Source organism: Amblyomma mixtum, chromosome 4 (genome assembly GCF_055824585.1).
Source record: "Amblyomma mixtum isolate Tamu chromosome 4, ASM5582458v1, whole genome shotgun sequence".
NCBI classification, from domain to species: domain Eukaryota; kingdom Metazoa; phylum Arthropoda; class Arachnida; order Ixodida; family Ixodidae; genus Amblyomma; species Amblyomma mixtum.
This window is the reverse complement of record NC_143015.1, coordinates 142,019,578-142,085,201: the sequence shown is the minus strand read 5'-3', so window position 1 is coordinate 142,085,201 and position 65,624 is coordinate 142,019,578. Positions and strand designations below refer to the sequence as shown.

At 48.8% G+C, this 65,624-nt stretch overlaps 1 protein-coding gene across 1 annotated transcript; it reads left to right on the top strand.

Moving 5' to 3' along the window:
* Positions 1-31,207: 31,207 nt before the first annotated feature.
* Positions 31,208-64,864, top strand: LOC149348519 (uncharacterized). The gene is made up of 12 exons (XM_089541781.1): positions 31,208-31,710; positions 42,744-42,865; positions 44,190-44,234; positions 46,095-46,123; positions 47,304-47,316; positions 48,742-48,912; positions 49,574-49,773; positions 56,062-56,156; positions 56,982-57,099; positions 62,485-62,631; positions 63,407-63,520; positions 64,709-64,864. The coding sequence occupies exons 1-12, from the start codon at positions 31,208-31,210 to the stop codon at positions 64,862-64,864; spliced, it is 1,713 nt and encodes a 570-aa protein (XP_089397907.1).
* The last annotated feature ends 760 nt before the right edge of the window (positions 64,865-65,624 follow it).

Below are 65,624 nucleotides of genomic sequence, written 5' to 3'. Positions count from 1 at the left end.
TGTTTGATGGTTTTGTGTTTGATGCCCTGAACAAGTTTATTTTCGATGCAATGTGCTCTTCATTTAAATATGTCACAGGCATAACATATACTGTAGCGTTGTGTGATTGTGGGTTTTTGTGCACAATGTAGTTGCTGTAGGGGCGGGGACCTCCGTCAAGCCTCTGTAGGCTTTTTGTCCCCGTTCCTCATATCCTCGGTGTGAAAATAAACCTGATTGATTGATTGATAGCCTGCAGTCTTGCTCCTCTCCCCTACAAGTGGGAAGGGGGAAGAGCAGGAGGGAAGAGTGGAATGGTTGGCAGGCGGCAGGAGGAGGATTCAGCCAGTCGCCGACGCCGACGCAGTTTTCACCTTCACGTCCCTCCTAACGCAATCACATTACGAAGCATGGTTCAAAGGCAGCTCACATACTGTGTTATTAATGCCTTAGCTTTTGAGGGGTCAGTGCACGCGGAAATGGAGACCGCTGTCCATCAGTAGCCAGTTGGAGGTGGCTCACCTGCCACATTGAGCAGGTTCTAACCTGCTTACCGGGTTAAGAACGTATTCGGTATGCTATGTATATGAACTTAGCATGCTGCATCGGATATAACGAACCGCAGTTTGAACCATAGCATTCCACCTCGGATATAACGAACTATAGTTTGTTAACATCGGATATAATGAACTTTTGTATGTCACGTTCAATATAACGAATCTAATTATGCCAACTCCGCACCGATTACAAACTACAGTCCCTTAAGCACAACCTCCCGTTAATTTTAAATAAACACTCGCAATTTACCAAACCCAGCCTCAACCAGTTGCGACAGTACTTTGTATCCGTATAGATGTTCTGGTGAATAACTGTTTTTCATTGTCCCAAATATTTTTCTTTATATTTTTTTCTCATTACACAAGCATTGTAAACACATTATATAAACTGTTTGTTATTTTCTTGCGCACTGTTTTTCTCTCTCGTGTTGGACTCATGTTATTTATTTATTTTTTTAAATGTGTTTAAATCATCCATATGCCTATTTTTTTTCAGTTTTTACATTACTTCAAAACTGTATACACGTCCTACTTGTAACCACATTTTACACGTCTATCTGTGCTGTGTGTTTAAGTACTGATATTTTTATGTTACTTTATTTTGCTGTTTTCAATATCTGTATGTCTTGGCCTGCCTTAATACGCTGGGCCCTGGGCCTCGTCAAGCTGACAATAGCAGCTTTTAGCCCAGGTGTCCCATCAGAATTTTTTTTTCTGGAAATAAAAATAAACTGAAACAGAAACTGAAACATATAACGAACTTGCGTGTCTGGACCCAGGATGTAACGAATTTAATGTGCTAATCTCAGATATAAAGAATCTCAGTGTACTACTTCGGATATAAAGAACTTTGGTTTGTGAACCTCAGTCATAACGAACGTTTGGCTGTTAACACATTCAAACCATATACCTAGGATCACCTAAAAGTTTTTATTATAGTTCTGCGGCTACGTGCCTTTTTGAGCGGCTCTTTTGTCCTTAATAAAAGGCCAACAATGTCATACACATGGAGTGTACAGCATTTACCGTGTGTGTAAGCAGCTTTCGTTGTTACAAACTCGAAAGACGGGAACAGGCTTGACAGCGCAGGATTGTTTCGGTCGTAGCATTCTTCCACGCATTTCCATACCGGCTTCAAGTCCTCCTCGATCTTGTCCACGTCTGCAAGCAGAGAAGGCGGAATGCACCGGTGTACAATAGTGGCGCTGGTTTCCTGGTGTAAAAATTATGAGGCTGGCTGGATAACTCCACTAGCTGAACGAATACTAAGGAACTGCAGCCGAGACACCGATCCTACTCCCCGCTGCATAGTTTGGACTCCGGGCCATCAGGGCCTAGCAGGAAACGAAGCTGCAGACGCGGCGGCCCGAGCACTCATTCACCGGGCGTTCCCATTGGCTCCTGAGCACCTGAAACCTGAAGGTGGCTCTTTACTCTCGTTCAAAGACATAACATCTTATTATAAGGATAGGCACCGCGTGTACCCAGCCCCTGCAAAGGGACTGGGGAAAGCAAACGAACGCGTTCTACTTAGACTATTCACTAATACAATGCTGTGCCCGGCAGTATTAAAACACTTCGATCCCGCGTTCACTGGCAGGTGCAAACACTGTGGGGAGGTGGCTGACACCTACCACATGGTTTGGGCTTGCCAGCGCAACTCAGCTCTCCCCCCCACCCCCCCCCCAACCCTACCAGAGAGGAATGGGAGGCGGCCCTGCTTGGCTGCTCGGACCTTCAGGCCCAAAAGGCTTTGGTCAAGAGGGCTAAGCTGGCGGCTTCGACCAATGGGGTCCCGGAATAGGGACTCCACCCATTGCGGGGCTCTTTAAGAAAGCCTCACCTCTTTTATTAAATAAAGGCTTTTCATCATCATCATCCTGGTCTACACGCTCGTCTGAAATGACAAGCAACTCTTCCTCAACTAGATGGAAAAGGGAGAGGAGTATGGTACGGTGCCGCATCGTGTCGTATCGTATCGTAGAGTTTAGTTCATGGGGTTTAACGTCGCAAAGCGACTCCGGCTATGAGGGACGCCACAGTGGAAGGCTCCGGATAGTTTTGACCACCTGGGCTTGTTTAACGTGCACTGAGATAACTTGTTTAACGTGTGCCACATACGCATGTCTCTAGCATTTCGCCTCCTTCGAAATGCAAGCGCTGCGGATGGGATTGAACCCGCGTCCTTCTGGCCACCGGTCGAGTGCCATAACAACTGAGCCACCATGGTGGCTCAGTACGTGAATGCCTTTTTTATGTTTTTAAGGCGAAAGCCTTTAATGCCTCATCGTTGTTGACAGAAGGTTGTCAGCAGAGGTGTCACGCTTTTCTAGTCAGACCAGAAGAAAAATTTTTGTGCATGATGGGATTCGAACCACCATCCTCCCGTTCCGCAGCCGAGCGTGCTAATGGATACGTTACTTCCTTTTTTTTTCTTTATTACCGACTTGGCCGAGCAAATAAAACAAAAATACAATGACATGACAATAAAAGCACAGGTCAGTTTCTAGCTAGTGCACGATGATAAAATGGGTTAAATGATTTTAGTTGGTCGAGGACAGGCAGCCACTCAGGCTGAGGAGCTTGTTGTCCGAAAACTTCCTGAGTATACATGATGCTCTCAATGAAATACTGATGAGCCGGATTCACAACAACATGTTCATGCCTGACATCCATTCGCGTACGCCATAGGCTGTGCATGCAGAGCAACATTAGCAGGTCGCAAGGCACTTCACCTGGCTCTGCACATGGTAGGAAGCGTATTCCAAAAGGAGTCAGGGGGAAATCTTTTTTCAGTGTGCGCTTCAACACATCCCAAAGAAAAACAGCGTCATGACAGTCGAGAAAGATATGTTCTATAGTTTCCACTTTCTTGCAAATAAGACACTCTACTGACCAAGGTACAAAAAGGCATTTGCTTTGCAACCATGGCTTCACTGGGAGGGTTCCAGTATGCAATTGAAAAAAGAAAGAACGCACTGAAGGCTTCACCGGCATTCTTTTGACTCTTTTTAGCACATCCCTTTCGGGACCCAGAAGATAAGCACTGCGATAAACAGGCACTGGCAGAAACACATCAAGCAGGTCCTTGTACATCTTTTTCCTTGTTACAATGGTTAGATACTCATCGGAAAATTTTGACCGAAGAATACGGACTGCTGCAACAACTTCTTGCAAAAAGGCACTTAACCCACTCCGCCCTGCAGACATAGATGACACAACATAATCAGGCAGTGATTCTGACAATCGCACTTGTATAACAGTTCGCAGAAAATCATTATCTTGACGCAAGAAAAAGAATCTAGTGACTATCTGTCTCAGGAATAAATTTGACAACCCTAGCCCCCCGTTCCGCACCTTGTGGAACAGATTGCATCGGCTGGTACGTTCCCATGTTGACGCCCAAATAAATGTTGCAAACACTCTGTGCAAGCTCTGCACTGAAGTCCTTGGCAAAGTTAACGCTTGCAGAACGTAAAAAATCCTCGCTACTAAAAACATGTTGCACACCGTAGCTCTTGCGAACATGGAAAAGTTGTGACTGCCCCATTTGCTTGTCTGAGCTTTGACTCGTTCGGTTTCATGGGCCCAATATTCTTTGCTTTCTCTGTAGTTGGTTAGCGGCACGCCGAGGTACTTTCCTGGCGTGTCTACCCACTTCATTCGACAGAATACTTCTGGCGTGGCCTGCCACTTTCCATGCCAAAAACCAAAACATTTATGCCAGCTTATCGCGCAGCCACTTGCATCACAAAAATTTACGGCTTCTCTCACCACTTCTTGCACGCTTTCCTGGTCTCTGCAGAACACTGCTATATCATCTGCGTATGCCAATACCTTCACTTCATTATGACAAAAGGCGTAACCTCGAATGTTTTGCGTAGTTAACAGCTTTAAACAAAAGGGCTCCAGGTAAAGTGCAAAAAGCAGTGGAGAAAGCGGGCAACCCTGCCTCACTGACGACAAGACAGGAATACTATTACTCAGGCGGTTATTAATTATGAACCTTGATGTACAGCCATCGTAAACCATTTTCACGCCATCAGTGATGATACATCCTACATTCACATGTTCCAAAAGCACGAACAAAATTTCATGCACAACTTTATCAAACGCCTTATGCAGGTCCAGTTGCATCATGGCGACACGACCCTCCGTTGCATCACAGCATTCAAGGACACTTCTAGCTACGTGTATGTTAGTAAGAATGGATCTTTCTTTTATGCCGCAGGTCTGGTGTGGGCCAACAAGGGTTTTAATTACTGTTTGGAGTCGTCCGGCTAGCACTTTCATATAAATTTTGTAGTCTACGTTAGTTAAGCTTATTGGGCGGTAACACTCAACTGACTGCAACCTACTCGGGTCGTCCGATTTTGGGATCAACACCACGTGGGAAGTTCGAAAAGACGGCGGAGTTAACTTTCTTTCGTAACACTCGCTTATTACGCGCTGTAATGCTATTGCCATTTCTGTTTTCAAAGCCTTGTAAAGTGCGGCACCGAGGCCGTCCGGCCCAGGCGACTTGTTCAAGCTCAGCTGCTGTATTGCAGCTTCGATTTCTGCTGCCGTTATGGGCTCCTCAAGTACCTGCGCCAGGTCCTCCTCGACTCTTGGCATTAGCGACAGGAATGCAGTTTTGTAATGTTCAACATTAGGCGTTTTAAGGCTGAACAAGTTTTGGTAATATTCCAGAAACGCCCTTTCAATCACCTCAGATTCGGAAGTTACGTCATTGCGATAACAAATTTCCTTTATCTCTTTCGAAACTGCATACTGTTTTTCGTCGCTGAGCGCCCTTTTTGTGGACGTCTCCCCAAGCCAAAATCTTTCGCTGCGTGCCCTTATCACAGCACCTCGATATTTCGTTTCATCTACTAGTTCAAGCTTAGTTTTGGTCTCTTTTATTTCTTGTCTGTACAACCCCGGCTTGACGCCTTCCATGCTGAGCATGAAATCAAGCTCGGTACGAAGTTCCTTTTCTTGCTGTTTTTCTTTACGCTTTAAAACACATGCTCTTTCTATAGCGGCCACTTTCACGTCGCATTTAAATTGTTCCCATGTTTGTATAAAGTCTGTCTCTTTTTCTAACAAGCTTTTGACTGAGTCTTTTAGTTTCTTGCTAAACTCGTCATCCTCCAACAATGAGTCATTAAATTTCCATAATTCCCAACTAAACTTGACAGTCCTTTTCCTCTCCCCAAGTGTGATCACGACTAAAGAATGATCACTGAAGCTGACGTGCACAGTCTGGTATTGGGAACACAAGGGCACAACTTCAGAAGGAACATAAATTCTGTCCAGCCTTGCGTGACTAACGCCTTGGAAATGCGTGTACTGTGCTTGTTCTGAACCTTGCATTATAATGCCAATATCTTCCAATTCTGCTTCATTAATCATCTCAGACAGTAGCTCGGCACTCGTGTCCTGCAGGGTTTTGTTGCTTGTTCTATCTTCAGGTCTACACACGCAGTTGAAATCTCCAAGCAATAGTACACGCTTTTCTGTCAGCAGGAAAGGTTGAACACGGCGAAAAAAGGCATCTCGTTCGGGAATTCTATTAGGTGCATATACACACACAGCTCTCCACTCTACACCAGAAAAGTAAAAATCGCATGCTACAATCCGGCCACTTTCACAGGAAAATACAGTTTCCACAGCGACTTTGCCGTTTCGAGCTAAAATCAGACACCCTCCCGACTTTCCTTTTGCATGGCACACGCAAACACTGAACTGTGCACGGTAAATTTCTGCCATCGCATCTGTCAACTCTTCGCTTTCAATTTTTGTCTCTTGAACAGCCAACAGATCGATTTCGTTTTCGAACAAGAGACGTTTAAGCTGATTTTGCCTTCTTCGCGCAGAAAGACCTCTCACGTTCAGTGTGGCAATACGCAAGCTAGATGTTAGTTGAGGCGCCATCTAAATGGTTGGGATTCGCCGCTCTCAAAGTGGCATCGGTTTGCAGCTCACCTCATCAAAAATCCTTCCAGCTTGCAAAGTACGGCGGTGTCAGCACTGAACCCGATCGAAGACCGGGTTACCAACACGAAGACCCTGGAAGGCACCTCCGCTAAGGCGGAGGGACGCCCGACGAAGTCCTACGATCAGGAGGGATGTTCGGCTTGGGCTTGTAGGCCGCACGTCGAACAGGAGGCGTTTTGGGAAGAGGTTCCTCATGGTCCGTCCCGTCGTAGCTCGTCGCCTTGTCATCAGCTTCGTCGTGCGTCCTCTTCGCTGGCAAAGTTGACGCCGCGGGCATCTCCGTGTCAACGTCCTTCTCGTCGGTCGATTCCAAAACCGTCTCAGCTGCACCTACCGCAGCATCATCTGCTTTTCCCGCGTCCGCCTCAGTTCTGGTGTCAGGCACAGGCGGTTCTTCTGAGTTGGCAGCCTCATGTTCCGTGGGAAGCGTTGCTTTTTCTGAGGCTATGCTTTTCGGTACTGCGTCTTCCCGACTCTCACGGGTCGCCTCTACTGCGTCGACTTCGTCCATAATATGCTCCTCAGTAGTATCCCTACGACCAGGACCAGCTACGGTAGCATATGTTCGCACGCACTGGGCGTCGTCGTGGCCGAAGCGACGGCAGAGCCCGCAACGTGGCACACGGCACTCCCGACGTATGTGTCCGGTGCCGCGGCACCGGAGGCAGAGCGGAGCTCTGCCAGGAACGTGGACGAGTGCGACGTCCTCTCCAACACGCAGCTGGTGCGGTAAGTCCTCGATGGTAACGCCCACCTTCAGCTTCAATGTCACTGAGCGCGTAGTAGACGACTTGTCGACGCAGCCTTTGACTCTCCACTTGTCCCGAGTTATGTCGGTCACTTTTCCAAAAGCCGCCAGAGCTGCCTTCACGTCGTCATCTTTCACGCCGTGTAGCAGCCAGAACAGCTTCAGCCTGACGCCCTGGTTGCATGGGTCAATGACCACACAGCGGTGGTCCTTGACGTTGAACGCCTCCGCCTGTAGCATTTTGTTTTTTCCTTCTTCATTGCAGAATGTCACGGCCCAAACATGATTCATCCGATATGCCCCGAGGGCAACCACTTCCGGCAGCAATGACAGACGCTCAAGAGCGTCACGAAAGTTTTCAACACGGTATGGCCTGGCTTGGACGTCGCCATGCAAAAAAACAGTATGCAAAACGCTCGAACCTGTTGGCAAATGCGGCAAAATCAGCTGGTAGTCCTCGTTCGGTTTGATCGTACTCCTGATACCGCGACCCGGCTGGGCCGCTAAATCCGCTCCTTGGGAGCCCATGATACACACGTCCGTCACGCTCGGTGGCCGGAAGTAGAATCCAATACGTTACTTCCTGCCAACGCATATGTAGTTCTCCTTGTCTAGGATGCTGGACAGTGTTTGCAGAAAGGCGTCGAATCAGACGGATGCCTCCCAAACGCCCTACAGTGTCCTCAGCATTTAAGGTTCACAAAAAATTGTGTGCTTAATTAACATCTTGACCACACAACAGTGACACAAGCAACAACACCGCTTTCGCCTCACCGCAATTTAGGTCAACAAAGTGCCCCCTGAGTTTTTTCTGTTTGTGATAACTTTTTAACATCGTGGAAGTTGAGGTCGCCAGTTCGACAAGGTTCCTGACTTTACGGCACTCCGACTGTAACTGGATAGTAGTGAATGAAAACGGTTTCAGAACACCACGATCATGCTTCTTTTGCGACGGAGGGTATTTAGGCGACGGTAGCCATCAAGCTTCAGTGCACGCCGGCGCGTGAGAAAGTACCTTAGAACTCTGAAAACGTGTTTGTTTACGCTGGAAACCTACACAATAGCAGGGCTCTGGACTAGCTCGGACCACGTTAAGTTCTAACCACCTATGTCCACATTAATTAAGCGCACCGATGTTTTCTGACTTTGACTATGAAAACTTTTTCACTTATTGTACAGCAAGATTGAATGCGCGAGACTGCGCGCTTTCGTGCACACTATTTATTCAACGAAAGTTTAACGCCAACATGAGGAACACACTGTCAGTATGCCTGTGCAAAGTGCCATCCTTAAACAAATGAAGAAAAGTCTGAAACATTCGCATACCCATTAATTCAGGAGAAAAGCATTTTTGAGTGGGAAGCCGGTTATAAACGCAATTTTTTTATATAATGTAAGATTTCACTATACCAATACATACATCCGCAGGTTACCCGATGGAAATATTGTATTTTTTAATTAATATTTTTGCTGTCGTCAAAAGCGTTCCCCTTTGGTTTTCTACGGGTTTGACAGTTCGGTAGATGGAAACATTTTAAAAGAAAGATTTTGCTATATATCTCAAGAATGGACCATTAAATTCATTGTCTCCATAGCAGCGTCTTACAATTTTCCAGTTTTCAAAAATTGTGTGCGAGAATACTGGACATGGGAACATCGAGGTACTAATTTAAGCGATGGCTCAGTGGTTATGACGCTCAGCTGCTGACCCGAAAGACGCGGGTTGCATCCCGGCCGCGGTGGTCGAATTTCGTTGGAGGCGAAATTCTAGAGGCCCATGTCCTGTGCGATGGCAGTGCGCGTTAAAGAACCCCAGGTGGTCGAAATTTCCGGAGCCCTCCACTACGGCGTCCCTCATAACCTGAGTTGCTTTGGGACGCTAGACACCAATAAACCGAAAATTTGGAGCCACGTGTTGGCTCCGCCCACACTTCCGGTCACGTAGGGCCACACTTCCGGCATTTTCAAATTTGCCACTTTTGCTCCGGCCCCGCCAACTTTTTGGACATTTTTGGGTCTAGTTAATTAATTAACCCACCTCAACCCCCCGATTTACTATACGAGATTTTTTCATCCTCTATCCTATGGCATCATTCTTTTTCGATAAACCCATTCGCTCGGACGTAATCGTGCGGACAAGCTCGTGATGACACGAAACCGAAAACTTACCCTTACAATGCTTACGCATTAATAAACCAATAATTTAGTATTATCACGCCACTAAAAAAGTACAACTATTTACTTCAAAACAGAAAAAGACAAGACAAAAAGAATAATGTCATGCAGCTAAAGCCGTACTGTCAACATGAAGATGTTAGCGTGCTCCTGTTAGCATGAACCTGTATCAACTAGCCCAGCTCTCCTCCTCGAGTCCGCCGCGGTGGCTCAGTGGTTATGGTGCTCGGCTGCTGACTCGCAGGACGCATGTTCGATCCGGGCTGCGGCGGTCGAATTTCGATGGAGGCGAAATTCTAGAGGCCCGTGTACTGTGCAATGTCAGTGCACGTTAAAGAACCCCATGTGGTCGAAATTTCCGGAGCCCTTCACTACAGCCTCTCTGATAGCCTGAATCGCTTTGGGACGCTAAACTCACTCACTCACTCACTCACTCACTCACTCACTCACTCACTCACTCACTCACTCACTCACTCACTCACTCACTCACTCACTCACTCACTCACTCACTCACTCACTCACCCGATCGATCGATCGATCGATCGATCAATCAATCAATCAATCAATCAATCAATCAATCAATCAATCAATCAATCAATCAATCAATCAATCAATCAATCAATCAATCAATCAATCAATCAATCAATCAATCAATCAATCAATCAATCAATCAATCAATCAATCAATCAATCAATCAATCAATCTCCTCGAGCCTGCGACTCAGTTACGGACCGAAGTGTGGCCCTATGGAGCGCATACTTTCGCTCATGAAAAGGGCCCAAGGCACTGAGGGCACGCACTAAAGTTGGGGTTCGTCTCCTTCTTGGTTTCCACCCCGCTCTCGGAGGAGATGACCTTGTCGTGCTGCCTCCTGGCGGCCTGTTCGAGCAGCGCCACGCCCACCACGGTGACGAAGAGCACGAGCGCCATCATGAACCACAGCGTGTACTGGAAGCTGGCCGGCTGGCCACTCTCGTCACGGTTCTGCTTGGCGCGGTCCAGCAGCAGTTTGAAGGCCTGCAATGGACACGTACTTAGGCGTAAGTCTTTCTTGGCTCATGAGCGCCGTGAATGGAAGTCATAGAAGGAAGTTTGTAGACGGGAGTTTGTGGACGGAAGTTGTCCGCAAGAACTGTCAAACAAAAGTTGGTTGGTTGGTTTATGGGGTTTAACGTCCCAAAGCGACTAAGGCAATGAGACACGGCGTAGTGGAGGGTTCCGGAAATTTCGACCACCTGGGGTCGAAATTTCCGGAGCTCTCCACTACAAAAGTTGTATGACAAATACAATAAAAAGTAAGAATTGATTAAGCAACAGTTGATAAGCAACATATATCTAGTGAAAAAATAAAATGTAAAATGGAGGAGAAAAGAAGGAAAGGGAAAGGTTTTTCCGCTCTTAAGCAGACTTATGTGCAATCCTTTAATTTTTGTTTCCCATCATCATGAGCATCGGCCCGGTTACATCGGCTGCAAAACAAACGGCTCTAACAATTATAATCAATTAACCCTGAGCTAAGGCCCCTTATGCTCACAGTTTACTTAACCTCGACTCTGCACCTGCCTCTGTGACGTCTCCTCCCTTATAGGAATTTCTTTACAGCGCGTAGGCAGCGTCTAGATAGTTTATAAACTGTTGAATAAAAATTCAGTTGAATGGATGCCTGATTATATTTTTGTTGCCAATGCGACAGCAGTCGGCACTGTTGATGCCTTTACCGGAAGAGACCCCACTTTCGCTCTGGTGACGTCATTTTCCTTCAACCAATGGTAATGTACCGTCTAGTGACGTCACTTCTCTTCAGCCAATGGAAATGCTGCACGTCGGAAAAATAACGCAAAAAGACGGCGACGAAAGCAGGGGAACATACAGAAGCGCTCGTGTGTGTCCCCTTTCTTTCTTTCGTCGTCGACTTTTTTGCGGCATTTTTCCAATCATGCAACAATTCCAACTCGTCCAGCTGCAATTCAGGTCAATGATGTCGCCAATCGGGGATCATGAAATAACCTCGGATCAATAAGAGCATGCGTGCTGTTTCATTCTAGCGCTTGTCATACAATATGTTCCAACTCTGGTGACGGGAGCTAGGAATGCTCCTCGGCTGTGGCATATGGCCCAACTGTGGAAGTAGGATATAAAGAAGCCAGCAGTCATCTAAACGAAAGAAAGCATAGAAGAATTGGCTCTTTTAGTTCAATTTATAATGTTAATCACTGACAATTAGGGGTCACTGGAAATTAGTGGTGCAAATATATCAGGTCTGAAAGGTAATTGATATTAAAGTAGGAGAGAAGAGCCGCCGCGGTGGCTCAGTGGTTATTGCGCTCGGCTGCTGACCCGAAAGACACGGGTTCGATCCCGGCAGCGGCGGTCGAATTTCGATGGAGGGGAAATGCTAGAGGTCCGTGTACTTTGCGATGTAAATGCGCACTAAAGAGCCGCTGGTGGTCTAAATTATCCGCAGCCCTCCATTACAACGTCCCTCATAGCCTGAGTCGCTTTGGAACGTCAAACACCATAAAAGCAAACCAAATTAAATTGGAAGCGAAAAAAATTGGAGGGGTCACTTAAGCTCCGCCTTAAGGGTGCGACGCGATACCTTTGATAGGTTAATGCCCATATATGCGGAATTGGTCACTCCCTACTTATCATTCATAGATCACTGGGAGTCCTCATGCCACCCCTGGCGCAGTGGTGCAGCGGTTAAGCGGTGGCCCTTGTCTCGCGCCCCTTTCGCTTAGCTGCGCTTCGACTTTCGAAGCGTTCTGCCGTGAATAATTCTTTGCGCCTCAACTAGCAACAGCGAAGGCACTGCGACGGTAGAAACGGCGTGTGTGCCAGCGCTAACGCGAGAAACAAGATCTGTCTGAGCTACAAGGAAGCCGAGGAGCGAAAAATCAGTAGCATCATGTTTTATGATCGCCTGGCAGTATTTTTGTTTGTTTTTCAATAGCGATATCCTTGGACTGTGCAAGTTCCTGTGAAAAATACTCCTGTGCTTTCAATAAACGCTCATTTGAAGTCGAACGTTTGCGTTTCGTGTCTTTCTTCCGTTGTGTATTTACCGCTGGGATATGGTTAAGGGCTTATTAGGGTTTAAAATCCCAAAGCGACTCAGGCTATGAGGGACGCCGTAGTGAATGGCTCCAGAAATTTCGGCCACCTGGGGTTCTTTACCTTCCACTGACATCGCACAGTACATGGGCATCTAGAATTTCGCCTCAATCGAAATTCGACCGCCGCGGCCGGGATCAAACCGGCGTCTTTCGGGTCAGCAGCCAAGCACCATAACCATTGAGCCACCGCGGCGGCCGCTGGAATATGCTTGCACTTTTCATAATACATGCTTCTAGGTATGCGCTAGATTTCTAAAAGATCAAACACTGTACATTGAAACACAACACTCCACAGGGCAGAGGCGCATGCTCTGCGACGGTCAGAGCTGTACCGTCTCTCCTCTACCCTCTCTCCTCCATATCACTTATGGTGTGCGTCATCATATTCGTGAAATCGCAGCACATATCTAGAACCAACCGCTACACCAATGAAGGGAGCCAACCTCACCTTGACGGCCATGTTGGTGGGGCCGTCAATCTGCGACCGGGAATTTTACCCATCGCCGCCGCCGGTGCCTGTATGCCCAGCGGGGTCTTGAACGTCTTGGGCGGCGCGGGTGGCTCATCCGCCTCCGCTGGCTCGGGGGATCCCAGCTGCGATTCGGCCATCCTCTCCTGCTGCAATGCGAAGGCGTGTCGGACTATTAACCTCCTGCTGGATGTCAGAGCGTCGTAACGCAGGCGGTATACAGGGTGTTTCGTCCAAGGCTTCACACAATTCTTAAACATAGGCCTCTTGAGTTAGAAGATCGCTTTTTTTCGGCCTAGCATTAGCAGTCGTGTATATTACATCAGAATACTGATAAGGCGTGCCAGCTAGCAGGCTGGTTAACCAATTTTGAATACTTAACATTTTAAATATTATAGTTAGGCGCCTTAATCACTGAGAACCATGTAGCCCATTGTAAGTAATATCCATATCAGTTAGTTAACCGGCCTGCTAGTTAGCATGTCTTAGCTGTATTCTGATGCACTTCACCGCTGACAATGCTGTGAGGAAAAAAGCGCTCTTGTAACTCAAAAGAGGCTATTTTTAAAAATTGCGTGAAGTCTTAGGTGAAACACCCTGTGTAGGTATTCACCGCTCGTTCCCAGTCTATTAGCGCGTTGTTCGCATGACATGCTACAAAAAAAGAAATGTTGTATACGCCATGTAATGGCACATCGGCGTGTATCGTAAGACAGAAGTATCGCTGTTTAATTTACACACCCAAAATTGATTTAAACTCATTGAGGTTCCAAGCGCAAGCGCGAAATGCAGCAACTAACCGTTGCTTGAGTTACCCTTAAAGAAGGAAAATCTAGGCACTTTAAATCGGGTCTCTGAAATTTCGTATCTACAGCAGTTGAATTAAAAAAATAAACCTTTGGGAGGACCTCAAATTTAAGTGCATATTTCATGTCAATTATTACCAGTGTAGAAAACGCAGGACAGGAAACCTTTAAAACGCGACAAGGTGCACGCACTAGTCAGTGTGAGAGAAATTAAATTTCCACCATCGCGTTTCTGGAAACACAGTGGGCGTTTCAGACATGCCGTATATTGACAGACCGAATACACGCGTTAGCGAAGCGTTGCGGGGCCACTTGAACTTCTTGGGTGCCGCGTTATCATAGCCGCCTTGTAAAGCCAGTTACACTGACTTTAATAAGTTAGACTTCATTTAAAAGGAACAGTTACTTTCAAGAGTAGAATCATCTTGGTTAAACAAATTACTCAAAGCGGCATCTCTCGTTACTCCAAGTCTCGGCTTAACGCCAGTTATAACATAACAAACCCCGCAACTCTCAGTGCTTACGCCATCAGCTGTGCACATCAGTATCTTAGCCATCGTCTTGGCGGCTGTACCCATTGATGAAAGCAAAGTCCACTAACCATAAAAATTTAGATATCGTCTCGTCGCTTGAAGGAGTTGGTCGGTGCTATCATAGGACCATTCGTGAGTCAAGCTCCAGAACTGTAGCGAAGAAAAGTATCTGAATTGCGTGCTTCGTAAATGAAGCTGATAGCTATCTTGTTAGCCGTCAGCTGTAGATAAATGTAGATCAGTGTGAAAGAAAATGATTTTAACTTTCAACTCCACAAGTGCGGTCTTCAGCGGGAGGTTAATAATAGAGCTATCGGCTTCATTTGCGGAACACATGGTCCAGATACTTTTGTTCCCGACTGTACGTAAGTAGACGTGCAGCTGTTAAGCGAGTCTGCCTCCGCTCCGTACCCATATCATTTGACTAGCGCAGTAGCTGTTCCATAAATCAGCTAAAGATGAAAGTGTGCGTATAAGCGGGAACCTAGGGGTGAATACCAGCGAAATTATGTAAACAAAGTCGCATTCTGCAGCAATGCTGTTACTTTTTGCCAATCGTCAATCTTAAGGGGCCGCCTAACTACTGTAATCCGCTATTCGCGGCAGGCAACTCGAAGGGAACAGAATCCCAGGTAGGAATCACTGCAGTTATGAAAGAGGACCGTGGCAACGCCTTTGGAGACGAAGCCTTGCACGAGCGTGGAAAAGACATCTCAAGAACGAAATCAAAAATTTTGTCCGGTTTCTGTACAAATGGTTCACATGAAGAAACTCTGAAGTATAGATTGTGTTGAGCTTGGAAGATGGCCCTATGGAAAACAGCCCAGTTCACTGTAAGTACGAAAATCATTTCCTGGCGACGGCTCACCTGCGTTGTTGTTGTTGTTGTTGTCCTCTAGAAAATGGCGCATACCCACTGCGGGGGATTGGCCAAGACACAGGCGGCAACTGATAGGTGTACAAAATGTTAAAGAAGAAAATAATTGTGGGGAAAAATAAAATAATCATGATAATAATAGCAATTAGGAAATAAATGAAAGGATCTCAAATGTGTAATTGAAATAGGTTAAACAAATGCTGTGAGATCGGTGACTGAAATAGAGAACGGGGCTAAATATTCCACATTTCAGAAAGCTTTCATTCCAGAGAAATATTGGTCATGAGAAAGACCAGAGCTTAAGACGGCAGCCGTTTAGTGTCTGTAAATAAGTTTTGCATGGCGGAGAGCACATTCCAGTTGCTGTGCCCAAGGGAGGAAGCCCCAAGAGACAGAGCAACCCCAGCTGACAGACTTAGACCAAGCTGTCGTAACGGAAGCTCCAGCAGGCGGCTCCGTAAAGAGGAGAAACGGCGGCAGGTCAACAAGAAATGATCTATCGTTTCGGGTTCTCCGCAGAACGGGCACAATGGGGAGACCGCCAGACCAGATCTATAAAGGTAGAAGTTTAAAAGAGGCACGCGACAACGTAGACGAGTGAAGGAAACCTCAAGCTTGCGTGATCGCCATCCTTTACTGCACCACGGGTAAAGGAGATGCCGGAATTCGGGAGAGGAGGTCAGAGCTGATGCTGCGAATTCTTTCAGGAGCAGATACCTGCGAAACCTGGCCGCGGTAATATATGCGCTGGGTGGAAGCACAGATACGACTGGGCCTTGAAGAGATGCCTTCGCCAGGGTATCAGCAACCTCATTCAAATGGATTCCTCTGTGCCCAGGCACCCAGACCAACCGTAATGAACACACGTGGGGTGGAACCAAGCATTTGAATAACCGAAGTGCCTGAGATGTTGTAGGCGCGGTGAGAGAGGAACACAACGATAATGAATCTGTCATAATTATGACAGAAGACAAGGAGCTGTTTAATTTGCGCAACGCTAAGACTACTGCGTCTCGACGGTGCACAGGCTTCTTCTTCCTCTTCCTCGGCGGAAATGTTGTTGTCCTCAAGAAGATAATGGCGCGTACCCACTGCGGGGGATTGGCCAAGACACGGGCGGGGACTCACAGGTTCTCAAAGCGTTAAAATATGGAATTAAATAAATAATTTAAACTTAATAAGAAAACAACAATAAAAATATTAAGTGTAAGTAAATAAATAAAAAGGAATTCAGAATTGTTGATCGGAATAAGCAAGTGAAACACTGGGAGAAGGGTGGCGGGCATGCAAGCACCACGTGACCATTGCGGGACAAGCGAAAGCTCAGCTGTACATCGTCGCCTCCTGAGCTCTGAATGAACGAGAGACTGTCTAAAGAGAATGAACGACGCAAGCAAGTGAAGTGCAAGCTCAGCAGTCAAAATTTTTTAGACAGTCTCTAGACTGTCTATAGACTTCTGTCGATAAAGTCTATAAACTCTCTATAGACAAATCCTAGAGAACAGTCTATAGGCAAAAAAATGCTATAGGCAGTGTGTAGACAATCTATAGATTTATGGCCACGCACTTGCAGTAGACTTTTATCTATAGACAGTCTAATGACTATGAATAGACAAAAATAGATATCTATAGGAAGGAAATAGAGTCTATAAGAAGTCTATAGACTGTCTATAGATCATCTTTATAAGTAATTTTCAACCAACTGCTGCTGTACCGAGCTACTGAAGCAGGTCAGGATCAAAACTATGCCTCGCAGGTCGACGCCACCACGTCCACCATCAAACATGCGGCTTCACTTCTCTATGGCTCTATGGCCTTTTGTGATCTCGTCCATGCTGATGCAAAGGATGGAGGTAGTAAACACGATTAACCATGAAGTATTATTACGAGAAACGACATGCGACACTGTGCCCCGACTACACTTCAACAAAATGAACACCCCAGCGGCCACTTTGCTCCTACGGTCTTTGGCAGACGCTAACTGACTCTTGGCACATAGTCTAGGGGTCATCGGGAGAGCCCTTTAAGTTGTTGCCCTAACGAACTCAGCTCCGCTAATGATCATGATCATAATCAGGGCGATCGTGTTTATGATGATGATGTCTACTCGTGACATACCCGGAGCTGCTTGCCTTCTGCTTTCGGGAAACCATCGCGGGAATGAACCAAAATAGAATGAACCAAAACATGTTTTATTCCACACCAACACAACGTGTCAGCCATGCTACAAAAGCTGGATCGTGACCGCACACCACTGCGGCAGGAACACACCAATGAGTAATTACTCCCTTATTACGCCTATGTTGCCACTGTCATAAACGCGCCCGGCGTCCATACCGCACAGGTGGACTGGCGCCGACGCCAGGTAATGACGGAGAACGACGATGCGCACAAGTCTCAAGGGATTTGTTGGCACAAACACTGTCTGGGAAAAGATAATTTGCGGTCGTTGTGCAACAGATTGGCGCAGCATGCCCCTTCCAACTAAAGCGGATTGGATGCGGCTTGAGTTGGAGGGCTAACGGCGGTACCATGAAGGACACCGGCCGTGCCTTTGATTGGTGGTTTGCTCTCACATTCACTCATTGCATTCGTTAGTTGCATTCGTCAGTACTGACGTCACGAAGAGCTGAAAGATGACAAAACAGCATCCCTGACTCTCGACGGAAAGCTTACTCGAGTTTTAACGCGATGGCGTAAGGAGCTCACGTCGCAGCAATCCCGGCTTCGTCGTCGGTGTTGTTTACCGGGAGCGAAAAATCACGAAAAATTGCTACAGAAGCAACCTTGGAGGCAGGCGGGCCACCCAGGTCACGTGACCTTGTGACGTCATGACAATCTACCCACCGGATTGTGAGCCAACTGTGTACCGCGGCAGGGGACAGTTAAATTAATGATTGATCGCGAGAGGCTGCTCTGCAAGAGGAACCTGGATCGCACAAGCCCCACAGGTGGCAGCACCTACCGTCGCAGAGTAGGGGTGCACCCCCTAATCGCTGCTCGACTGCCCCAAGGGTGGTATGAGTACTCTCAGTCTCAAAGTCGATAAAGACCAATTCCGCATATATCGGAAGTAACCCATTAACGCTCTCGCGTCGTACCTATATAATGCTTAGCTTAAGTGTCCGGTTCAACTCTTGTCTCTTTTTTTGTAATCTTTAATTAAAAAAAATGAACAGGAAACTGCTAACGCCTTAGCGTCGCCAGCATCCCTCTCGGTGATACGAAGCAAAAAGTACAGACTGCTACTGGGCAACTTGCTGTTGCTTTGCATATCACGTACGAGCGCACACAAACGAGATCAAGGAGAGACGCAGACACTCCAAGCGCTCACTTCCAACTCGTCGTTTATTGACAGTGATGCAAGTATATGGACACCTTCCTTAATTACGTCATCTATCCGGAATGCCATCAGGTGGCTGCTCTTAGAAACATCGATTCTTTGAAGGTCAGTGAAATGGGTGATGCGATGTCATTGGATGCACCGGCTTTTCTCATGAAATCTGCTTCACTAGTTTAATTGACATCCTGGCTGAAATCCTTTTCTATCAGACACCTTTAGCATACCGTCTGCCGTGTTATCGTTACCGGTACCGGAGCACCGGTAGCCCGCGCTTAGCCAATGCGCATGAGCAAATATCCTTGACGGCGCCAGATGGCGCCAGGTGTCCGGCAGCTGCGCGAGCGCCTGCAGCATTGGGACCAATCAGCGGGTGAGTACTGGGGGTGGGCGGGCTCCCGGTACTCCGGTAACAGTGTACGGTGCATGGTATGCTAAAGGTGTCCATTATCTGCACGCTTGGAGCAACGAGCACCAAAGCTTTTTTGTTTTTCGCACTCGTGACAACGAAAAAAAAAGATTTCTATTCCGGTTGTTGCGCACCTTCCCCTTGTGCTCCTGCTGTTTTTCATTCAAACACTGGCCATTTTCTGACACCGACTGTGAGATGAAACGTAGCATCTAAATGGTCACGACGCACGTGAAGGAGGTTTCGTGATGTTTAGGTGAGCTACCCTTTTCCAAAACTTGACTTCTTCAGCTGCTACCTGACTCCGTATCTGATCTTCCAACCGACACTTGTGCATCGTGTTCCTGCAGGATCCGTTCGGTTTGCAGTCTTCGCCGCAGCATTGACCCACAGGCCCTTGTCTTTCTCTTAATAGCTGAGGGCAAAAATGAAAGCACGGTTTCAACAAAATGCGTTTTCAAATCGGAGGCAAAGAATGGCACAGCAAAAATATTTAATGCTACCATGGATCACTCAACAACGAGGTGATTGCTGCATCACCATTCTCTTCACCAAAACCTGTGGCTTGCACGAAATATAATTTATAAAATTATCAAAGCAAGGCAACCGGGTTCACTAATCATCATCATCAGCCTTACCACGCCCACTGCAGGAAAAAAGTCTTTCCCATGTCTTTCCAATTAACCCTGTCCTTTGCCAGCTGCGGCCACAGTATCCCCGCAAACTTCTTAAACTCATCCACCGACCTAACTTTCTGCCATCCCCTGCTTCTCTTGGGATCCACTCCCTTACCCATAAGGACCACCGGTTATCCTGCCTTCGCATTACATGCCCCTCCCAAGCCCATTTCTTCCTTTTGATATCGACTAGGGTGTAAACTAATAGCTCAAACATAATAATACGGAACATGTGTAATGCTCTTTGAGCATTGCAAAGCTCAGTCAGTCGCTCGCAAAGACCATACCTGGCTGTCGCGGCACTGCCTCTTGTCCTTCGCCACTTATTTGAGACACTTCCTGTAAGCAGTGTTAATTCGAGTTCTTTACTGACTAAACTGTGGTAGTGGAAAGATTTCCATCGCGCGATGGCTCGTGTCAGAGTACAAGTGACGTTTTTTCTTTCCTTCCCTTGATTCCTCGACCCCTTCCTTCCTTCCTTCCTTCCTTCCTTCCTTCCTTCCTTCCTTCCTTCCTTCCTTCCTTCCTTCCTTCCTTCCTTCCTTCCTTCCTTCCCTCCTTCCTTCCTTCCTTCCTTCCTTCCTTCCTTCCTTCCTTCCTTCCTTCCTTCCTTCCTTCCTTCCTTCCTTCCTTCCTTCCTTCCTCTTTCGCTCCGTGGGACCTTCTTCCCTCTTTCTTTCTATTCTTCCCTTCCTCCCTTCGCTATAGCCTTACTTCCTTCTCTATAGCCAGCCCCTGAGCACGACGTGTGCGTATGTGGGTATGTATGCTATGAAAGGTAATACAAAGAGAAAACATTCCGGGTGCAGCAATTGCAAACAGTGCCGTGGACACCTGGACTTGAACACAATACACAGAAGCCCCAGCGCTAACCAACCAAAATGAAATTGTAAAGCGCCGTTAAATCAGTCAAATCAACTTTGTTGTAGCGTGAGCTACATTGGCCGCAGTCTCGCCATTTCGCGGGCTCCCTCCGTCGACCATACTGCGCATGCGCGAGGAGCAAGTGACGTCACTACGCACAGCTGGCATGCCTCGCCGCGCGCGCTCGCCGCTGCGGGCTACTGCGCATGCGCGCGGAGATTGCGCCGCGTGTATAAGTCTGGAGGGATACACGCTACTGCGCCGTGTTCCATGGAGGAACAACGCCAACGGCAATGAACTCAATGAACACCGACGGCCTATGGCTTCAGCGCCGCGTTTCTGGCACAACCTTGCCAATGGCTGCAGCCCACATCTCTCATCACCCCACGTACCTATAAGCACGATTCAAGCGTCCACTGACTCAGGGAGCCATTATGCGCACTTCCTTAAAGTGATCGGAGTGTAAAACGTTGTCAATGGCAACGCCAATGAACACAACGAACGCTGACGGCCTATGGCTTCAGCGACGCCGACGGCCCATGGCTTCACCAACGAGGAGAACAAGAAGAGAAACGATAAGAAATAAATAAACGCTTCACAATTGATACTGCACATTGTCTCATCTTTAATTTAGTCATAGTTACACGTACCGGATTTTCAAGGTTTAACAGGGGGGAAGCCAAGCTAATAACAACAAGCTTATTCAAGATATACCAATACCTCACCCTACATATATCCTGTCATAGCAGTGCTAAGCCCCTGCCAATTTTTTTCAACATTGGTGCAATGTTGGTGGCTTTCCTGACAAAAAAGCTGTAAACACAGCTTGACAAGCTCAGGGAGCCATTTTGGCAGCAGCGACTCTAGATACAGAGTGCAATGATTCAAATACAAGCGGATATAGCAATAGAATACATACCTTACATATGCAGTAAAATAGTTGAAATGAAAGAGAATATTGGAATGTAATACATGATAAATTATGTTGGTGAAAAGACAAAGCCATCTACATAACAAAAAAATTGCGCTACAAACGAATTCATTAACTCAGCTAGCCTTCAACCACATGTCAGCATCTCCTTTCTTTCTAGCGCATGCATGTTGTTTCCTTGCGTCTAGTAGCACCTTGCGTTTATCTATCTCGCCTTAATTTCGTAATATGTGTTACGACAGCAGTTTGAGTGGAGGTCAGTCCTGGACTTGGAATAAGGTATGAATACTTTTTTAGCAGTAATACAATAATTACATTTATTTGTATCTTGCCGTACTGTCATGCTCGTTACGGAACTTTTCGGCGAAAAGGATATATTGCATCACAGTACTTGTTTTGCAGTCTACTGATGTACATATTTTTATGTATATATGTGGACATATGCCTGCATAACAATGTTATCTGCAGACTACTCTTATTTTCCTGCGGTTTATTTATCTATCCATCTCTTGAACCACACACGGCTGTCACAGGATTTATGCCATTATTGTTTTCTGGAATGTATAACTTTATAATCCCTCTAACATATCGAGCTCATGGAAGCCGAGCTTCTCGGTACTGTGCAGTTCAATGGATTTCAAGAATTTTTCGCTGCGCGACCACTTTGCTAAAAAAAAAAATGATCCAAATGAGTGCTACTACAGTGCCCTATCGGTTGCGCGCACATCACTCGCGCAGCTCCAGGTACTGCGTCGTAAAATCGGTGTCATAATACATGAAAGAAGACGCACCAAATTCTTGACATTTTAGATTTGGCTGAAAAATTCGCATCAGTTAAGAAAAATTTCAAAAGGAGTAAAGAGGCGGCGTTTTGAAGAAACAAATATTTTCTCCAAATATCATGCTCCAAAGAGTAGGAAATCGCCGTAATCTGGGCAGTTAAGAAACCATTCCTTGTCGAATACGTTTGTTTCCGCATGTAGTCAGGTATTGAGATGCCATGTCGAGCTCCAATAGGTATACCGCAGATGACGCCATTTTTGTTCAGAGTAGAAGCGCTTGACTGATGAAAAATTTTATGATACACCTATTTTTAAAAGTAAATTCAGTATCTAAATTTTCGGACAAAACTTTTTTGCAGGGTTGCCTGAAAACTTGTTATAGCATATGGCGTTAAAGTTGAAAGCTGCTCTTGCATTCTTCCTTAACTGAATTGCAAATATCTCGATTTCTGCGAAAAGGGTCACATTTCGCTATGTGGCTAAGTGGGCAATGGCGCATGAAGAAACAAAAATTTAGAGTTTGTATTTACTTCAAAAATGCGGTAGTCTCGATATTTTTGTTCAGTTGAGCATTGCTATTTAAAAAAAGATTTCGTCATCCATGGTTGATCTAGTGAGCCACGACAGGGCATCTCAATACCTGACTATACATGCGGAGACAAATTTTTCGGCAAGAAATACTTTCTGAACAATAACTATGTAAAAAATTTCCAGAATAAAGCGATTTCTTGCTGTTCGGAGCATGATATTTGGTGTAATTTTTTTCTTCACAACAAGGCCGCTACAGTTCTATTGACTTGTCTTAATGGATAGGAATTTCTTTAGCCAAATGTAATTTGGCCCGTTTCCTTTCGCGTCTAATGACCCATCGGGGATCATATAGGCATGCTTCAGCGCTCGCTCTCCTTTCCCGTTATCAGCTATCTCTTGTCAAACTCATAGTCATTTTAAACCAACAGAAGTGAAGAAAGAGGGGTGTAACAAATTCGAAACTGTTTCTATACGAACCCAACATGGTGTCCCGTTTCGAAAGAGTCCTAGGGGCGGGCCAGAAAAGATGTCAGGAACTTCGTTTATGTCCTCGCACGAAGTCACGCACGAGGTGAGGATGTCGTTCTAAAAAGCAACAATATTATCGATACCAGTGTTCAGGCTTCGTCCCGTTGACTACTTCAACTTTCGGTATAGCCAAGCTCTAGCCCCGAGCTAACCGTCGGCGTCTTATGTTATCACTGGCTTATTTTCTGGGCATGATGGAGTATCTGTGTTCGGGTTCATTTCTACCTCTGAACATTATAACGAACGTTCAGAGGACAGTCTGTATAGAACTCAGCGTCACTCTGTCATGGCTGATGGAGTAATGAGGGAGTAATTACCCACTGGCGTCCACCCGAGCGCAGCCATGCGGCTACAAAGGAAAGCTATAAAGCTTTCTCAGAGACTTCGCAGTTAAAGAAAAATTCGTCCCGGTCCGGGGTTCGAACCCGGGACCACCGCTTCACCTGAGCAGTCGCTCAACCAGCTGATGGAGTCATGCCATGGAAACGCCATGAAAGGGTACCGAGCCATTGGCGCATGGTGTTTTCTTCTTCCATTTCCAGGAAGGTGGAATCAAGCGCCTCGGTACAGCTGCTTTGCTTGTTTATTATTTATATTTACTCAAAGATACTGAAGGCATAACACGTCCAAGCTGGACAGTTAAAAAAAGGGGATACATTGGCATAACGTAAGGTGAGGACAGAAATAAACGATTACACTGTTGCTTTCTAACATTTCTGACGCTTTGCCTAATTGAAACTTGCGGCTGTGGTATGTGTAGACTGGTAGCGGATGCGAGTGCGCTCTCTCATGGACAAACGGTGTTTCTTCATGTCCGTTAGGGAAGGCGCGATTCCAGTTAGAACGGAATAGGCTGCTCAGTTTACATTTGTCGGCACCGGTACAGTGCTACTCAAAATGAGAAAAAGCAGAGCATAGTACAACGCATGGTGATTCAGTGACGGAACGTGAACTACAAAAAACAGAAATAATACAAATAAATAAATCGTAGCATACAAATAGCATTCTCGAAAAATCTATACCTATTACTAAAATAATATTGATCATGAATACCATGCCTGAATGACTTGCTTGTTAAATTTTCTCTTTTGATTTTGAGCCAGAGTTTGTAAGGTGCACTTACTTGGGCAAGGAGCTACATTTCTGACGACGTACAGGTCTTCCATTAACTGACAGCACCATCTCTTCAAAATATAGGCAAGTTCTCTCTGAAAAGGTTATCTATGGCGCTATTGTACGCCGATAGCGTCGTGGTTGGCCATAGAAACTTCACAAGCCTACTCCATGTGCGTTTTTACTTTTTAGGTATGCTGATAACAACTGTAGTTCTGAAAAAACGGGCAGCACCCGTATGCTTCACCCTTTCGCGTTACTACAAGGCGGTACTTCGCACCCTTACATTTACATACCTGGCTTTTTTGTGTTGCATAGCATTTGGCACATGACAATGGAAAAGCATTTTGGCTACTGTTGACGTACTTGTGTGCATGCGTTCTGCCGAACCTTTCGGCCTGCCGTTTTAGTTCGCAAGCTTTTTCAGCGCACTGAGCCCCACAGTGTACCCGCTTTGCTATGATTCTGAAGGAGTGCGAAACCTTGTGCAAATGTGTGGTGATAGCGAGGCAGTGTTGTTGTGCCTTCCGAGTAGAAGGTGTGAAAACATTCCTAACGTCTCACAGAAAGGGATCTGCGATATAGTGATGCACTTAGATTAAAACTGCTGTTATTCTTAGTGGAGTGCTCCAAATGCAAGCGCCAACACTTTAATAAGATGTGCCTCACAGCGCAGTCCTGTTTACCGCTAAAATTCAATCAGTCAAAATGAATACTTTCCTCCGCTGAAGTCAAATCACCTTTCCTGCTTGTGTCGTCGTAAGACTATCGACGGCGTTCTTCTTCGCGTGTTGCACACTTGAGGAGTCTGTCGCTCGAGTAAAAAAATTGCATTCTGGTTTTCTTTTGTAATGGTCACGTTTGGAACATGAAATGGAGCAATACACCGAAGATTTGAATTATTTGACAGACACTGGCTGAGCATTCTAATGCCAGGAATAATATATTTCAGCCTTTTCGAAGCACCTTTGCTGCCTGTAAAGCTGGCATACGTTTTACTCTGCCCTTGGACCCTCCTAAGATTAAAAAAAAAAAACTCGCCTCTAATGGACAAAATGGACCACACTTGTAATCTGTGCTTGTTGACAGGCGCACGAGCACAGCTGAAACGACACACAAAGAAAAAAAAACTGTTTGACGTTGCGAACAGGCAATAGAAGGGACGCGATGAACATCACCATATATTTTCCCCCAAAATTTCGATGCCCTCATTTCAAAATATATGCGGGTGCGAATGGAAAAGAGGTATCATGGATTGAAAGCTAGCAAAGCTTGCATGGTCTCCTAGGCGAGCTTTTTTGAAGAGCCGTCACAATTTAGCTGCATTTTTCCTCGTCTCCGCTGTATATTTAGTCTACCTTCTCATACAGCGGCTTACTGGGTCGAAGCACAAATAGCAAACGGTGCTTAACTCATGCACTAACACGTACAAGGGAGAGAGAGAGAGATAAATTTATAACGACGCAGCTTTAAAACACGCTGGTATTACATGTGGGTTGTTCACTTCTAGCGTTTCAAATGATCAGCGCAAGATGCACAACTTGCTTCTTCCGACGTCAGCCTTAGCGTGTAATGGTGCTGTTTCTTTTTTTTTAACAGTAATAATGTTAGAAAGCTGCACCAGTCATTGTATTTATTTGTTCCTTTGCATTGCAGCAAGCTGTAGCGAAATCTAACGGCTACAATGCCTGAAAAAGGCTTTCGCTGTTGTTGACGTTCAGCGAGTAGGTAGAGAGACACGTTAGACAAACATTTGACAACAGCACTTCAAAACGTAAATACAAATCGCAACGACAGAAATGTGGTCACATGAAATTTGAGTCCCACAGGAGATTACAAAAGCAAAAATAAAACATCTGCAATAAAAAATCTAGTGAACTGAAGAAGATCAACCGTGACGCAGTCTAGTGACGCACTGTTGCGCTTCTATGGGCCTCCATCTCCGTGCATACTGCGGCTTTGATATCAATTCACAAACAACAGCAATTGACCGAAAAGGCCCATGGTAAGAAGTGTGCTGTGTTACTCCTCTAAAAAATAAGAGCAAAAAGCGAAATCAGTCATTCACTGCTTTTATCTATTACACAAGTGAGAAGCATCAAAAGTGTGACATCAGCAAATGTGTCCTCACAAGAGCCGTGCATGGCAGCTAACACCGCTACGGAAAAACGGACTCACCCAGTGCGATTCCGCAGAAAGTTGCTACCTGTGGGACGCTCATCATTTGTGCGAAAGTGTTTTGCACTTGGTACTGGTAAAAAAAATCGTTATTTCTAAAAAGAAATGCACCTTATATGAGCCTCGGTCGCAGCTTTCTAATCTCATTACGAACAAAAAAAAAAAGGACGGAATGCGGCCTTCACTTGCAACAGCATGCCCTCCTGGCATTCGTTGCAGAAATTCCATTTCTGCAGTTCGTTGATCTCTCCGCAAGGTATGCAAAGTAGTCTGAGAGAAAGCTTTCACCGCTTCAGTTATTCCGCAAATAAAGCTCTGACGACATCGGAATACCCAGTACCCAAACCGTGAGCTATCGATCAAGGTGCTGAAGGAATTGAACCTCAAAATGATGGAAGGGAGAGCCAATAAGCGGAGTTGGATAGGCTCGAGGTATTTGTTTCTGTCGAAACCCACAAGGCTGACAGCCCACTCAAGGTCATCATAACAGAGGGAGGATCTTTGCAGGAGAGGAGCTGCTGGGTCAATTTCTGCAGCGCTGTTTGAACACGCTCACGGGAGATGACCCTTCTGCGTTCGTAACCTTTGAAGTGTGGTAGATGAATTGAGGGAATGGCTGGTGAAACCTCAAAGCACTCAGTCCATATGGAAGAGAGGTTTAATTCCATTTCCGATGGTGAACCATTATGTAAAGTGCGACAACTGATACTATAGACAGGTGCTGATCTTTTTCGGAACAAAGGTGGAGTGTCCGTGGAGGTTTTATTCCATTTCCGATGGTGAATTATTATGTACAGTGCGCCAGCTGATAGAATAGACAGGTGCTTATCTTTTTCGGAACAAAGGTGGAGTGCCCGTGGACTCCTCCGTTGAGTTTTTGGTAAGGCGGAAACTTGGGCTAGTTGGAAAGCGTTTGGAATCATATTTGCTAGCGCTTAGTGAACACACGGGACAAGAACATAAGTACACAGTACAGACGCTAGACCTAGCGTCTGTCCTGTGCATTTGTGTTCTTGTCCCGTGTGTTCACTAAGCGCTAGCAAGTATGAGTTTTTGGTGTTTTACTTGTCGTCCCCCAATGCAGATTTTAAAGAGAAGAACTATGTGCAGAAGAATGGCATTTGCGTCAGTGCCAGTGCAACTCCGACGTTGTGCCAAATTTGTTGGGTTACCTTGGACAACGCTCTTCGTTGCAGCCTAACAGCCGAGCGTGTTCTTCGTGTGTTTGAATACGAATACGATTTTTAGACCGTTAGCTCTACAGGTCACGTTTCGAGCATCCGAGTTATGCCACTTCCACGTATAGAATCGATGATGGCGGCCTCCATTGTATCCCAGTGGCTGCCATGGTAACCGAGGTGGTTACATAATATAATAAATAATAACAGGCAGCAGCGTGATACCCAATCACCACAACTCGAATCTAAACTACGTCGATTCGGTATATCCCTGACTGGCAGGTGTCAAAGTCAGGACACATAGTCCCGACATTCGTGTAAAATTTGTCGGCGAACCGTTTGGCGTAGAATTTTCGGGATGGTGTCCTACGATTCAAGGTTTCGTGTAGCATAAACTTAAGTTATAGCCTAGCTCGTGGCAGGGATTCGAACCGATGACCTAAGTCCCCCATTCTACGTCTTTACGAATATTCATATGAAAATTGTGGCTAAACCGCTTGTCGCAGAGTTTTGGGAGTGGAGGCATACAATTTCGCGTTTCGTGCAGAATAAACCTACTAGTTAAGTTATAGTCTAGCTCGCAGCAGGAATTTGAACCGGCGACCTGTGTTAAGTGTGTTAACGCTCGATATTTGATCGCTGCCTCAGCGTCGGCTCATTTTTTAATCATCTTGAGGCTTGCAGCTGGTCACTCACTTCAAATCATTCTCTGCAATGTGCTGAATGTCTGTCATGCTTGTGCGGGGGCAATGAATTTTGTACACGAAATGCCAGGTGAAAATGAGATTCAGATTTTAGACTTAAAGCCAACGTTCCACAAAGGCCGTATCTGCTGGAATTACCCACATAGAACTATGTCGCATCGCACTCTAAGCTTGTCAGGGCATGCATAACCAGTCTTTGCTCGAACAATGCACTGCAGAAAAGTATCCCGCATGATGTGAATGACTTCTTTAGTCAGCAGGTCATTCGCCTGAGTGATGCAGGTTATTCGACCGACGTGCTCAGGGCAGTTGTCGAGTTCCTGCTGCAGAAAATGTAGGAAAGGAATGCCCCTGAGTGTGGAAAATGCTAGACTGGAAAGAAAAAAGATCGAAGATATGCCCTAGCTTCATGGCATTTCACATAACCCGAAGAAAGTGGCCCAATGCCATGGCGTGGCTGTGGTTCTCTCCGTACACAGATGACTATGAGGTACTGGAGGGATGAGAATGAGTGAGCTTTCGGGTTTTAGCCTCCCACGCGGAGAATTGTACTCCATTACGAAGCTTAAATGTCGGCAGCCGTTTTAGCGGTCCGGCTGCGAAGGGTATTTATCCGTGAAATTAAAGCTCGACCCCATTGATAGCGTAGCCACTTTAAAACAGTGCCCATTTACTGCTTTGATCGTAAAGCATCCATTACCACGTCGCAGTCCGAACATCCTGCGTTAAGAAGCTACGCTCGGCGCTCTAATGAACGTCGCCATCACCGCATTCATCATGCATGCCGCTACGCCGATGCTGTTGCTGCAGTGTTTCGAAGTGCCGTGACACTCATGACGCCAGCGCAAAGGAACACTAAAAATTGGTAGGCTAGGTTGAAATTTCGGCAGTTCCTAATTATAAAGAGGCTCTGTTCTAAAGGAACGAATATTTTATAAGTTAAAAAGAAATGAGTAAAATTATATATGTAGTTGTCGTTAACGCCGGCCTTTTCCACTAGTAAATTAAAGCAACGTCAAGTCAGATTTTTACGGAAAGGAACATAAATAGAATTACCAAGCTCAAATATCAGGCTAACATCTCTTTCATCGCTGCTGCTAGCGCACATTTATCGCGCGCGGAAAGCAAAAACTACCAAAGGAAAATTAAATCGAGGGAACCCACTACTTTTCACTTTCTATATCGTGTGAAGTTCAAGTCGGAGTGTTGGAAAAAAAATCGAAAATTCGTGGAATGTTGCCGCTTACTATTTTTTTTCGCGAAGGAAGCAAAGCAGTGACATTACATTAATGTCGGCCTTCCCTCGACAGAGACATCTGTTGAATGCCTCCGCCCGCGTCTTCCCGAAGGGCGGCATTCATAAAAGCTGCGCCTTATAAAGTTCAGAGACCTGAGAAGCGTTTAGCTGAATCAACATGCACACGCGTTGTACACATGCACAAATGCTCATGCACACATGCACGCAGCTTGTTTTCTTGATGCTCAGTGTTTTTAAAGCCATTCTGCTTCACTGTGGCCGTTTTTGTTATCCCTTTTTCAAGAGTTCACTGATGTCGGCACGTAACCATACGTCCTTGAAACGGGCTGATGTTGGACTTTTTTATCATCATCATCATACGTACAAGGCCCACTGCAGGGCAAAGGCCCCTCCCATGTCTCTTCAAATAACCCTGTACTTTGCCAGCTGCGGCTACTTTATCCCTGCGGACTTCTTAGTGTCATCCGCCCATTTAGCTTTCTGCCGCCCTCTGCTATGCTTGCCTTCTCTTGGAATCCACTCCGTTACCCTTAAGGACCAGCGGTTATCTTGCCTTCGCATAACATGCCCTGCCCAAGCCCACTTCTGCCTCTTGATTTCGACTAGGATGTCATCACCAAGCGTTTATTCCCACACCCACTCCGCATATTGGAGACGTACTAGGGGAGACGTATACGGGTTTACCGGACGCCGGCTGCGTACGCGCACTGGCCCCACCGATGTCACAGCGCATGCGCAGGCGTCGCCCAGTAAACTGGTATACGTCTCCGCTAGTACGTCTCCGGTATCCTAAGAAGGTCTATTAACACTCAAGAACGCCGTCGCTGTTTCGCAACCGAGGGCGATTATTCCAAAGAGTATCGGCGCTATCAGCCAAGCGTCACGCAACACTTTGGAAGACAAGGGTATGGAAAGAGGTGCTCGTTGTGACATCCATGACGTTAGCTAGCAATCACCGCAACCAAGGTGCATAGGGGATGTGTTTTTTTATTTGTAGATTTCATCAATGGGAAATTAATATAAGCTGAAGAAAAAACAACCACATGGCCCCGGTGGTATCAGAAGTTACGACCTCCGAATTTCGCGCCAGGGGCTCTACTAAGTGAGCTACGGCGACGGCTGTCCAGTCTTCTACTTTGTGGGTGGTAATTATGTGTAATGTAACCGAACCTTGAGAGTGTTCACCAGCGCCACCCTCGTCCATAGTGGCAGACATAGTATGTCCAGTAGTACCGCGAGTGCCACGTAGGAACGTGATCGAATAGTGAGGACCGAAGCTGTGCTAGTGCCCTCTTATGCTACCTAGAGACATAGAGGCAAAGGAGAGAACATTTGGGAAGTCAGTGGCAGTGCACCGATTGGTATCGGCATCAACGTCACGCGAAGGAACGTATTCAGCGGATTCCGAACCCCAGCTCGTGCAAGCCTCAACAGTCTAGAAAGCTGAATGTGGTCAGAGAAAATTTTGGACGATGCGATTGGGGGGTGGACATCGCCGCGTAAACCACACGGCCGCCGCCGTCGACGATAAGATCCATTCGTATGGCGGCTACTACACTGACGAGGACTGCATAACCCGACATACAGTTGACATCCAGGTCCTCGACACAGCATCCCTGCGCTGCCTACCCATCCAGAAGGAACCGCACCCTGAAGGCGAGCCCTTCCATAGGTGCGGTCACACTGTTGTGGCGTATGGCGACAGCATTTACCTCTGGGGAGGCCACGATGGCAACGGGGCCTGCAGTGTCATGTACTGCTTTTACAACACGAGCCGTCCCAAGGTATGCGACCAACTGCCATGCCCGCGTGACTGCAGCTGTGCATGCATCATAGGCGCCATCGACGCGGATGATTCCTCGCAAGACGTGCGCATCCTAGACTTGAAGAGCATGCTGCCGCAGCACCTGCACGCCAAGGGCCAGCCCACACGGCCGCGATGCTTCCACTCCGCGTCGGCCATTGGAGACCGTATGTACATATGGGCGGCCGCAGGGACGCCTAGGAGCCGTCCCGGGTTCTCAACGAAGACTACTGCAACCGCCTGGCCTACTTTGACACGACCGCCGCCAGCTCATTGTCTCCGCAGGTGAACAGCTCGGTCCCTGTGGACAGATGCAGCCACTATCTTTTGTTGGTAACGGACAACTATACATACCTGCCGCCTACAGTCGCCTCCAGTAGACCTACTTTGGAAGCATCTACAAGTACAGTTCCGACAACTCTTGCTGGCGCGTAATGAAGATGCGAGGCAGCGCCAGTGCTGCTGTGTGGTCGCTAATCGGCTGTCTGCCCTTGGCATCCATCCAGTGGTACAATCTGCAGAATAACTAATTTGTCTTCATGTAACATGTGTTATCTACTTTTAACATGTCCTGTGCCGTACACGTGTATGACATCGCACTTGCAATGGAGACTGTTTGCCTCCTGTCAGTCCTGCATTAATAACGGAATATCAGCGCCCTGCCCCAAGACATTAACGCGTTCTACAGTTGGTCGGTGTGCGAGAAAGACTCAGTTTTGCATTGCACATCTGATTTGTGCATGCACATTCAGGAGATGTGTGTTCCATGACTGTGGCGCATTGTAAGCAGTCTAAATAACGTTGATTAAAGAGCATGTGCAGGAATGCAGCATGACCTCTGCGCGCTTATTTCCATTTAATTTGGTATTTTCTTTCTTCATTATCAGCAGTTCGCTTTAAAGCTACGTTTGAGCCTGTAGTTTTGTGTTTACGTTATTTTTTCTCTTGTAACGGTTATGTGGGTCAGTACGTACATATTCATCGAGCACATAGAACAATACTCGACGACCCAAGCAATAACATGGGGGATTAAATTATTTGTTTTATGCAGAAGGTTAGGAATGTATACAAGCACAGACATTGGCAAAAGCTGGAGGGGACACTTAAACTCCGCCTGAAGGTTAATAGTTAATGAAGGGTTAATAAGTTAATGACCATATATGCGGAATTGGTCACTCTCAACTTTACATTCATAGATCCCTGGGAGCCCTTGTACCACTCCTTGTGCAACGGTTAAGGGATGCGCCACTGCCCTGCAATGGCAGATACTGCCACCGGTGGGGTTTGTGCGACCCAAGTTGCTCTTCCCGGGTTACCTGTCGCGATCGGTAATTAAATTTAACTTCCATCGTCCACGGAGGTCAGTTTACTCGCAATCCATTGGGTATGTTGTGATGACGCCACACGGTCACGTGACCTAGGTTGCCCACCTAGGTTGCTTCGCCGGGGCATGACTACTTGGTCCACCATTCGCCACCCCATTTTCTCTCACAAAGCCGACGACACTAAGGACGCCGGATTTTCCGCGCAACTGAAGCCTTAAAGCTATCGCGGTAAAATAAAGACGACGAAGAGGTCACGTGACGAGAGTCATGCAGGGCCTGTAGAAAGGTGCGAGCGGATAGTGGTGAGGAGAATCCCAGTCAGGAGCAGGGTGTTGGTGGCTTGCGGGTCGGCTGTTCGTGAAAGGGTGGACCTGCCCACCGAGGTGGTGAGGAGTCGACCAGATAAGTTTATTACGGAACAAGTATTCGTTCATGGCGCGAACTCTGCTGGGTAAGACCGTACCGCAAATGTGTCGACCAGAGGAGAGAGACTGGTGAGCTGACCGTGACCGAAACGACCCTCCGCACAATTGTGCTGAGGCCCCGCTTCACTAAAAAGATTAACGATAGTAGATATTCCTTCTTGGTCAGCAGCAAGCATTGGTGAGAGCTCTCCAGCCTTATCGAAATAGTGCACACAAAAGGTCCGCATCAAGGCCCGAAAAAGAGACTGAAATGAAGTCTACCATACAGGATGCTGCTGCCACAGTACAGTGGTAATATTGTCACGTCGGTGTAAGACGCGCTAACGCTCAAGGCGGTTTAGAAGGCTCCCAAGAACGTCCGGTGCCGAGTCCGATGGTGGCGAACTTCGTCCTTTTCGCTTAATGTCCTCACGTCGTCGTCTTCAGTAGCGCTAGCGTCATTAGCCCCCCCGTTCGAAAAGCATCGTCCCGATGCTAAAGGAAACTAGCGTCAGAGGGAGTGTCACAGTGTCCTTGCGTGATACGGTTTCAGGCGAACGACGTGGACCACCTCGGGGCGCGCGTCGCGTCGTGAGCGTGGTGTTTGATCAGGAATGACTTCATAGTTGAGATCGCCGATGCGCCGCAGGACTTGGTAGGGGCCGAAGTAACGACGTAAGAGCTTGTCGCTGAGTCCGCGACGTCGGATTGGGGACCAAACCCAGACAAGGTCGCCTGGGAAATATTCGACCGCCCGTCTCCGCAGGTTGTACCGTCGGGCATCTTGGTCCTGCTGAGCGCGAATTCGCACCCGGGCTAGTTGACGAGCAGCCTCGGCGCGCTGTAAAAAGTGGGCAACGTCGGCATTTGGGTGGTCGTCGACGTGGGGAAGCATAGCGTCGAGTGTTGTGGTCACCTGTCGTCCATAGACGAGACTGAACGGTGTCATGTTGGTTGTTTCCTGGACGGCGGTATTATAGGCGAACGTGACATAAGGCAGGACTTCATCCCACGTTTTGTGCTCCACGTCCACGTACATCGAAAGCATATCCGCGAGAGTCTTGTTCAGACGTTCGGTCAAGCCGTTCGTCTGGGGGTGGTATGAGGTCGACCTGCGGTGGCTCGTGTGGCTGAAAGCAAGGATATGCTGCATGAGCTCAGCAGTAAAGGCAGCTCCTCGGTCAGTAATGAGAACCCGGGGTGCGCCGTGGCGCAGGACGATCTGAAGCACAAAAAATTTGGCCACATCGATAGCGGTTCCACTCGAAAGAGCAGCTGTCTCCGCGTAACGCGTGAGATAGTCTGTGGCGACAATTATCCACCGCTTTCCGGAGTTTGATATGGGGAACGGGCCGATCAAGTCCATCCCGATTTGTTGGAATGGTCGGGACGGCGGGTCAATGGGCTTGAGGAAGCCGGCGGGCTTGGCAGGAGGAACCTTGCGGCGCTGAGAGTCACGGCAAGAGCGAACGTAATGCGTAACGTCATGTCCAAGGCGAGGCCAGTAGTATTTTTCGCGAATCTTGGCTTGCGTTCTAGTGACGCCAAGGTGGCCGGAAGCAGGTTCGTCGTGGCAGGCATTCAAAATTTCGACGCGTAGGTTCTCGGGCACGACGAGCAAGTACTCGCGACTGTTAGAAGAAAAGTTCTTTTTGTAGAGTACGCCGTCACGGAGGCAGATGGAAGACAAAGCTCGCCGGAAGGCGGCAGGTACTCTGCCACTGGCACCTTCAAAATAATCAATGACGTCTCGAAGGTCCGGGTCGGCGCGTTGTTGGTCAGCAAAGTCGGTAGAGTTTAGGGCGGTCACAAAGGCGTCGTCGTCCGCAGCGTCGTCAGGAGCTGGTTGTGCAGGGGCACGGGAAAGGCAGTCGGCGTCCAAGTGTTTGTGGCCGGATTTGTAGGTTACAGAAATGTCGTATTCCTGCAGTCGGAGACTCCATCGTGCAAGGCGCCCTGAAGGATCCTTTATGTTGGCCAGCCAACAAAGTGCGTGATGGTCGGTCACTACTTTGAAAGGTCGACCGTAAAGGTATGGTCGAAACTTGGAAATTGCCCACACGATGGCGAGGCATTCTTTTTCGGTGGCAGAGTAGTTTGCCTCGGCCTTAGACAGTGCACGACTGGCGTAGGCAATTACACGATGTTGATTTTTCTGGACCTGAACTAGGACTGCACCCAAACCGACATTGCTGGCGTCGGTGTGTACCTCAGTGTCAGCATATTCATCAAAGTGCGCCAGAATGGGTGGTGACTGTAAGCGGCGTTGAAGCTCTAGGAACGCCTGTTGTTGCGGCGCTTCCCACTGGAATTGGACATCGGCCTTGGTCAGGTAAGTAAGGGTCGCAGCGATTTTAGAGAAGTTTTTCACAAAGCGGCGATAATACGCACATAGTCCAAGGAAACGCCGAACTTCTTTCTGATCGCGTGGCGGCGGGAAATTCGCGATGGCGACGGTTTTTTCAGGGTCCGGAAGGACCCCTTCTTGGTTCACGAGGTGACCCAAAAACTTCAACTCCTCGTAACCGAAGTGACACTTCTCGGCTTTTAGAGTGAGTCGAGAGGATTTTATGGCCTGCAGCACCGCCTCGAGGCGACGAAGGTGCTCGTCAAAAGTTGGGGCGAATACGATCACATCGTCCAGGTATACGAGGCAAGTGTGCCATTTCAGGTCTACGAGTACTGTGTCCATAAGCCTCTGAAAGGTCGCTGGGGCGGAGCAAAGACCAAATGGCATGACCTGGAACTCGTACAACCCGTCTGGAGTGATGAATGCCGTCTTCTCGCGGTCCCTCTCGTCTACCTCTATTTGCCAGTACCCAGACTTCAAATCCATGGAGGAGAAATACTTGGCGTTGCATAAACGATCCAAAGCGTCGTCGATTCTGGGCAAAGGGTAAACGTCCTTTTTAGTAATGTTATTCAGTCGCCGGTAATCAACGCAGAACCGCAATGTTCCGTCCTTTTTCTTTACGAGCACGACAGGTGCGGCCCAGGGGCTCCGAGACGGTCGAATGACGTCGTTATCAAGCATTTCCTTTACTTGCGTGCTGATGGCGGCGCGTTCTCTAGAGGAAACACGGTAGGGTGACTGTCGCAGTGGTGGCGTCGTGTCGTCCGTAATAATCCGATGTGTAGCAAGGTGTGTCCTGCCGACTTGCGGAGACGACGCAAATGTGTGTCTGTAGTGATTGAGCAGGTCACGCAGCATGCCTTGTTGTTGTTGCGGCAATGTCTGATTAATGTCGTACTTGACGTCGACTATGTCCTCTGGATCCGGTTGTGAAACACGAGTCAGGCTTTGTGCGCACTTGGTATCAGTGACGGCATCTATGTAAGCGACAGTCGTCCCCTTGTTCAGGTGCTGGTGCTCATTGCTGAAATTAGTCAGGAGTACATCAACTTTGCCGTCTTCCAGAAACACGACCGCCCGAGGTACTGCAATACCGCGGTCGAGAAGCAAAAGTTGTTTACTCTCGACTATACCTTCAGTGTCTCGAATGGTATGCGAACCGACAGTCACCAGTATACTGGAGCGGGGAGGCACGGTCACTTGCTCGTCAAGAATATGGAGCGCCGACGGGAAGGCATCTGTGGTGTCAATGGCATTCTCTGTCGAAAACTGGACGGACTGGGACTGCAGGTCGATGATGGCTCCGTTGTCCGTTAGGAAGTCCATACCCAGGAGAACATCACGAGAGCAATCAGCGAGGACAACAAACCTTGCAGGGAACGTTTGCCCTTGCACCGTGACCCTAGCCGTGCACATTCCTATCGGCGCAATCAAATGTCCCCCAGCGGTACGTAACTGCGGGCCGTCCCAAGCTGTCATAACCTTTTTGAGCACAGCGGCGAATTGTCTACTGAGCACAGAATAATCGGCACCAGTGTCAACTAAAGCAGTTACGGCTGTGCCGTCTACTGAAACGTCTAAATCGGCCGGTGGTGGCGTCTTGCGGTACTGTCGAGGAGTCCGATCGCGGCTTTGGTGCGTCGAAGGGATGCGGCGTCGAAGAGAAGCGTCGTTGTTACGAAGAAGTGCGGCGGGTTGTCGGCTTGTCTTAACATGCTGTCGTTCGTGGGTCGTCGAGGACGGTGTGTTGCACGGCATTGGCGATGTGTCTGGCGGCGTTGGAGGGTCTTGTTCTTGTCGTCGAGCAGCCGCACCTCCAGAGGCTGCCGCGTCTAGTTTCCCCTACGGGGACTTCTAGACTGGCCCTGGTCGGTGGGTCCCGGAGAACTGTAGCGGCGCGGAGATGGTGATCGCGAGATGCGACGCTGGCCGGAGTCCGCATGGGAGATGTAATCTGCGATCTCCCTTGGCCGCTCTCCAGGCAGCGGACGGAGAGCACCGAAGGGGTACCCTCGAAGACCCATCTCCTTATATGGACAGCGGCGCCAGATGTGCCCAGGTGCCCCGCAATGGTAGCACAACGGTCGATGGTCCGGGGTTCTCCAGACGTCAGTTCTGCGACGCCTAGGTCGCTGGACAATGTTCGACTGGGAAGGTGGAAGCTGAGGAGCGGCTGGCGTAGGTGCTTCATATCGTTGGGTCGAGGCCGGAAGGAAACGGCTTGCGGCGGCAGCATAACTCAATGTTTGTGGCGGCGGTGGAGTGGCTGCCGGAAGCTGCGACGTACCTAATGCTTGTTCGACCTCCTCGCGAATGACATCTGTAAACGACGCAATCTGCGGCTGAGCAGGGGTGTGCTGCAAAGCCTTCGCCACCTCTTCCCTTACAATGGCTCGAATGACCTCACGCAGCGATTCTCCTAAGGTCATGGAGGTTCCCTCAGTACGGGTGCAGAGCATCGATACGTTAGTGCGCTCGTACTGTCGTGCCCGCATGTCGAGTGATTTCTCAATGGACACTGCTTCCTTGACGAAGTCGTTTACTGTTGCGGGTGGACTCCGAACCAGGCCTGCGAAAAGCTGCTTCTTTACACCCTTCATCAGCAATCGCACCTTCTTTTCCTCCGGCATGCTTGGGTCTGCGCGACGGAAGAGGCGTGTCATCTCTTCCACGTACACCATTACACTTTCGTTCGGAAGTTGGATGCGATTCTGCAGAAGAAGGTCGGCCTTCTCCTTGCGAAACGTACTGGTGAACGCCTGGAGAAATTCTGCTTTGAATGTCTCCCATGTTTGCAGGCAAGATTCATGGTTTACGTACCATGTCCTTGCAGAGTCTTCCAGAGCAAAATAAACATGGCGCATCTTTGAGTCCCCGTCCCAAGAATTGAATGTGGCCACCCGGTCGAACTGGTCGAGCCAGTCCTCGGCGTCCTCATGAGGTAGGCCGTGGAAACGCGGCGGATCCCGTTGGTGATGGAGAAGGACGGGCGCAGTTGATGTTGGAGGATTCATTGCAGCAGCGCCGGTACTCCTTGTTGACTTGTGGTCAGGGAGCAGCCCGAACTCGGGAGATAGGCCTTGTAGTCGGCGGCTGCCCTGGTGAACGGGCGTGTCTACCGGGGGTGGTCGACCTCTGCTGGAATCGCGGCTTGATGGGGGCGTCCGGTACATGAAAGATGTACCCAGCACCTCCACCAGATGTCACGTCGGTGTAAGACGCGCTGACGCTCAAGGCGGTTTAGAAGGCTCCCAAGAACGTCCGGTGCCGAGTCCGATGGTGGCGAACTTCGTCCTTTTCGCTTAATGTCCTCACGTCGTCGTCTTCAGTAGCGCTAGCGTCAATATTATTGCCGTAATACTACCGTATCATACCGTAATACAGTAATATTACCGTAATACAATGCACCGTAACAATATAGATGCGCTCAAAAAGGCAAACGTGAAAGTCAATCTATGGAATTGCTTATTCTCTACTTAACATTCATAGATCCCTGGGAGTCCTCATACCCCTCCTGGAGCCGTGGCGCAGCGGTTAAGCGATGCGCCACTGCCCCTGCAGGTGGCTGTTTCAATCACAGCCATTGATGGGGCTTGTGAGACCCAGGTTGTTCTCCCCGAGCGACCTCTCGGGACCAATCATTTAATTAACCGCCACCTGCCACGGTGGGCACTTTCCTCACAATCCGGTAGACAGGTTGCCATCCGTCACGCTGGACATTTGAAACTACTGGGATTTTCCGCACGTCAAATTTTCTGCAGAACGGCAGCATGAACGCTGTCATGTTAAAAAAAAATTCTCTAGTGGCAAGCGCAAAGTAGCGACCGTAGTCCCCCCCCCCCCCCCCCCATTTCGTCCCGAACTGCGGCTACACCCCGCCACCTCCGCAGCCTATTCCCTATTACTACTCCTTTTCCTCCTCTACAAACGTTCCTCTTTCCTGCAGTTCACCGCTTGTGTCTTGGCCACTCCCCCGCAGTGGGTATGGGCCATTTTATTTGAGGCCAACCAAAAAACCGCACCGCTCGTACCCCCCTAGTGTCGCCACTGCCACCATCCTCTGCGTGGGATGAAAAGAAGAAGGGAAAGAAGACGCTCGTGCTAACTGTTCGTGCCTGCCGCCACCCGACCTGGACCTGCCTAGTCTACCAGCTCAGGCGAGCCGCCTTTTCCTGGTCCTTTCTGCAGTGTTTGTCTCGGCTACCACCCACGGCTGCTCCACATCACGTGTGCCGGGCAGAAGCATGTACCACAGCTTCTGTGGCGTTTCAAGGTGGTCGTTACGGCCAGTGTACGGTCGTTACACGCCAGGATTCAGCAGTCAAGAGAGATAGCCTAGATGCGTGAATAGAACCATTCCGAACCAGCAGACTTCAGCTGAGCACTAGCCTCTTTGTCCACCGTCTTCGCTCACCGAACAGAGATTTGTTCAAATTACTGCGGCGGAAGCCTGATTTGTTAAGACTAAAGACGTCGCCTCGCTTGCAAGGAAGCCGCAGAATGTGACCACGTGCTTACCTCAACGAGAGGTTCATGCAGGAGGACTATTGCAACACCACCCACGGTTACAGTTTGTCCATCTTGTGTGTCAGCCGGTGAACACAGCGCAGAAATGTGTCACATAGCGACAATGGCTCTGTGTACCTGATCATCTGCGTTGTCGCGCGAGGCAGATGGAATTAAAGCGCCAGACGCTATTTTAACATGGGAATTGAACCACATTAAAATTCCCATGAATTTCGATGAAGATGAAATTCTAGAGGCCCGTGTACTGTGCGATGTGGAATTTGCGGAATAAATCCTAGAAGTGGAATTTGCGTGAAGAAATCCGGCTTAACCGAATTCTTTGGAATTGTGCTCGGAGTGCGAGAATCAGGTAAAATCGGGTTTTAGCCCAAACGAAAGCCTCTAGGTACATGGCACGTCTATCGCTGTTTCACTTCGTAGTACGTGAGGCAGCCTATAGCCAGCCGGAGAGATCAAATAGGAAATTTGAGTTCTATGACATCTAAATGACATCAACATGCCACAAGTGTTTTCATATGCCAATGTATGTGCTCTCAAACTTCATCATAAGCAATGATCCGCATATATACGTACCTGCTTTCGAAATGTAAGCGAGCAACAGTTTTTGCTTATCAAGCATATAACGGAGCCTTTACGGCATTCCTAAAGACAGAAAGGTGTCAAGAAGTGAGGACAAAGATTCACCTTAATTTACACAGATTCGGAGCTGAAGGGCTGCCATAAGTGCTTGGCTAGGCGGCTAAGAAAAAAATCACCATTGGCCGGTACATCCGGGTTTCAGTCACAGTGAGGTTTGGTTCGAGTACTCGTCTGACGTTTCTTCCATCCACTTGCGGGCATCGTTGCTCAGCGAAATTGCAAGGAAGTCAGCTGGGAGGGGGTCGTCGCGTTTGGCGCAGGACAGGCGCAATGGGCTAGCAGTCGGAGACGCCTTTGGCACTGGACCGAATATGGTTTATAACTAGCATAGTTATATCTGAAGCCGACCAATTTGTACTGGCCGGACGCTGAAAGTATCGTAACCGCTGGGGTGGTGATAATGACGATAACATAGTTCCCTTTCGCTCCAGAGCCCCCTGAAGAGGGTCATAGGTCTTGAAGTTTTTTTTTTACTCGCTGATTATTGCACAACAATGCGACATAAGTGCGTATTTTTTTATTTTTAAGTAAAAGAGCGAACTGCACGAGGTGCACCGACCATTACTCTCCGATGTTTTTGCTGTGTTTAGAAAGGATCATTGCGTGTTTACTGAGAGAATTTAAATCCACTGCAATGTGCAAATGAAAATGTGTCCACGCAGCATATACTTTGTCTTGAGATGTGTTAGTCATTTTACAGGACTGCCGTAGTACACAGCTGAAAGCAATAATTCACCCTCCTAACGTTACTTGTAAACTTCTTGACTAAGACAACATAGCGCACTAATCGGGACGTCAGTTATTCTGGAAGTCGTAACGAAAAGGTGGGGAAGGCATACTTTGTTGTTTTTTTTGTGTGCATGTTGACAAAAAAATTACAGGGTTTTTCAGCCTATCTCATCAGATGCTACGTTTCAATATGCCACACTTATTAAAGCAATTACAGTCTATGAATGTCGCTATTTCAAAAAGAGCTTGCGCGAAATTAAAGCTGCCTTCACATAAGCAACAAAACGTTAAGTATATATATTTAGTTGATGTATAAAATATTTTGTATGTATATCTGTGTCTGTGTAAAAAGTTTTGTCTATAGTGTCGGCTGATATTCCGATGTTTGCAATATTTTATAAAATACTCATATTTCCTGCTGTATGCCAAGTAGAGGAGGGTCCAGGGGTTCCTCAAGTGATCTGCGATCGCCCGTGTTCGTGCTTTCTTGCTGTAGTTCCGTCTTTTGCACTAAATATGCCTGTGAAGATCTGCGATCACTTTTTACTCGGACCTACCAACATCTATGATGTAAATAAAATAAACTTGAAACTTGAAACATCTAACAGAGGGACTTGTAGGCCGAGGAACAGTACGGAACAGGAAAAGTACTGATAGTCACCTGTTCTCCCAACAGCTTCGTCAAGAAGAAACTACCAGCTTACGTATCTCCACACGGTGACTGCCAGACATGAGGTAAGTGCTGGCCGTGATGCAACACGTGCGTAGAGGCAGATATGCTAGGCGGCGAAGGAGCGCGAGGAATGGTAAGGGCGAAGCGAAGCAACTCGGATTGATGTAAGGAGAAGTTAAAGCGGAGTAAAGAAGCGGCATGTGGCCAAAACGGGAAGATCTCCGGACGTCTTCCCGACCATTCGCACTCCTTCGTAGGTGATAGTTTGCGAAGGACTCGGAGCCGCCCTTCGCAGGTCGTGCGATCGCGCTCGGAGACCGCAAGCACTAGGCTGAGAGGCGGGCATATTTCTTTGGAGGAGAAATTCTAGGGGCCTGTGTACTGTGCGATGTCAGTGCACGTTAAAGAACCCCAGGTGGTCGAAATTTCCGGAGCCCTCCACTACGGCGTCTCTCATAGCCTTAGTCGCTTTGGGACGTTAAAACCCCATAAACCAAAGCAAACCATATATCACGAAACGCCAGTGAAACCTATAGTCGGCGTTCGATTCGCAGGCCCTACGCCGAGAAAGATCCCCAGCTCAGCGCCGAGTCCCGTCTGCGGTGGATGACCGCCGCCGCGCTGGCCACCTTTCTGCTGCTGAGCATCGCCGTCACTGTGTTCTTCATGTATGCCGGTAAGTCGGCGCCGTTATACGTAAACCCTTCTTCGTATCAATACCGCTCATGACGGCTATTTCAACGGCCTGTTCTTGCACTTGTGGTGAAGGTGTAGGCAGTATTAGCCTCGCATTGACAATGTAGGCCATAGCTCCATCTCTTTCCTGTATTCAAAGGACGATTGTGTCTCCTAACAATGCCCAAGAAGGCCGGAGCTAAACTATTTTCCTTTCAGTCGATCGTCACATGATGTGCTGCCCGTAGGGAACGGTGGTCATAAAACGCGACTGTTCTGGTCTATTGGGCCACAGCCAACGTAATCTGTTTGGATGTTGGCACAGTGTCGGACAAGGCATCTGCTAACTTCCCCTCCCTGAGTCCTGAGAAGCTGTAGTAAACGCAAATTATTTGCTATAAACACACAGCCTTTAAACACCATCTACTAACATTCAAAAACCCCATCGCTATAGCTAGCAGTCTTGTCCCTACTCTTCCCTCGCGTTCTGCAGTGATTGTTCGTGTGTGCATTGTAAATCAATTCTTCCCTGTTTACTATGTCTATTTGATTACAGGTTCCCCGATGTCAGCACGTAAGTACTCTCATTTACAGCAATTTTAATCTTAACCGCGCGATTTCGGTCGCACCTCTTCTGCCGGGCTGCTTTTGCGTGAGCGGTAAATTGAAAAACAAAAAAAAAACCCCGCAGAGTACAACGCTGAGTTATTCGTACTGAAATACCGGTTCAGGAGGGAGACAATCAATTTATTTAATTACGAATGGGCCTCAAGGAGGTTGAAGAGATGGTACCTGTAATTACGAGAGATATCCGCTATGGCGGAAATTTCGTACTGTACAGAAGAAAAACAACAGAGGAATCCATGAATGAAATTACATAAAACGTTTAGATAATGTATAATAGTAGCTACGAACGAAACGGCAGAAATTCCCAGGTCTGCTTAGTAGAGTGTTACAGGCGAAAGAGGAAGCAAACACAGATAATTCTGTGATCAGCGTTAGATAAAGCGAAGGACTGCCGGGGCCATGCACCGATACACAGACATACTACGACTGCAGTGTGTATTCAGGCACATTATCGCTTCTCGCTAGGACGTTGTCTTTGATGTTATAATTACTGTGAACAGGGTTGCCAGTTAACACCTGTTTACGGGAGATTTGGTAACTTCTGGTGTGCTTTAATCAGTTGTGACGAACATAGCCATCCTTGCCGTTTTCACAAAGCGCCTTGAACGAGTCTCACCCGAAAGCTCAAGACCTTTCAACGTGGAAACACCACGCTCTATTATATGCAAAAATATATCTTGCGCTCTTTTTTTTTCCAGCACCGCCTCTTCGCTTCGCGAAACCTGCCTCGCCAGATGCTCCACTCAGTAAGTTCTGCGTAGAAAGGTTAACGCTTACTCCCCTTTACTTTTGAAAAAAAAAAGAAAAACTCGTAGAGAAAGCCTGACAAATTTTCCGCCGTAGTAGATTACTGCTTGAATGTAGAAGCCATCACATCGTATTTTCTTATACCTTCTGAGTATCTGGAATAACTTCAGTGTAGTAGTTTGCGCGTTGCAACTTTATTCCTTAAAGGGACACTGAGGAGAGCTCTATTAATATTTTTTTTATAGCAAAATCCGATAGTTCGGCATTTCATGGCTTTGTTGCCACTTGGCCGGCAGCGAAAGATGCATTTATTTCTAAGAAATTTGGATTCGAAGTTGAAATAGTTTTTCCCGCCGCTCTGATTCAAACTTGGGATTCTGCTATGACGACACAGAACTAAGTGACGTGAAACATGACATTCACATGACGTAACGCAGACTCCGTGATTTCTGGCGGCCAGCAGTGCGGCCCAGCAGCAGCCGAAAAGAAAGCTACCGCCGGACGCACGTTGAAGGCATTTATCGGCTATTGCGGCCGTCGCTTCGTTTACATTTGCACCGGCGTTTTGCCAGCGTTACAATGGATCCCGTTGTCGAAGTCCTCAACGAAGTTCTCGCAAATAGATGCCTTTAGCATACCGTGTACCTTGTTACCGTTAGCGGAATACCGGGAGCCCCCATACCGCTGAGAGCAAGCGCTGATTGGTCCCGGCGCTGCAGGAGCGCGCGTAGCTATCGGGTACGTGGCGCCATCTGGCGACGTCAAGGAGATTTGCGCATGCATTTGCTGCGCCTCAGTGGTTCGTAGCTTCTCGTGTCCTAGTGTTGCTAGAACTATTGGTTCTAGCAACACTGTTTTGTCCTATGACGCCATGAAGCTTGTACTTGCGAGTTTGGCCTGTGGCGGCGATACCTGTATTTTGGTTCTTGCTCTTTTCTATGTTACAGGAGCTTTGTTGTCAATATGAATGGCGTTTTTGTAATCAGGAGCTAGTATTCTGTCGATGCAAGTCAACTTCAATTTCTCCTCAGTGTCCCTTTAATGAAAAGGTCTGCCACCGCCGGCCTCTTGAAATTAATTCAGTGAAGATTTGGTTTTATGGGGTTTAACGTCCCAAAGCGACTAAGGCTATGAGAGACGCCGTAGTGGAGGGCTCCGGAAATTTCGACCACCTGGGGTTCTTTAACGTGCACTGACATCGCACAGTACACGGGCCTCTAGAATTTCTCCTCCAAAGAAATTCGACCGCCGCGGCCGGAATCGAACCCGCGTCTTTCGGGTTAGCAGCCGAGCACCATAACCACTGAGCCACCGCGGCGGCAATTCAGTGAAGAGAACTTCTTTGGTTTTGCAGAAATAACGACGCCGATATCGCTCTGCTTCTTATGACTCCTTAGTCTGACTTCACCGTGGCAGTACAAACTGATCGCCTCGAACTCCAGCGTTCGGAAAGTAGGATCAGGAACTTATTGCATGTCCTGTTCTGTCTCTTCGGATGGGTTGTTTTGCCTGGAGCATAGCTTTAAATGAAACTAAATCTAGAGAATTTAGTCTAATCTGTACCTATTTTCTGTTCATCCGTGTATATGGAAAATTATCTATAGATGTATCGCCACGTCACAGTTCAAGTGACGCAGTATGCCACAGGACGCCCAGCTTAGAACTATAGCAAATCCCCCATCAGACTATATTCCGTGTTGCTTGAATTTAGAAGCTGTGAAATAAATGACATTTTCTTCTCATTTCAGCTCATAGAGAAATGGAAGAGGAGGTGAACACAGGTAAATTGAAATGAAAACAAGGCAGCGCTTGTTGTTCAAGACATGGCTTAGATTTGCGCCATGTCTTTCTCAAAAACGCTAAACCAACTAGCCCGCCAACATACGTTAGTGCAGCATGAATGATAAAAATAATTTAAAATTGATGCATTTAACTTCCTGGCCCCAGTGTGCTGTTTTATAATTCGCGACTCGGTTTTGTTTTCTAAGGCTTACGAACCGAGTTAAGCTTCATGCCAACCTATTCAACATTAACAACCAGAGTTCTTGTGTGGCTGTCACCTCTGCCATTGATTTGTCAGTTCTATCCGTTTGTCGCACCCGCCGTCGATCGGCCAATGCCACCAAATTTTCTAAATACTTTTGTCCTCCTTCCGCCTTCAACTGTACATTTCCCGTCCATTTTTGCGTTTTGTGCATAGCGCCTTCGTAAGCGAGATAATTGCCACATGTTGATTTCAGCCGTGGTACAACCATTCTAGCTAGCATGTCATAAATATAACGTGGGTGAACGCTGCATAAGAAGGCAAGAAAACATATCATTTATGTTATGAATTTCAAAAAAAAAATTAAGCCACTACAGGCGTGGTGGAGATAGTAGTATAGAAACTCATCGCAAGGACACTGTGAAGAGTGTTGTGCTTAGGATTTTGCTGAAATTTTTGCGTGAGCTTCAATATGAATCCATTTGGTTATTTCACATTATGATCCATGATCTCAATGACTTGACTATGGGTGTATTAACGCCCGGCTACATCTCTGTTCATAAGCACTCTCAGTTGTCGGGCGCTTCTTCCTCTTTTTGAAGCAGCGAAGAAAGAACCGTTGGCAGCTGCCGTCGTTGATTGCTGAATAACAAAGTGAATAACCAAACCAGCATTAGTGTCAGGAATAAGCGATAAGAATGCACATGTCAACGGGTATTGTACTTGGGGAGTATTGTTGTGTTTCAGAGTTCAGGGTTAAATGAACTGCAATACAGATGATCTTGTTTCTTAAATGACTGAAATCTTGAGACTCGAACCTGGTAATCTCGCTCAGCCAGCACAGAGTGGGTACTACAATGCACTGGTAATGCTTGTGACGTATCAAGCGCAAAAGTTGTTCCGTTAACTCCACTTTTCCTAGCCCTATTCATTTCCTTGAGGCTTGCTGCAGTAATTTGGTCACGCTTCATCAAGCAACTCGTCTTTGGTTGTTTTAGTTGTTACAAGAGTCACCATTGTTTACACATGAATTTTTCATCTTCTCCGCACAATTGCAGATGCGCCAAGGCACGGAAGCAAGTGGGTGACCTACTGTAAGTGCTTTTACCTCAGGTTTCTGGGCACAGATACGTGCTTAATGCCCGATAAACAAAACCGTCCTGAACTACACACTCTAAGTGATTTTTTCGTTGTTCTGGGAGTAACGACGATCGTTAGTTTCTGGAGACGCAATCTGTTCAGTGAAAAGACAAAGTGTGGGATGAAGTGAAGAGCTCCGGAAATTTCGAGCACATTGGGGATTCTTTAACATGCAATGGCGTAGGACAGTCATTGCATTTCACCTCGAATTTCACCTCCATCGAAATTCGACCGCCGCGACCGGTATCGAAACCGCGTCCTTCGGGTCACCAGCCGAGCGCCATAACCACTGAGCCACCGCGACGGCTCAGTGACTATATGTTTAGCCCCCGGTAGCGAATAGACGAACTGAGAGACCAACGACATCATTTGTAGTCCCCATTTCCTTACTTTCCTCCGCTACAAGTCATGAACTTTGATGGCATGGTGGGTGCGTTTGAAATTGTGGCCTTTTGTAATCGGACTCCTCCAGAGTGCGCCCCAATTAAAAAAAAGCATGTGACATGGTTGTACATAAACAACGGCACCGCTGTTATCTGTGCTGAGGCCAAGAAAGCCTTAGTGGCATCGGAATTATCAGCAGCCGAGTATGCAGCGTTATAAATACAACACACACTTGAGCTGTTCAGTTTGACATAAGAATGCAAAACAGATCACAGGCATTAGGACGAGGTGCTTAGCGCTGTTTCGCCTTAGTAATGTATATGATGTATTGATATATATATGTACACGAGTGCAAACTATTCGCAGAACAGTAAGAATTAAATGTAGCTAAATACGAACAGACCATTTCCAGTGATATCTGGAGGCTCCGCAGAGCTCAAGGGCCACTGGTATCTGTATCCACGGCCTTCGCGCTGCGCTGGTGCTGTTTTGTAGTTGTGCTCCAGGCAGTAAATACACTACGATAGCCGAAGATTTAAAGATGTCCCGAGCACAGTTTTTTGGCTAGAAGCTGTTCTATATCTGCTTTCTGGAATGGGCAGTCCGGTCTTTGTCCGCACCTGGCGTGACGTCACAAGCATTTAGCAGCAGGTGGTTAACGGTGGAATAACTGTACGTCGGTGATGTACTAGTTACTGTTAGTCTACATCGGCTATGGCGTGCGTTTAAAATACATATACATTTGCTGTACCAATTAGTGGCGCGTATTTTTCATTGCGGACGCGGCACCCTCTCAACAGCCCTTCGTGGCCGACTACAGATTAGCTCGTGACCCGGGGAGCTAAAGTGTCAACAGGAAACACTGTTTCGTCCTATCGATGCTAGGCCTATGCTTTACCCTCAGTATTGATTCGAAAAATTGCTTTTCGATTAATTAATCGTGTCAAGCCACAAGCTTAACCAACGCATCTTTTTACGTTCCTCTGCGATGGCAGACGACTCCCCGATCAAGGTGACGCCCAACGTGCTGCTGTGCGCCACCAACGGTCGGGGAGCCCCAGGGCTGGGGGAGGCCCTGGACACCCACTGCACACACGTCATCTACACCGGACCGATGGCCATCGAGCGCACTGAGAACAGCGGGAAGCCATACGTCAACATCCAAGGTAAAGGGCCTCGGCTACTGCATCATTAACAGTCCACGGGTACTCTGAATCTCTGATTAGAAGTTTGAGAACAACGCCAATAGTTTTACTTAAATGCACTCACCTTTTCCTTAAATATATTCATTCCGAGGTGTAGATCAGTGAGGTTCGAACTTGCACAAATTGTTTATATTTTAAAAGGAATTTTCCTCGATTCAGTATTTTACCCATCTAGTATTGGTAGAAACCGCCTGCGACGCCAGTGACGCCAGTGAAATTAGCTCTCAAGCAACGTCCTTCCTACACCCTTTTCTCAGAGTCTAGGCCGGCCAAGCAGGCATAATTACGTTTGGGCACATTACCCAGTCGCCCATTAAAAGAGGTGCTGTCACCAGTGTTAACCAGTGCTTTGCAGTGCTTCTTTTACATATATCTATTTCCTCGGCTCTTCATCGTTAGCTCAAGTGCTTCTGCACTCTCCAGGACAGACCGCTCAGCGGGGGCCATGTTAAGACGGGAATATAACCATGGGCATGCTGTAAGCCCCGTTGAAGTAGACCAACCTACCGAAGAACGCGTTGGCTAGCTTGGTGGACTCTACGGGCTATGTGGGGTAGCCTTTGAGCGATTGCCTCTTTGAGAAGCCAAATGGCAAATACAGACGGATGCCCCGACCTCGCAGACCGCGACGGCTACAGTGTGTTCAGCGGCCTGAAGAAAAATCGCGAGCGGTTCCTGTCGTTCCGGTGGAAGGCCGCCTACTGGAACGAGGGGGACGTCCTGCACGCACTGGTCGTCTACCTGCGCTACTTCAAGCTGCGTGGTGTCGAGCTGGTCATGGGCAGCCACCTCGAGAGCACCAAGTTCATCCGCTTCTGCCAGGTGCGCCGGGAACTAACTGGCAGCGCAATGTGGGTCTGGCGAAAGCAACTGACGTTCGAGGGCAGAGGGAGTCGAGATTGAAGCGGCCCTAAACAAAGCTTCTGTTAAATCTTCTGTTTCCGTTGCGTCAAATTTTCCTCACAACGTAACGTTCTGAAAGCTACAGTTGCGCGTGCAATACCCTTAATATTGTGCTTTCGATAAGGCAGCATACCGTGCTTTAGAACTAAAAAGTTCCCTACCCTGTCTTCTCGTGCTTATACCTCGCCAACCGGAGGTCTATTTTTGAGAACCCGCTAACGGCAGGCTTCTGCTACACACGATGGGGAGGGGGGGGGGGGGGGGGGTGTTAAAATAACCGCTCGAAAGGCCTTTTAAAGCATTCTAGAACGCGTAAAATTTTTACAATTTAAACTCTAAGCTGAATTCGTGTATGCCCACATCCTGGCGAACATTTTGTGAGTCGAATGGCTTACTAAAGGGGAGGAAGGGAAGCGATTCGACACAATAGCGCGCAGGAGGCGTAGCGTTCTCTGACATTCAGGGACCGGATTCCTGACAGCAATAAGAATCACAAGGAGGCTTCAATTTCTTTACGTACCTCTGGACGTTTGTAAACCTGCAGATACAGCTGGCGGCCTGTACACAGCTAAACTAAATAGACGCTGATGACCGCTGCTACCACAAGCAGTGAGAAAGCTTATGATGACTGTTTTCTTGTGCCGGAGTTTTTGTGTTGTAGCGGCCTTTATTGGCAAGAGATGACTGGTTGTTAAGGCCGGTTAGAGCGGGCAAGGGCAGGTCCGGTCCCGGAACAGTTGATGCTTTTGCCGCGCGTCGGTTCTGCTGCTTCAGCTGCCGATCGTCTTCTTCTCGCCTCGCGCCGCGCATCGGTTCTATTGCTCCGTCTGCTAAGCATCTTCCTCTTTACATTTGCCCCCGGGGGAAAAAGAGCCATCCTGGCGATTTAGGGAGTCAACAGGACGCAGGGGTCGTAATACGGCTTCAAACGCGAAACGTGAACGGTCTCGCGCCCACGTCGTCGGAGATCGGGTGATGGCGTCACGGGCTCAACGATGTAAGTGACGGGAGAAGTGCGCTCAAGGACACGGTAGGGTCCGTGGTATTTTGGCAGCAACTTGGTAGAGAGACCTGGGGCAGCAGAAGGCACACGGAGCCAAACAAGGGATTGGGGCTGAAAAGTGTCTGTGCCATGGGAGTGGTCGAAACGGTATTTCTGGCGCCCTTGGTCGTCAGACGTGAATGACCGGGCGAGCTGGCGGCACTCTTCAGCGTGTCTGGAGGCTTCAGATACGGTTGTGGATTCCGACGAATCAGGATGGTACGGAAGAATAGTGTCGAGCGGCGAGGATGGTTCACGGCCGTATAGAAGGAAGAATGGTGAGAAACCAGTAGTGCTCTGCGTAGCGGTGTTGTAGGCATATGTGACGAAGGGGAGGACGACGTCCCAGTTAGAATGGTCTGCCGCGACGTACATTGACAACATGTCACCTAATGTTCGATTGAAACGTTCTGTCAAGCCGTTCGTCTGGGGATGATAGGCAGTAGTGGTGCGGCGAGTAATGTTGCATTGCTGCAGAAGAGATGAAACTACGTCTGACAGAAACACCCGCCCACGGTCGCTCAACAGTTCACGCGGGGCTCCGTGCCGAAGTATGAAATGGTGCAAGAGGAAGGCTGCAACATCCCGCGCCGTAGCAGCTGGGAGGGCGGCTGTTTCGGTGTACCGTGTCAGGTGGTCTACAGCGACGATGACCCAGTGGTTTCCTGCAGTAGTGTAGGGAAGTGGTCCATACAGGTCAATGCCAACTCGGTCAAATGGCCTGGATGGGCAAGACAAAGGCTGCATAGGGCCGGTCGAATTGTGATGAGCGAGCTTGCGGCGCTGGCAATCTGGGCAGGAACAGACGAATTTTCGTACGTAGTTATACATGCCGCGCCAGTAATAGCGGAGGCGAAGCCGGTTGTAGGTCTTAAAAGCACCGCCGTGGCCAGCTTGCGGGTCGCTATGAAAGGCTGCGCATATTTCTGAGCGTAAATGTCCAGGGATCACTAGGAGCCATTTGCGCCCATCAGAGAGGTAATTTCGGCGGTACAAAATCCCATCATAAACAGTGAAGTGGGCAGCCTGACGGCGGATTGCGCGCGGTACCGGCACGACAGAACGGTCTCAAAGATAACGTACAAGAGAAGTGATCCAAGGGTCCTTGGACTGCTCGTTGGGCATATCGTCCAATGACAAGGAGGCGCAGTCGATGGCGGGAGGAGAGGCACGTTCATTGGCTAGAGGTGAACGAGAGAGAGCGTCGGCGTCGTTATGCTTCCTGCCAGAGCGATAGATCACACGAATATCGTACTCTTGAAGGCGTAAGGCCCATCGGGCGAGGCGGCCATTTGGGTCTTTTAGGGAGGACAGCCAACATAGGGAATGGTGGTCCGTGACGACCGCGAAAGGCCGTCCGTACACGTAAGGCTGAAATTTCGCGATCGCCCAAACGATCGCCAAGCACTCTTTTTCAGTTACTGAGTAGTTTTGCTCTGGCTTCGTCAGGGTGCGGCTCGCGTATGCAACAACATAATCCACATACCCCGGTTTCCGTTGAGCAAGAACAGCACCGATACCAACGCCACTGGCATCTGTGTGAATTTCAGTTGGAGAAGCAGGGTCAAAGTAGCGCAGTATGGGCGGAGAGGTAAGTAGACGGCGCAACGTGATGAACGCGTCGTCACAGGCAGGACTCCAGCTTGATAGGTCGCTACTGCCACGAAGAAGTGCAGTCAGAGGTGCGATGATGCAAGCGAAATTTCGGATAAAGCGCCGGAAGTAAGAACATAAGCCGATGAAACTGCGAAGTTCCTTCATCGTAGAGGGCTTCGGAAACTCAGAGACAGCACGAAGCTTTGCTGGGTCAGGAAGGACACCCTGTTTCGACACGACGTGGCCCAAAATCGTCAACTGACGAGCAGCGAAGCGACATTTCTTTAAATTGAGTTGAAGCCCGGCTGCCGCGAGGCATCCCAAAACTTGCTCCAGGCGAACGAGGTGCGTCTGGAAATCTGGGGAGAAAACAACGATATCGTCCAAGTAACATAAGCATGTTTTCCATTTCAGGCCGCGCAGTATCGTGTCCATCATCCACTCAAAAGTGGCAGGGGCATTGCATAGTCCGAAGGGCATAACGTTGAATTCATAGAGCCCGTCAGGCGTCACAAAGGCTGTCTTGGAGCGGTCAGCGTCGGCCATCGGGACTTGCCAATAACCCGAACGTAGATCTAGAGAAGAAAAGAATTCAGCTCCCTGCAAGCAGTCAAGTGCGTCATCAATGCGGGGCAGCGGGTAGACGTCTTTGCGGGTAATTTTGTTCAGGCGCCGGTAGTCAACCCAAAAGCGGATAGATCCATCTTTTTTGGTGACAAGGACGACGGGGGAAGCCCAAGGACTGTGCGATGCTTGTATGACGCCCCTCTGTAGCATGTCATTTACCTGGGCGTCGATAACTTGGCGTTCGGTGGCCGAGACGCGATATGGGCGTTGGCGCAACGGTGCATGGGCGCCAGTGTCGATCCTATGGGTAACAGCTGAGGTGCGGCCCAAACGCTGGTTGGAGAAGTCAAACGATGACCGAAACTTATTTAGCAGGGCCTCAAGCTGGGTCTTCTGCGGTGGCGAAAGATTCGCGTCGATTGGGCGCTCAAAGACGGCTTCGGGAGCGGGATCAGGAGACGATGGGGAAGAAGTAAGTGAAGACACTTGCATGCGGCAGGGGTCATCCTCATAAGGGTCCCAGGCGACGATGGAGGCGAAAGGCTGGACACGTCCCAGGCATTCACCGCGAAGAAGATTAGAGGGGCACAGGAATGGATTCGTCAGGGGCAAGGCGCTGCAGCCGGCTGAGACGGTAAGGACAGCGAATGGCAGGGGTAGACAGTGACGAGAAGCGAAGGAGTCGGACGGGAGGAAGATGACAGGGCCGTTGGATGCAGAGTGGCAATGAACAGAGACGAGCACAGCAGAGCACGGCGGGATCACGACGTCATCAGCCACAGTCAACTTGGAGCACGGGTTAGTGGAAGTGCTCACCGATGCGTCGCCGAATGGAAGAAGGGCGACTTCGGAACGAGTGCAGTCGATGACAGCTTCATGTCGCGAGAGAAAGTCCCAGCCTAAGATGACGTCGTGAGACGGCGATGCGAAGACGATGAATTCAACAACGTACAGAACGTCCTGAATAGTAACTCGAGCTGTACAGGCCCCCAAAGGCGCGATAATTTGCGAATTAGCGGCGCGAAGCATAAAACCAGATAGCGGAGTCATCACTTTTCGTAACTGGCGGCACAATTTTGCACTGAGTACAGATACAGCAGCACCGGTGTCAACAAGCGCGAAAGCATCGGTGCCCTCCACAGAAACGGTGATCAGATTGGCCGGAGAAAGTCGAGGTCTTGAGCTTGGCGACGAGCACGCAGTTTTTGCCTCCGGAACTGCGGGCACTAGTTTTCCGAAGGGGAAGAGGGACGACGGCGCATCGGGGAAACCGAGCGGCGACGCGGAGATGGAGAACGGCGGCGAATAGAGCGGCTGTAATCGGAGGAACCAGTGGGCTCAGAAGGCGAAGTGCGGTGAAAAGGCTGGGGAGGGGCGTAGGCGTAACCTCGAGGGTCGGTATCCGCAGCAGGGGACGAAACTTGGCGGCGGCAGTGACGCATCACGTGGCCAAGAATGCCGCAGGCATAACAAATGGGTAGGTTGTCTGGTGTGCGCCATGGACGGACACGTTGCAGTGGTGGCCGGGCAGGACGAAATGGGGTCGACTGCGGTGGATGTTGGTACGACACGAATGTGTCTGGGCGGGGACGCCTGACTGCTTCGGCGTAGGTTAGTGGCGCAGCGACGGGAGACTGGGAGGAAACCGGCGGCAGGGCCTCGGACACTTGCTCCCGGATCACGTGCTGGAGTGTCGGAGTTAGGTTAGATGGACTCGGAACGGTAGGAAGAAGCGAAAGCTGTCGCGCAACCTCCTCACGGACAAACTGCTTGATCTGGAGCAGTAGCGAGCTGTCCTCAGTCGTCATGCTCAGGCTAGTTACTGTGTCGGTCTGAGCAGAGGGCTGCCGAGTGAAAACGCGCTGTCGGCGGAGCTCGTCGTAGCTTTGGCAGTGGTCGAATATATCGGTGACAGATGTGACGTTTTTGCCCACAAGCATATTGAAAGCGTCGTCTTCGATTCCTTTCAGGACGTGTTTAACTTTTTCGGCCTCCGCCATGGACGCATTGACGCGCTTGCAGAGATTGATGACATCTTCTATGTAGCTGGTGTATGATTCACCACTCTGCTGTGCGCGAACGCGAAGACGCTGCTCGGCGCGAAGTTTGCGTACTGCCGGACGGCCGAAGATGTCGGCGAAGCTGGTTTTAAATTCGGTCCAGGTGGTGAAGTCCGATTCGTGGTTTTGGAACCAAAGGTGGGCGACGCCGGTTAGGTAGAAGATGACGTTGGTGAGTTTCATAGTGTCGTCCCAACGGTTATGAGCGCTCACCCTGTCGTAAGAGGACAACCAATCCTCCACGTCGTGATCGTCCGTGCCGCTGAAGACGGCAGGGTCGCGCTGGCGGAGCGCACCATGGCAAGCAACGGGTGCCGGCGAGGAGCTGGCTGGCTGGTTGGCGTTGGCAGGCATGGGGGTAGTGATGGTACGGTTACGTAGCTCCAGGACGGAATCCCGCAGCCTCCACCAAGATGTAGCGGCCTTTATTGGCAAGAGATGACTGGTTGTTAAGGCCGGTTAGAGCGGGCAAGGGCAGGTCCGGTCCCGGAACAGTTGATGCTTTTGCCGCGCGTCGGTTCTGCTGCTTCAGCTGCCGATCGTCTTCTTCTCGCCTCGCGCCGCGCATCGGTTCTGTTCCTCCGTCTGCTAAGCGTCTTCCTCTTTACAGTGTAATCAAATAGCTGAACCCTCTGATCAAGTGGCGCTCAGTCTTGTACACTGCATGCCACTGTTATTGTCCCGACATGCATGAAGGCGCGGTGATATGCAAAGCCAGGAGGTGCCCCCAAGTCTCCATTAGAGAAATATGTCTTTTTTTGTCTGCTATTATATCCTGCGCGGGTGATCTATTTACCCCATACCTCCTGTTTTCATTGGCGCCGATAACGTGGCGCTTTCAAGTGTAGCTCCCTCAGTAGTCTGCAATCTACAGTATCTTTCATTATTGCAGTCTTGTCGTCAGAGATCGTGTTTCACTAACTTGCGTCGCGTGTGTCGCAGGCCTTCGTGCAGCGGATGAAGAACAACGCCAGCCTCATCGTAAGAGTGGAGAGGATTGTAGACCTCACCAGGGGACTCTTCGAGCGGCTGGCCAGGCAAGTGGCTCATTCTGCCGCATAGTCGTTCTGGATCCTTAAAACTGCGCCCATTACATTTTGGTACAGTACATTCTAAACCAAGCTGCTGTATGGTTGAGCATTGCAGAGGCCCTTGCCGTTACTAACGAAACAAAGCCCTTGCAGTCAAGTTCTATGCACACAAGAGAGAATGCGGGTTAATTTGTACTGCAGACAGCGCTCAGCAGGTCAGAAGTGTAGCGCTTACCCGGCTCAAACTGTGATTTTGGCCATCTTGTGAATAGGCTTGCTGTACACTCTGTCTAGTGATGTCATATAAAGCAAGTATCCTCCTCTAAGCCCAGAACTGATTACCAGGACAGTATAACCCAGAGAAAGATCGCTGCAAAACGATGCTTTCCGCGGTATTTTAGTGGTGACTGGTATGACAAACAGAATAGTCATTCGCATTTCATTCACCAGACTGCGCCATCGTGAATTCGCTTAAGAAACTATGCATTCTCTAAGCAGTATTTTATTTCAGGATAGCCTGAATCGCGTTGTTGAAAGCGTCTTCTAAAGGCTGAGCACTGCTATCAAAAACATTTGCGCTTTCCCATTCAGAAAACTCTACACACACGTCTAAGCTGAACGCAGAGGCTATTATGAGCACGAGTCTACTTGCGCACGCAGTTTCGCTGTACGTATTTGTTATGCACCTTCTGGGATAGAGGTACAGCCAAGAGCAGGATCTCACTCGCCGATGTGACCACTGCGTACTATGCACAGAGGTGGCTCACATTGTTTCGTTCCAACAATTTCTTTCCTCTCTACACAATCCGCAATGACTGTCCGTGTGCGCAGGCTGCCCCAGTTCCTGGTCCTGCAGACCCAAGTGGTGCAGCTACCGGGGCTGCAGACCAGGCGCTTCCCAAACCCGTACCAGCCCTTCGCCGGGTCCCACACCAGGGATGTGTACATGGTGAGTAGCCTGCCCTTTGCGGCAGGTACCCTCGGCGACCATTAAACAAAAATACTTTGCAAGACAAAGTTGAGTAGGGATCGAAGATGCTGCTAACTGACCATTTTCGTGTGAAATACTATGGGGTGTTTACGTTATATCGTAAGGAGAGTAAAGTTTCACAGGTTCTTTTCTTCCATTGCACCAGGGGTGCTCCGCCAGAGACGGTTTGTTCCAACTGGAAGACTGAAGCTTCTTTCTTCGCACCAGGGGTGCCCCGTCACAGACGGTCTCTCGATGAGTAGAGATGCAGGGATAAAGGAAAAACTTATGTACAGTTTATGTACAGCAATTTACAATAGATACAAGTTCAGGCACTAGAGACAAATTAACGGCACAAAGATACAACACAACAAAAAGGTGGAACTGGCTAATACTAGGGGAGGCCCCTACTCGGCGTTGCCGAAGATGCGTAGCATCTCACCTTAGCCCAGAACCCCGCTTCCAGCTCCGGGGCCCGGTTTTAAAGACCTAAAGGCCCGGCCCACATTTGGTGGCTTCCAATCATGTTACGATTTTCACATGATTGGTTTATCGAGAGCCTGGCCAGCCCTCCAGCTTCCGTAGGGCAAAACGCCCTTTCCACAAATACAAACGCACGGTCGTGCCAGTACGTGCAGAGAACATTCCCTCCACCCTAAAATAAAAATAGAACAAACACAAATACACATCCGTGCCAGCACGTGTGCGAATCGGTACCGCGGGTGGGGGGACACCCGTATACTTGCCGGCGCGTTCGCGAGCGGCCGCGTTCCAAGAAAGAAGACGCTCCGCTTTGAGTGCCCCCAGCCGCGTTCCAATGACCCTCGGGAACGCTACCGATCCCTTACACGCCCTTCCCAAGATTCTACAAAGGGCTCAAATGCCACTTTTAGAATTATAACAAAGGGATCGGTACGGGTCACAAAACCACCCTGTGGGTGACATGCCGCGGATACACTAGCACTGGCACAAACAAAACCAAAAGCAAAATAATGCACATGGGCAACAACACAACATTAAGGAAAATGCTTAAGGCACCAAGAAAACATAGGCAAATTGCACACTAAAATACACACAGTGGCATGCCTGCCGTGCGCCGTAACACAGCGTCCAAGTTGGTGCGTTGCACCCAGTTCACCAGCATGCACGCCGTCGTCCTGCTCGCGAATGAGCACACAGACACAGACACTCGCGACTGGAGCGTTCACAGCACTCGCCCAATGCCCACGTGAGCCTCCTTAGTCGCACCGAGCGTCCCTGTGTACATTCGAGCCACCATGTGTCGTCAGTAACACAATTAACGCCTAAACGGTAACTCACTCATTAGGCTGGCGCCACAACGGGGCGTGAACTGAAAAGACGGTGCCCTCCAGGATCAAAAACGTCCTGGTCATCGATAGGTGAAAATCTCCGACCATGCGACGCACTTGAGAGCACTCTCTCTCCGGCGCACCAGTACGACACGCGTGCTGCGTAAAGAGCATAGCCCCTGGCCCGTCCAAATATAGCAGTACAGTCAGTCTTGCTACACTTGATATGCAGACCTCTAGCACGGAACATACTGTTCCTCGCGTCGACTTTCAGCGTGAAAACCATGCACCTGCCTCTCTCTACTTTGCCTCTCTTCGAGCCATTTGCCCCGTTCCTGCTCGGGCAAACACTGACGTTGCCGTTCTCTGCTTGATAGGCATTTGCCGGCTTCGTGGCATCGTCTAACTCCGAGGCTCCATGAGCTCCCTCGCAGTCACTTGACCCGAGCTTGCCTTGCGGCAAGTCGCCACTCATTGCCGGGTCCTCAAATGACCTGGCCGGACACACACCGGGTGCGTTCGATAACTGCGCGGCGCTCTGCCCGGTCGGCCCAGCGGGCACACCTCCGCTCTCTGCCTCGGATGTAGGGCTGTTGTCACCAGGAACGCTACGGGGCACTTCATGCCCTATGGCCGACACAGTGTGTGTTTGCAGCAACGCCAGATTTTCACCGGTTACTAGCTCCGTGTCGGAGGTCACAACCTTAGTCATAGAGCCTGCAGGAATTAGATCACTCTCCTGCTTGGTTTCGGACAATTTGGTCTCGACTGGCCCTAGACCATCAGAATTGGGCTGCTCTTTTTCTTTGCTAGCCGCCCGCAGTGGCGAAGCTGTGATTCCTTCAGAAATCTCGTTTTCGCTCTCTGCGGCATTTCCCAACAAAGAGGCGTCCGCGCATATCGGCTGATTACCTACAGCGACCTGACTGCTCTTTCCTCCACCTGTGCTTGAGCAGGATAAGTCTTTGTCTTCCAGCACAGGCGGCCTCATCTCTCGGGACTCGGAGCAGTTCTCCGTGGCTGATTGACTGGCTCTTCTGCTCTCCTTGATCTTAGAGATCTCCAGCTCTACCTGCTGGCGTCTTGCTTCTATAACCTTCAAGACATACTTTACATCCCGAGGTTGTTCCTCGCGAAGCACCGCCTTTCCGCCATTCACTTTCGCGAGTTGAGCCTGAAGGTCCGCTAAGCGCGCCTTCGCTAACTCAACCTGGTACCTCACATCGAGTGAGGGCCGGCATGGATAGCCCTCCATACCACCGTCTGTACTCCTCAACTGTCCTACCGGCTCGAACACAGGGACGTGAACAATGCGACCAAGGAAACTCACGGTTTCGATGCGTCGATCCGCATTGCCCGCTCCTTGGCGTCGGAGTCCACCGCCACTTTCCCCGGACGCTGCGATGAGCTGTCGCACGCCGCTGCTCCGCCGCCGGTGACCGTCAAGTTATCGACGCGCTGCTTTTCTGGACCGTATGCAGTCCCGCGTCGCTGGACTTCTGCCGTGGTCCTTGCGTCCTTGCCGCCGTCTCTCCGCAGGTTCTTTCTCGAACGCTGCTGTTGCCTGATCGTCGCCTTTCTCCCTGCGTTCAACCTTCTTCCTGCGCCGTCTTCCGATAGCCACAGGATCCTGTCGGCTGCGCCAGTAAAGTTTCACAGGTTCTTTTCTTCCCTTGCACCAGGGGTGCTCCGCCAGAGACGGTTTGTTCCAACTGGAAGACTGAAGCTTCTTTCTTCGCACCAGGGGTGCCCCGTCAGAGACGGTCTCTCGATGAGTAGAGATGCAGGGATAAAGGGAAAACTTATGTACAGTTTATGTACAGCAATTTAGAATAGATACAAGTTCAGGCACTAGAGACAAATTAACGGCACAAAGATACAACACAACAAAAAGGTGGAACTGGCTAATACTAGGGGAGGCCCCTACTCGGCGTTGCCGAAGATGCGTAGCATCTCACCTTAGCCCAGAACCCCGCTTCCAGCTCCGGGGCCCGGTTTTAAAGACCTATAGGCTCGGCCCACATTTGGTGGCTTCCAATCATGTTACGATGTTCACATGATTGGTTTATCGAGAGCCTGGCCAGCCCTCCAGCTTCCGTAGGGCAAAACGCCCTTTCCACAAATACAAACGCACGGTCGTGCCAGTACGTGCAGAGAACATTCCCTCCACCCTAAAATAAAAATAGAACAAACACAAATACACATCCGTGCCAGCACGTGTGCGAAGCGGTACCGCGTGTGGGGGGACACCCGTATACTTGCCGGCGCGTTCGCGAGCGGCCGCGTTCCAAGAAAGGAGACGCTCCGCTTTGAGTGCCCCCAGCCGCGTTCCAATGACCCTCGCGAACGCTACCGATCCCTTACAGGAGTGTGACAGTCGTAAGTTCCAGGTCATTGTGCATTCATGTTAGACACGACAGTCTCCTTCACTGTAACGTAGGCCACTTTAACTACGGCTACCACGCCCTGTGCGCTGTGCGCAGTCAGAGCATGTTATATAATACCTGTCTTTCGAAATTTAGTCGCAATCCTCCACCACGGTGTTCGTCAGTGTCATGTGTTGTTTTGGAACGATAAATGTCGCATATCATACCATCCATCACGGCTACAAAAGCTTAAGAAAATATCGGCCGCATTAGAAAAAACTAAACGTGTGTAGGCACTTAGGAAATTAACTGCGCGACTCTGCCCACCGGGCAAAGTCGAAGCTGCATAAATACATTAAAAACAAGGCTTATTTATTTATTTATTTGTGACGCTGAGTGTGCCGCGCGGCATAAAACGTGGTGTTAGTCACGAAGGGTAGAATAAGTTACAGAAATGCATGAAGCCCGGTTGCGTGTAAAAAGTAACATAAGCTTCGGGCGTAAATGTTTTTAGTTAACCACACGTTCAAACTAGAGTCATTGTTTGCAGACAGTCCTGCCTCTTGAAGATCTCGAGCGCGCACCATTGAAGTTCCGGGACATGTCCACAGTAGGTGGTGGACATTGGTGTCGGCAGCGGGTGCCTCGCAGTGAGGGCATTTTTGCGGCGCAGGAATCTTGTCACTTTTCCACTGGTTGCGAACAGCAGGCGTAAGGGCCACTCCGACACGCAGCCGCCTCAGAGAGACCTCCTCCACCCGTGATAGGTTGGAGGGAAGGGGGTAGGTACACGGGGGAATAAGAGCACGTGTACGCTGACTGAGGGAGGCTGAAGATGTTAGATGTGTCAGAAGTGGATCTGGTGGCAAAGAGGCAGGTGGAGTTTGTGGAGTGTCAGTCTCACGAGATGTCAGGTGCGATGCTGTGGACATCTGTGCGAGCTTGAACCCACTGAATGCGTATAGGCACCGGGTAAGATTTACAAGCAGCATGTATGGCCTGGGAAACCCGAAGGGTACCGCGGACTTTCTTTAGATGCTTCACGGCTTCTTGGGAATGGGTACATAGGTGCACCTGGTTATAAGGAGGGTCGTCAGGTAAAGCTGCTATGGCATTTAATATTGCTTGCAGTTCCAAAGAAAGAAATGATAAAGTGTCAGCAGAGTACGTTTGTCGGCCGTAGATTTGAGGGTGTGTCGGGCTTATAAAAGCAGTTGATCCTCCTGTTGGGGTTGTGGCGACCTCTATGTAAAGAGTGCAGCTGTCATGTTGCGTAGAAAAACCTTGTGGTAACGGCGGTGAGAAGAACTCACCGCCGTTACCAAGGCTTCAATCGCCTTTTTTATGTGGTATCACTCCCTTGCCCTATGTGCCGTTGTCGTGGAGGCTCTGGTCTAGCACTTTATGGTACCGAAGTTGACGTTACCTAGATATCTTTGCATTCAGCAGCGGAACCACGGATCATAGAATGAGGCTAATTAAACCGGTGCACATGTGGTTTCTTCTTTGATGCAACTGTTAGTCACTAATATATATGTAACTACTGTGGCAGCTGCTGTGTGCTATGTACTAAGCTGCAGTTAATTATTTCTGCGCACACTCATGCTGATCCCCCAGAAATGCATCCTTGAAGCCTACATCAAACCTGTTGACCCAGTAAACCAACACTACGTCCTATGCATATGCAGCGACAGCGGCTCTGGCAGGTGCACCCGTGGCGGCGCCACCTGCACGCCGACAACGTCTGCTTCACCCTCTCCATGGCCGTCATCAAGGCGCGCAAGGGCCCCGTGAAGAACGCCATGCTGGGCTACTCCTACACTGGCCTCAAGGAGGTACGAGGGCGGTTCCTTCCTATTATCCTGCGAGAGCATCAGAAACCCCTGACTCACAACCACCGGCGGTTTCACACTTTGCCACCTGACAACTGGCAGGTGACACAGCTGGTGCACGAATGTGTCACAAATTTATCGGTGGTACACGGATGCGCCAGCTGCGACCTTCCACAGTTTGGATGGGAGGTGGCAGAATGGACGAAGGGAAATCCCTTCTCCTATTCTAGAGGAGCAAGTCCAAAGGGTGGATACCACGGGAAGAACCCTGTCACGTGTGAAACTTAGAGCAGGGAAGATCTAGCCCTGACCTGCCACCTGCGGCGGTTAGCAGGCGGCAAGGTGGAGATAGGGAAATCCTCTTGTCCATTTGTACTGGCCCCGCATGGCAGCTCACAACGAGGTTCTTATGCTATCGCATTGTCACGGCTAATGGTAATTAGTTGTTTACATTTTTTCTTTTTTTTTTTGGATTGGGAGCGTCTTAGCTAGGAAACTGCTTGGAGTAAATGCAAGACCTCAGGCCTTTATCACCAGCCAGGAGATGGATGCTGCGTCACATTTACTTCCGTCGCAGACGGCCTAATCAAGATTCAGGCGCCGCAATCACTATCCTGAACTTCTTACTAGTTCATAGCTACAAGCGAGACAACATCGACGATGGTCAGATCTTAACCTCAAGCTCAATGTTAGTACTGGCGTCTCCAATTACCTGACTAGGAAAATCTGCCTGTGTCATAATATTTAGGTTCTCATTTCAACAAACTCTCTCTCGCAGCCCTGCCAGCAGACGTCCATGGAGAAAGGCGTGGACTGGAAGGCCGTGTCACGATTCCGGGATAACCGGACCATCTATTACGCATACGACAACAAGCAGACCGTCACCCACAAGGTAAGCACTGGGACAAAGCGCTCGGGTAGCTTTTAACGCGATTGATTTAAAGGCCCTGTTCTTAAGAATAAGCGGTGTCGGTGTTGTGAGGGAATAAATCACGGTCACGGCTCAGGCACGTTCTTCCAAGAGAGCAACCTAGGATGCAGGCGTGGCACCTAGGTCACGTGACCTTGAGGCATCATCACAACCTTCCCACCGGATATTGTGAGCAAACTGCCCACTGTGGCAGGTGTCAGTTAAGTTAATGATTGGTAGGAAGAGGATGCTCGGGAAGTGCAACCTGGGTCGCACAAGTCCCATCGATGGGAGCACCTGCAATCGTAGAGCAGTAGCGCGTTGCTTAACCACTGCACCACTTCACCATAAGGGGTGAGGGGACACCCAGGAATCTATGAATGTAAATTAGAGAATGACCTTCATCAGATTTGCCCGTTACGCTATCGCTTCATACCTTTAAGGCGGAGCTTAACTGTCCTCTCCAATTTTACCATGACTACATGTGTAACGTCCTCTGTCTTTTTAGTTATCTCCATGCGTCATCTATCGAGTTACCATACACTGCTGAGGCCAAAAAAATTACGACAGTATGCGACTCAGAATCAGCACTTCTGCTTCGAAGTTTACAAACACAATTACGTTCCGGTGTGCTGGTGGTGGCGGTGAAACAGGAGGAAAGAACTAAATAATTTAATTATATTTTACCTAAACTTTAGAAGCTGAAATTCGTTTAAGCAGGACATCTAACGCATATACATGTTAACAGGTGGTCTGCTAAGGCAGCAGAAGGTAAACCAAAAGAAGATAATACATAGGCAGCACACACCCAGGCCGGGCGTTTGCGTGGGCATGGAGGCCTCGATTGGTGGAGGACAGAACTAAGTGGGGATCTGGAGATTCCTTTCTTTCTGCATTCCATTTAACCGAGAAGATAGTCGTGATCTATGAGCGGGATTATCAGGCTCTTCTCGAACCCTCCATGTTGCAGTAGATATAGCGCAACAATTGACAGCACACAAAAGGAACGACGGGACATGCGCTTCGTGTTCCCGTCGTCCCTACCGAGTGCCGTCATTTGCTGCGCTTCATCTACTACAAGCTATGCAGCAGCTTTCCCAGCCACGTGTTTTGCTCTGTCTACACTTGAACGCCGCCTGACGTGCAACTGTCGGGCGTCCCCACCTGCAGCTGTGGCGGCTGTCTCACGAGTTCCCCCGCTATTGCGTCGCCGCCTACGACGTGGAGCGGGACGACTTCGAGGACGTCTGCCCCAAGAAGAGCGTGCCGCTGCTGCGCGTCGTCCGCAAACTCGTCACGGCCATGCCACAGACGAGGGTGGAGTGACGACGAGTGCAGCGCCACCACCTCCCGCGGCTCTCACGCTGTCCGGAAAGAACTGTCCTGTGGGAGTCTGGGGCTGTTCGGGTAGGCCGAGCAGCGATGAGGGCCTCCAAATGCGGCAACGCAAATCTACTGCGAATAAAAGTTTTGTCTTCCGCTCTTGCCTGCATGCATTATATTGCATAACATGCAAAGATGCGTTGAGCAATTCTTGTCTGTTATTCAAGGTACCTACAGCGCCTTGAGAGGCATTATTGAAGGGGGGGTAAGTACATTAACAGTAAAATTCAATACAGCACAAGAGAACAAAACAGAAAGAAAAGTTACATATATTTGCAACAAGAAAAGGTTTACTGCTTCAGCGTAAGTAGCATTGCCGCCGCAATGTAATCGCTTCAAGTGGTAACTTGCCTCAGCGCAAGTCGTCTACTCATCCCTCTACCCTTATCCCACCTCCTCCCACATAGTTTCTTACTATTACCTAGAGGGAAAGCTGGCGGCGCAGCACTTCAGCCACCATGGACGCTCAAAGCATTATGGGGCGGTGAGCTACTTGTTGCGAGACAGTCGTAGTTTTTCGGGAACACGGAGTGCTATTACTAAGACGTTTCCTTCTGCAAACGCTGTTCGTGTGTGCGCAAACGACTTTCGCGCGAACGCAGTGTGCAAAACCCATAGTGGTGAAAACGCGACGACACACGACGCCAATAAAAGGTTTCACTTTTCCGAAATGCCATTAAAAAACCTCTTAAAGTATCTAAGC

Coding starts and splice junctions, on each gene's coding strand:
- LOC149348519 (XM_089541781.1), top strand. CDS start 31,208: ATGCGATTGGGGGGTGGACATCGCCGCGTAAACCACACGGCCGCCGCC. Junction 49,774..56,061: donor AGTTCATCCGCTTCTGCCAG/GTGCGCCGGGAA, acceptor CGTGTGTCGCAG/GCCTTCGTGCAGCGGATGAA. Junction 57,100..62,484: donor ACACCAGGGATGTGTACATG/GTGAGTAGCCTG, acceptor ATGCATATGCAG/CGACAGCGGCTCTGGCAGGT.